The sequence below is a fragment of the Pinus tabuliformis genome, chromosome 6, assembly GCF_031772625.1.
Source record: "Pinus tabuliformis cultivar Carrire ecotype Pingquan chromosome 6, CPIR1, whole genome shotgun sequence".
NCBI classification, from domain to species: Eukaryota; Viridiplantae; Streptophyta; class Pinopsida; order Pinales; family Pinaceae; genus Pinus; species Pinus tabuliformis.
This window is the reverse complement of record NC_142292.1, coordinates 1,328,462,662-1,328,523,609: the sequence shown is the minus strand read 5'-3', so window position 1 is coordinate 1,328,523,609 and position 60,948 is coordinate 1,328,462,662. Positions and strand designations below refer to the sequence as shown.

General features: G+C 38.7%; 1 protein-coding gene across 5 annotated transcripts; it reads right to left on the bottom strand.

Moving 5' to 3' along the window:
- Nucleotides 1-4,651: 4,651 nt before the first annotated feature.
- On the bottom strand, nt 4,652-41,856 carry LOC149263504 (putative FCP1 homology domain-containing protein C1271.03c). Of its 5 annotated transcripts, none has more exons than XM_089426357.1 (8): nt 41,558-41,837; nt 41,197-41,268; nt 39,404-39,969; nt 39,174-39,255; nt 39,014-39,080; nt 5,876-6,061; nt 5,673-5,733; nt 4,652-5,494 (listed from the first exon to the last, which is right to left on the bottom strand). In XM_089426357.1, the coding sequence occupies exons 3-8, from the start codon at nt 39,531-39,533 to the stop codon at nt 4,902-4,904; spliced, it is 1,119 nt and encodes a 372-aa protein (XP_089282483.1). In that variant the 5' UTR covers nt 39,534-39,969; nt 41,197-41,268; nt 41,558-41,837; the 3' UTR covers nt 4,652-4,901. The 5 variants fall into 5 exon arrangements, with proteins under 5 accessions (XP_089282483.1, XP_089282488.1, XP_089282480.1 ...); XM_089426362.1 differs by having other exon boundaries at nt 41,197-41,249; XM_089426354.1 differs by lacking the exon at nt 41,197-41,268.
- Between the last annotated feature and the right edge of the window lie 19,092 nt (nt 41,857-60,948).

The following is a 60,948-nucleotide window of genomic DNA, read 5'->3' as shown; positions in this document are numbered from 1 at the left end:
AAAGTCCTTCGGAAAAATATTGATACAGTCAAGGTCAGTTTTACCTTCACAATTGCTTGTAAGAATGTCTTATTTCATATTCTTGAACTTGGAAATGCACTCCTCAACATTAGAAAAAATCATCATTTTGAGGTTAGAGAGCTCCCTATCAAGTCCATTGATTTAAGTGGTTTTCGTTGTGCCAAAGAGGGTGAGGAAAGCATCCCAAACCTACGTTGCACTTTTGTTTTTTATGTGATGTCTAAGACTGATTTCCACATACAAAGTGATCAATCTAGGAGCTTACTCCTCCTTCAAGCAGATGAAATCACAGTTGTAATTAGTTGCATCTAAAAATGGTTTCTCCAAATACATCCATAAAACTTTATTGCAAAGTAAAGATACCACTTGAACAACCCATGCATGATAGTTATCCCCATTAAGGTGGGGAAATACCATTTCCATCCATAGATGTCATAATACAAATATATATTAGTGAAAACTTATACTTGAATTAAAGGGAAAACAAGTTCATTACCCTTAGAAAGGATGAAAATCACAAGAAACTTCCTTAAAAGTCCATAAAACCCCCAAAAAATTAGCAAATAGAGGTGCATTGGTGAAGATCAAGGTGAAAAACCCTAAAAATTTATTATTATCCATAAATAGGGCATTCAAAAATCATATTTTATACCTGTGACAAACTTGAAACCTTTAATTTTAGATCTAAAAAATTAAGAAGTTCTATATAAAGGAAGAAAATCCACATAAGCTATGGTACCATGTTACAAAACATGCGGTAGAGAATCTATAGTGAATTCTATAACAAAACTTAATCCAATAAACAAGTTGAGAATAACAACACACAAAAAGCTTCAAGAGAGCACAACACGAGTAAAGGTAATAGGAATTTGGTGTAGGTGCCCTTAAGTAAAAGATTAACTAAAACACTTGAATGTGATGACAAGGGAAACAATGTATGTATGCTAGTCCAGTAGGGTTAAGGTGGTACCCTTGAGGAGGAAGTAAGCCAAACTCGCTTTTAATCACATGAGAATATATAAAGTATCACAACGGTGCAACTACTCACAACTCAACACATTCCTAAAAAGTGGGCTGGAACATGGCTAAAATCAGATTAAAAAAAAAAAACAAAAGAAAAAAAAAGGAAAAAATCAGCAAAAATGTCTCCACAACTTGAACCAAAGTCTTCTTTCCCATTCTCCCATAAGTTATTCAACATAACCAAAGTCCTCCTTCCAATTCTCCCATAATTTATTCAACATAACCAAAGTCGTCCTTCCAATTCTCCCATAAGTTATTCAACATAGTACCCAAGAAGAAAATTCCCATCTTCCAACCATGCCTCTAACAAATGAGAATATATATCCTTTGATAACTTTCCTTTCAACCAATTCATCATTTATCTAAAGCCTAGAATATTCCACATCATTAATTGTCATATTTTTGTTATATGATATCCTCTCTCAAAACATGCATTTATTCTTCATTTGAGGGTTAGACCATGTCAACAATGACACATGTCATTATCTCTAATGTAAAGAGCTATTGTAATGCTCCCATTTTATCCTTTAATTAAATTGTAATTAATTATGTTTATTATTGTTTATTCCAGTGCTCCTTTGCCATTGCCATGCTAGGACATACAAAAATATTGTACATATTTTATTTTCAGTTAATGAAAAAGCCAAACAATTGTAAGGCATGAACACCTATAGGGACCTTGATACACAAAGTGGGGCAGTGAGGGGGATGAGAGGTTTCGTCGTATTTATAAAGTCTCAAACCACCTCTACTAAAATAATTTTGGTAATATTTGAATTTCAAGAATTCTACTCATCCTTCCTTATTTATTTGTCCTAACCAATAATTGAATATGGAAACCTAATTGATAGGAGTTGTCGCCTCTCAAATTATAAGAGCATGCATTGATAGTTGAGAGAGTCCTCTCAATAGCAAGTGCCCTTGGTTTCATTGTATTTATTGCGTCTCAAACCAACTTTGCTAAAACCGTTTTAGTAATATTTGAATTTCAATAATTCCACTCATCCTTCCCTATTTATTTGTCTCAGCCAATAATTGAATATGAAAACCTAATTGGTGGCAGTGATCACCTCTCAAATTATAAGAGCATGGGTTGGTAACGTAATTAGTAGGAGTTGTCACATCTTATATTATAAGAGCATGGGTTGGTAACGTAATTGGTAGGAGTTGTCACCTCTCAAATTATAAGAGCATGGGTTGGTAACGTAATTGGTAGGAGTTGTCACCTCTCAAATTATAAGAGCATAGGTTGGTAACATAATTGGTGGGAGTTGTCACCTCTCAAATTATAGAGCATGGGTTGGTAGTTGAGAGAGTCCTCTCAATAGCAAGTGCAAGGTATGATCAAGTATGTTTTTGAAAAAAAGAGAAAATCATGAAAAATGTGGAAGACTTTATTTTAGAAAAGGAGGAAAAATCATGGGAAAAAGGGAGCCTAGCATTTTCATGTAGTTGTAACATAAAAGAGCATTAAGGCAAGGTAGGAAAAGAGGAAAAATCATGTGGGGAAAAAGGGAGGTGATCAGTGGGTGGAGCTTAGTACTTTCATGTAGTTGGAACATAAAAGAGCACTCACGCAAGGTAGAGTGATTAGCAAGGTAGAATGATGGTTAGTGAGATACATGGTCTCAAGCAATGTTTCAAAATAATATTGAGTGCAACAAGAACGAAAATAATATTGAGTGTAACAAGAACGAGAAAATATAAAAATTTAGGTCATAATGAAGTCATATTTTGACCATCATTACTTTTTAAGTGATCAAATATTTAGAGCTTGACCATCATTACTTTTTAAGTGATCAAATATTTAGAGCACTATGTAATGGGCTTTTGATCCGTCAAATGTTTTGGATGGTTACTCCATCCATCATCAGGGACCAAAATACCAAAGTGATGAGACCAAAGAACTTTGTAAGTAAACTAGTATTGAAGAGCCTTTTCATAGCAGAAAGAAAAAAACTAGTATCCATGGGGAGAAAGGTCAAAGTTAAATTTAATTATTTGAAAATAATAATTTTCAAATAATTAAAATTTTGACCAAATCCATTGAGAATTAAATAACTTAATACATAAAATAAGAATTTGATGAAAAATAATGATTAAAATTATTAAATAATTAATTTAAAAATGAAAAATAAGAATTGAAGTATGAATTAATTGAAAAGAATAATTAATAATAATAAAAAGTGTGGTTAGCTGAAAATTAAAAATTAATAATTCAATAATTTAAAATAAGAATTAAAAATAAGATAAAATTTAATCAAATTAAAATCTATTGATAAATTAAATAACTTATTACACGAAATAAGAATTTGATGAAAAATAAAGATTAAAATTATTAAATAATTAATTTAAAAATGAAAAATAAGAATTAAAGTATGAATTAGTTAAAATAAAAATTAATGGAAAAGAATACTTGATAATAGTCAAAAAGTGGAGTTAGCTGATAATTAAAAATTAAAAATTAAATAATTTAAAATAAGAATTAAGAATAAGATAAAATTTAACCAAATTAAAATAAGAACTGATTAAAAATTAAAATTAAAATAAAAATTAACGTTCAGGGTAAAGAGATTATAAATAAGAATTATTAGTAAAATAATGAGAATTAAAAAAATAGTGAGAAAATTAAATTGAGATGAGAATTAAATTAATTAACAAATTAATAATTAAATAATAAAAATAAGAAATTGTTACGTTGATAAATTTCAATGGAAAATACCTTATTGAATATATATATATATATATAGACAATAGGAATCGACGCAACGTTCAACCAGGGCCATTGAAACTAGTGATAATTGAATAAATTAATAGAAAGATGGAGTAAAGTTGAAAATTTCTTGTTACATGCTAAACAAAATCACCGGTAGGTGAAGGACTTGGGAAACAAAATCACCGGTAGTCTAAGGACTTGGGAAACAAAATCATTGATAAGCTAAGAAAACTACTCGACAAATAAATCAGTGATAGTCTAAGAAAATTAGACTACAAATAATCTTAGCGAGAATATCACAAAGAAAATGCATGGGCGTCATAGCTTCGCAGACTTGGCCATGGGCAGTTATAGTAGTGAAACTACACGACATTGGCAGCATTAAAGGCGACCCTACATATGCAGCACAGCTGAATCTTGCTTGATAGAGAGAAAAAGCAAAGGAAAAAATATTGTGTTCTCCACAAAGTGCTCAGCACCTCGGTACATCTTCGTTTAACAGCTTAGCTTACATTAAGTTAGCAACACCTGACGATATCCACAAGATATCCGATAATAATCAGATCTAAGAGATATGGAGGCCTTTACTGTACAATAGGAATTAGTAATTTCTAAATTATTATGAAAACAGTGCATACCAAAAATGACCTTAACATGTGCCGCTGCAGAGAAAAAAATCGTTAGTAAGAAAGGCTTCCCATATCAAATAATATAACAATGGTGGTCCTTTTACAAACATTTCTCCAAAATTCAACGTAGTGCGATCAACCCTTTTTAACTGGTCTGAATTGAGGCTGGCATTAAATGATCAAAAATGGACTGCGCCCAGTACTTTTTATCTTGCATAAGAATGGTCAGTAGAAAGGCTTCCCATATCAAATAATATAACAATGTGGTCCCTTTACAAACATTTCTCCAAAATTCAACCTAGTGCGATCAACCCTTTTAATTGGTCTGAATTGAGGCTCGCATTGAATGATCAAAAATGGACTGCGCCCAGTGCCTTTTATCTTGCATATAGCACCGAGTAATTGTGTCTTCAGGCTGCCTCAAGTTGGGAATATGGAAGCCATAATATACCTTCAGAAAATAAAGTACCTTGACTCTTGAAAGTTTAAAATATCCGACAATATGATGGCTGCTAGGCTTGCTTCTTTTCTCGCCTGCGAAACAATTCACGTAGCATATGTCGATAAAAGCAGGTACCTCGATGGTATTTGAGCTTCTTTTTCCACTTTGAAAACCAGAGACCCTTCTTTAGAACTGATTCTGCACGCCATGCATGATCAGAACATAAACCAGCTTCTTTATCTTCCTTACACAAATTATGAGATTTATGTTTCTCATTCGAGACAGCCTTGTAGATCCTCCTTACTCTCTCCGCTAGACCATTCTCTTCTTTTTCCATACCATGATCAGTCTGCTGCTGAGTGCAGGTACCCGTATGGGATATGCCCTTCTTTTTTTCCTTGGGATCTGCCACACTATTCTTCTCTACTCCCATACCAGGAACAGAATGTTGATCAATGACGGTAACTTGCATGTTATCATGAAGTAGACCATTGTCTTGCAAGTTTTTGCTAGGCATTGTACTCATGGGAAGAACCTGACTGTAGAAATGCCAGTTCTGGCTTTCTCTGGTGATTGCTGGTTGTCCAAACGGGTGATCCTTCACATACTCCTGTACATTTGAAGCAGTCAAAAGTCCTTCCAAATATTTTTGTAAAGGCCCCCCTACATAAAAATGAAATTCGATAAATAAAAAATTCGAAGTGAAATCATAGGAGATCTTTCATATTTAGGTTATTAGATGTATTTGGATTATTAATAATAATAAATTCTACCCCAAAACATGAAACAGATCTTGTCATCAGACATTTCAGTTTAAACCTTCGTCAACACAAATACTAACCTAAAATATCATCCTGCTTATTGACGGCTTTATATGGATCGGGAAACACTGCAGTATGTGGCTGTTAAAAGCATCAAACCAGAAAAATGGAACAATCCCCCTGTTAGGGTATTAACTTTTAAGCAATCACAACAGCAAAAGATTATCACAATGTTAGCAGTGTGCACGTCAATAGCATATTCAAGAGTTTAATTTGAGCTTACAGGATTGCGCAAAGCTTTGTAAGGGCTATCATCAATCAATAAGGTATTAAACGGTCCATACTGTCCTTCTTCCCATGGAAGATCTGGCTTCACTTTATTCCACAATTTGGATAATTCTTTTAGAAAGAAAGGCTTCCTTCTATTTTCTGGAAGCCTCAACCCTGTATTTGTGCAATCAATTTGATACTGCAATAACCAGTGGAGCAAAATCAGCAAATGCGAAAAAATTTCATAGAAAAAAACTCATGTTGACCATTAACAACTAGCATTCACATAATGAATACAAAAATCTGGAGCATGGGCAACTAACATTTACATATCAAATTTAAAATCTGGAGCATTGAACTAGCAAAATTTAATATGAAAAAACAACCAAACAAGAACTTGCCCTGGAACATGAAACATGCAGATTTCAAAGAACAAATTTGATTACAATAACAATGATGCTAAAGGTTTGAATGCAAGTGTAATGTTGAAAGTTCAGGTACAGGTTGAACTTGTGACATTTTTCTAGTAATAGGCTATAATACTTTACTTTTTCTTATGAGGGAAAGGTGGTGTAGTGCTACTAACAATAGCCACCTGTGTAATTGAAGTTTCCTATTCATCCGTAAAGCTTTGGCTAACTGCTTCTTGTGCCAAATCTCTCCAACTTGTAGGGTGTGTATGGAATCTAGCTATCCACAGATATACGTGCATCCCTATTTTGGAAATCTCTGGAACAAACCGTTTCAGGTACCATGCAAACTTAAAAAGTACCATGGCATAACTTCAGAGGGATCAGAAGAACTCCAGAACATTTTGACTTACAAGCTTAAGTCTAGTATAGAGAAGATTGAATCATGGTGGTGTCAGGTGATAATCTAGAGGTTCAGTAACAAGGATGATATTTCAAGTCCAAAAATCTCTTTACAAGGCCATCCTATCAGAGACGGAGAGGCTATTGGTCATGGACGTGCCTTAGACATTTGTCATTGAGACCTCTTAACCTTTCGGGGTTGCGGAGGGAATGCATTAGTGTGTAAATTCACAATTAAGAAGGTTACGGAAAGCATATTTAGTCTCAGTGTTGCGGCACAAATTCAATTATTAAATCTCAAAAAAAAATGCTTGCAGTGAACTAATGAAAGATTTATAAAATGTACTTAAATTCTTAAACATTTGAAACAGTAAAAGACACTTCAGCCCTTAAACTTTATTAAACTCAAAAAATTTTATAGGCTATGCAAATTACAATTAAATTCTTAACCATGTGAAACATTAAAAACGCTTTAGCCCTTGAAATTCATTGCATTCATAAATTTATATAGGCTATATTACAATCTGTGAAGTCAAAAGAAGCTTCAATTCATATATATATATATATATATATATATAGTCTCCTTGGCATTTATATTGTTTGAGCTTGAAAGCAGGGGTTGAAGAAATGAATTATCTAAACTATATCTCATTTTTTAGGTTATATTATGTTGGAGCAAGAATGTTGAAGATGCTGCTTTTAATTTTTCTTGGCATTTCCTTGGATATATGGCAATTTAAAAGCTATTCCTATTTTTTTAGGAGTCCACTAGGGTTAGGACCCACTTAAAATATGAACCATTTTGAAAATGTTGCGAGTAAAGGTCTTTTGGCTTGTGCCTTAGCCAGTGAAGTCTTGGATTTGTCTTTCTCCTTTTAATTTTTCTTGGCATTTCCTTGGATATATGGCAATTTAAAAGCTATTCCTATTTTTTTAGGAGTCCACTAGGGTTAGGACCCACTTAAAATATGAACCATTTTGAAAATGTTGCGAGTAAAGGTCTTTTGGCTTGTGCCTTAGCCAGTGAAGTCTTGGATTTGTCTTTCTCCCAGTATGAGTGCGAGCTCATGAGATAGACTACAGTTAGGATGAGTTTATTTCTAGTTTACTAGAATGATTATCAAGATAGCATGCATAGAGTTGGAGCTTCAGTTAAGTGGAGTCTTCATCAATTTGACTACAGAACGAGGTGGCAATTACAAATTTAGTTAGAATGAGATAGTCTTCACTCTTGATTGAAAGGAAAATGAGTTAACACTCCAAGTGTTGTTTGGATAGAGAAAGGGTATCACTCGCAGTTAACTTGCTTCTCAGAACTTGAGTTTCTAAATTGAACTAGGTCACTGGCATGCTCGAAATGGGTCTATAAAGAGGAGGATAAAGGCACAGGAATTCACAAGTTTGTTCATGAGTTTGTGACATCTTCTTTGATTGTGGAGTTCTAAATTGACCTAGGTCACTGGCATGCTCGAAATGGGTCTATAAAGAGGAGGATAAAGGCACAGGAATTCACAAGTTTGTTCATGAGTTTGTGACATCTTCTTTGATTGTGGAGTGCGTAGAATTGTGAGCTTGTGTTCTACGAAATAGGAGATCACAAGGGTGCAAGGATTTAGGAGATTGTGTGCATGCAGATTTGGGGAAGCTTGTGTCCTAAGAAATAAGAGACCAAAAGTGCACAAGAGAATAGGAGGATGTGCGCTACAAAATAGGAGACAGGCTTGCACTAGGAAATAGGAGGATTTACACAAGGATTTAGGAGGCTTCTAGTGTGTAAAGATCAAGGAGCAAGGATAAGGAATTGAAAGGGAAGTTTAGGGTATTTAGCAAGGAGAAAGTTGCGAGCTAGAGAGCCAAGAGCAAGCAATGATCAAGGTGGGCTGAGATCAAATGTATCAACTGAGATTAGTGAGAAGAAGCAGAATGCTTTCTCAAAGACAGATTGCTTTGTAATAGATCCAATTGCTCGAGAACAGTGAATAAAATACCACAACAAAGAAAACAGGTTTTCCCTTTTGGGTTTCTTAGGTAACAAGGGTGTCAATTTGTGTGATGTGTTTTTATCTCTGGTGTTTTATTTTGCTGCTTATAAATTGTTAAGAAACTTTGTATCTTGGTGAAAGTAAATTTGGTTTCAGTTTCAGTGGCTTAGTTTTCAGTTATTCATCTAAGTAGTTGTAGAGTTTCATGGAAATTTAACATGGTATCAGAGCAGATATCAAAATAAAGCCCAACACCAAATTGATCAGTTAGTGAACAACATAGATCAAGCAAAAAGCTTGTGCTAGAGTTTGAAGAGCAGCGTTTTGGATATCAGTATTGCGTTCCTAGGACTAAGGTCAGATTACAGTTTAGAGGAAGCCTCGAACTTCTGTTCATGGAAGCAGCTGATCTCAATGGTGTTGGAAGATAATGGGGTGCTAGAATTTGCAGCAAATCAAATAAAGCCACCTCAAGATGCCCAACAGTGGATCCAACATAACAAGAATGACACCAAGATGAAGAGGGTCATTCTTGAGGGGGTCAGAGACCATATTATCCCTCATCTCCATGGGAAGAAGTCAACAAATGAGATGTAGAAAGCCATCTTAGATTTGTATCATGGTTCCAATGATGTCAGAAAGCTTGTCTTGAAGGAGAAGCTAAGAAGTATCTAGATGAGCAAAGGAGAGCCCATCATCATGTATCTTTCAGAGTTCACTCAGGTTCGAGATGAGCTATTGAAGTGGGCGTGACTGTAGCAAACAATGACCTTGTGAGTCTTGCACTTCTAGGACTTCACAAGTCTTGGGAGAATTTCCAAGCAGTTAGTGGCAGAGAGAATATTCCTAGCTGGGAAAGGTTATGGAGTGACTGCATCCAAGAAGAGATCCAGAGAGGGATAAGAGCTAGAAGATCAACTCAAACAAAGGACGAGGAGGACTTTGCCCTTGCAGGCGAAGGTAACAAATCCAAGGGTAAGAAGAGCTAAGGAGAAATTGAGTCCAGTTAGAAGAGAAGAAGAAGGATTTGAGCAAGATCAAGTGCTCCCATTGCCATGAGTTTGGGCACTATGCTACTAAGTGTCCTAATTAGAAAAAGGAGTCCAATAAGGATCATGTGGCTACATTAGCTCAGGTAGATGCATTTTCTTCTCACTTCAAGAAAGATTTCTTAGTAATAGCTTGCATGGCAAGTTCACCAAGCAACAGTGTGTGAAAATTCGGAAACCCAAATCCTATTGCAGCAATTGGAAATAATTTTCTTAATTGTTAAATTAATTTTTAACAATTTATTTACTGTTTGCTACGGCAAATACCACTGAATCAATCACACTACAACCTACACAAATAAAACTGCGGAAGAAATACTAACACACACACATAAAAGATAGTTATTTTTGGACCAATGTCGCCAAAAAAACCCAATTTGAGAAAATCGGTGCAGCAGCTAAGGGTTTTATTATTATGTAGCAATGAAATAATATGAGTACAACTGAATGCCCAAACTGGCAATCCTACAAAGAAAAACTAGCAAAAATCTGGAGAGGAATTTTCCTCACCCCACAAGAAATTTCTTGACACCACTTCACTTCATAATTTCGGCCTTCTAAGGCACTGCGTCAGCCTCTGCGCTGCTCTGCATAGTTGGCTGGACAACTTGCCTTCTGCTGGATTCTAATAAATTCGTTCTGCCTTCTGTTGACCAAAAAGATGCTTCTCCGGCACTCTGGCACTCCTTCCCGGCCTCTGGAACTAAAAACATCAATCTTCCTCAACAAATCGAATTTTCATCTAGAGGCTACTACGTAGCTTTGCATTAGCCTCTCTATGGATCACTTGCTTCTTTGCAAATGCACTCAACGGATCTGGAATCCTTTCTCCGGCTTCACTGTCCCTGCCCCTCACTCACTGCTTCAATCTCACTGGCTCTCTCTACGGCAACTATTTGTTGCTACTCAGGAAATCAATCTGCTCAAGTGATTTCTCCAAGCACCATCAACTTCTTCTTATAATCCTCTATTGAGATTCAACGACCAAGATTAGATATTAATCGATGGCGATTAACTTGAAGCCGATCCGTGTGAGTTTGTAGAACATTCATGTTGAAATTTGGTACCGGAGGACAGATGGTTCCCTAAGGCTTTGATCTTTGGCCTAGGGAAAAGTGTCCAAAAGAATTTAATTTTTCTCCTAAAGTGACTTTATAATTTTTATAAAGTCAAATCTAATTTAAAAGTGACTTTAAGTTATAAAGTTACTAAAGTCTAATTTTAAAGTGACTTTAATAAAGTCAATGTAAAATTAGAAATGAAAAGTGACTTTGGAAATAAATGACTAAGTGGGTCTTTATTAAAATGGGGTGAATTAAAAAATAGAGAGTGAGATTTAAATGAGCATTTAATCTCAACCCTAGATCTCAATCTATTTCAGCCATTGGATTTAGGGATCACCCAAAAGTCACTTAGGGTTAGATTAAAGGAGGAAAGGGTCTTTCATTCTTTCATGAACAGATTGGGAGAAGGAGTGAGAGAGCAAGGGAGATTTCTAGACAAGGAGGAGAACGAGACAGCAACTTGGCACACATTCCAAGGCAACATTCCAGCAAGTCCATACAGTTGAATTAGCATACAGTGAAAGGCAAATTTTTGGGCACGATTTTCAAAGAGGTTGTACAACAGTTTGCACAAAAATCGAGGGGCAGAAATCTGAGTTTGCTGGCACGATTTTCAAAGAAGCAGTACAGCAAATTTTCAAGGAGGTCGTACAACAGTTTTCGGCACAAAAATCGAGGAAATCGTACAACAAAATTTATGACAGCTTGCGCGATTTTCTAGGTAGGCCATACAGCAAAATTTAAGGCTGAAAATTGGCACATAAATCGAGGAGGACGTACAACATTTATTGTTGTTCAGATTTTGCTGTTTGCAAGTTTTTCCAGTTGGCTGTGAGGCACAGAAAACGAGATAAGTTGTAAAAGTTTACTTGCTGATTTTCGCTGAATATTTTTCAATGTAAAAAAACATTTTTTAGAAATAAGAAGGAGCTCTCGAACTGGTTTCCCCCAAGAGTTGAAGGGGGTTTTTCCAAGGTCACCTTGACCAAAAATCACCGTGTTTAAATGCGTTAAATGGCTGTTTATATGTGCTAATTTTTTATATTTCTGCATTTTCCAGCATTCTGTAAAATTTCCAGAATTTGTGTTTTCAACAAAATTTATTTTTCAGTTGTTGAATGTATGGCTATGTGAAATGACATTTAACTATTTTGGAGAAATAAGGTGAAACTGAAAACCGGGGTGGGAAATGAAATTTTTTTTACATGGTATCAGAGCTTGAGTGCTGAAGTGCAGTTTGGGACAGCAAGGAGGAAAATTACAGCCTGCTGATTTTTTACTCAGAAAATTCCAGCAAGCTGATTTTTCACAAACAACAGTTTTATCTTTACTACAACAATGCTATTTTTCAGTTTTTAGGACAGCAGGATGTCATTGGGATTGAGGGTGGAGAATAGGTTGGATGGGCATAGCAATTACAACGTTTGGAAGGAAAGAATGCAAAGTATCTTTGAGGAGGCAGAAGTCTGGGACATCATGGTGCATACCACACAGAACCCTGTTGTTGTGCGTACTGATGCTACTCAATTCGCTGAGTATAATAAAAAGAACAACAAGGGTAAGAGACTGATTCTAGACGGAGTCAAAGACTATTGCATTCCTCGTGTGAGAGGAAAGAGAAATGCCCATGAGATGTGGACAACATTGTCCAATCTCTACCAGAGTACCAATGAGAACCGGAAAATGATCCTGAAGGAGAAGCTGAAGACCATTAAGATGGGCAATGATAGTGCAGCTGGATATCTCACAAAGATTACTAATGTGAGAGATGAGTTGGCAGCAGTTGGAGAGGACATTTCACCCACTGAGTTGGTGCAATTTGCAGTGAATGGCCTCCCCCGGATGAACTTTGCTGATGGGGTTTGTGCACGTGAGACCCTTCCCACATGGAGAGGTTTTGGGATGATTGCATTTAGACAAAGATCAGGAAAGGTCAGCTTGGGGCAGCCAAGCCAGTTGAGCAGGATGAGGATGTAGCACTGTCGACAGGAGGCAAGAAAGGCAAAGGGAAGAAGCAGGATTCCACAAGCAATGGTGGGGGCAAAGGCAAAGGTAAAGGTAAACAGGGTAACGCACAGAAGGACTATTTCAAGGTGAAGTGTTGGAATTGTCAAAAGATGGGACACTATGCAGTTGTGAGTCCGGAGAAGAAGAAGAAGAAGGGGAAGAACCAGAGCGTGGCAGCTTCAACAGAGGTTGAGGACTTTGCAGTTCGTTTTGATCGGGAGTTTGGGTTCATTGCGTATGAGTCCTCTAGTGCAGGATCACCTGCCACACAGGTTTAGAGAGAGCATGTTTTTCCCTCGATTAGTGGAGCATCTTCGGGTATCTGGTATGTGGACAGTGGGGCTTCATGTCACATGACAGGAGTCCGTGAGTACTTCTCAGAGCTTTCAGAGAGTGGCACTGATATAGAGGTAGTACTCGGTGATGACAGAGTTGTTAAAGCAGTCGGGGTGGGGACACGGACATTTCAAAAGGAGTCCAAACCTCCCTTGAAGGTGTCAGATGTTCTTTATGTGCCAGGGATGAGGAAGAACCTCATATCCGTCTCAGCTTTGGAGGACAAAGGATATGAGGTACTGTTCAGCGGAGGACAGGTGTTGATGTATCCCAGGGGCACTCCAGTTGATTCAGCTAGAGTGATAGGTGTACACCATGCAAAGGTGTACAAGTTTGCATTCCAGTCCCTTTTGGCATTGAGCAGTAGCACCGACAACAAAGCTAACAGTTCTGAGCTGTCTGAGATTTGGCACCGCAGGATGGGACATATGTATCATGGAGCCTTGAGGACCTTGCGGGAGATCACTACAGGTGTGCCAGATTTCAGTACTGATCACTTTGATACTTGCAGAGGATGTGAGATGGGCAAGTTTGCCAAATCCTCTTTTCCCAGCAGTGACAGCAGAGCGACTGGGATACTTGATTTGATCCATTCCGATGTAAGCGGTCGGATGTCTCATGTTTCCTTGAGTGGATATGAGTACTATGTTTTATTCATTGATGATCACTCCAAGAGGACCTGGATTTATTTCTTGAAGACCAAGAGTGAGGTCTTCAAGCGGTTTCAGGAGTTTAGAGCTCTTGTGGAGACACAGACAGGTCGAAAGATCAAGTCCCTGAGGTCAGACAATGGGGGAGAGTACACCCTTGGAGAGTTTGTTGACTATTGTGCGGAGGCAGGCATTAGGAGGGAGTTCACTGTTCCTTACAACCCCCAGCAGAACGGGGTTGTGGAGAGGAAGAACAGATCCATCGTAGGGGCTGCCAAAGCCATGTTACATGATCAGGGGTTGCCATTGTTCTTGTGGGCAGAGACCTGCAACACAGTTGTTTATTTGCAGAACAGGAGTCCGCATCGTGCCTTGGGGCACATGACTCCGGAGGAGGCTTTTCTGGGAAGAAGCCTGATATTGGTCATCTTCGTATCTTTGGATGCATTACATACTCCTACATACCCAAGGAGAAGAGGACCAAACTAGAGCCCACCGCAGAGAAAGGTATCTTTGTGGGCTACAGTGAGACCTCAAAGACCTTTCGGATTTACATTCCTGCACAGAGGAAAGTTGTTGTCAGGCGGGATGTGAAGTTCGAGGAGGACAGGGCCTTTAGGAGGTCACGGGAGTTAGAGTATCTGGATCATCCAGACCCTCAACAGCAGTTGAGTCAGTCGCAGGGATCCAGTGGGCAGGGATCAGGAGGATCCGGAGGTACATCTATGAGGATGTCAGGTCCGTCAGTGAGCATGGGCTCACCGAGCCAGAGGGGTGGTGCTCCGAGCAGCATGCATAGTAGTTCACTAGGGAGTCCACTGATGGACAGTTCACACGGTACCTCAGCGTCTACAGGTTCAGGTGCAGGCAGGAGGACAGCAGACAGACAGTCAGGAGTTCAGGCTCCTGATGATGATGAAGAGGAGGAGTTTCATTCTCCTATGAGAGAAGTACGCTCAAGGAAGAGGAAGCCCAAGTGGCTTCAGGACACCTTGAGAGATGCCACATCTGTTGCTAAGCCTAAGAGGCCGGTCAGAGAGAGTAGACCACCTGAGAGGTTTTGTAGCTATATGGCAATGGTTACCAGCATCCTTGACTCTGAGCCTTCTAGCTATGAGGAGGCAACTAGCCAGCAGGTCTAGAGAGAGGCCATGCAGGAGGAGTATTCTTCTATCATGAAGAATGATGTTTGGGAGGTGGTGCCGAGGCCTGAGGGCAAATCCGTGGTTACTTCCAGATGGCTTTACAAGGTAAAGCATGCTGCAGATGGCAGCATTGAGAAATTCAAAGCGAGGTTTGTGGCTAGAGGGTTCTCCCAGGTAGAGGGAGTTGATTATGAGGAGACCTTCGCTCCCGTGGCTCGATATACTTCGATCCGCTCCATTATATCGATAGCAGCAGAGATGGGTTGGAAGATCCACCAGATGGATGTGAAGACTACATTTCTCAATGGCTTCATACAGGATGAGGTGTACATTGAGCAGCCACAGGGCTTTGAGGTGCATGGGAAGGAGTCCCATGCGTGCAAACTAAAGAAGGCCCTTTATGGCCTGAAGCAAGCTCCTAAAGCTTGGTACTCCAGGATAGATACATACTTGCAGGGGATGGGTTTCACAAAGAGTGAGGTAAATCCGAACCTTTACTATATTGTGATAGGTGAGGAGCCTCTCATTCTGGTGCTGTATGTAGATGACTTGGTCATTACAAGTGCAGAGAGACTCATAGAGCACTGCAAGAGAGATCTTGCGGCGGAGTTTGCGATGAAGGACAACGGCTTAATGCATTACTTTTTGGGTTTGGAGGTGTGGCAGGAGGAGGGGCATTTCTTCCTGGGGCAGGGGAAGTATATTGTGGACATCCTTGGCAGATTCCACATGGAGGATTGTAAACCCATGTCGACACCGATGATTACTAACTAGAAGAAGCTTCATGCTTCAGATTTCGAGTTGGTGGATCCCATATTGTACAGGCAGTTGATTGGTTCCTTGATGTATTTGGTCAACACTAGACTAGATATTTGTTTTGCAGTCAACACGAGTTAGTTTCTGTGTGAGCCTAGGAAGGTTCACTGGGTGGCTGCAAAACACATTTTGCGGTACTTGCAGGGGACAATGGATTATGGTCTGGACTACAAGGAGGGGGATGGAGTGAGATTGGCAGGTTATGCTGATTCTGATTGGGCAGGTTGTGCTTCTGATAGGAAGAGCACTTCAGGGTGCTGTTTTGGGTTGGGTTCAGCAGTAGTGTCATGGTTCAGCCGGAAGCAACAGTCAGTAGCATTGATTTAAGCGGAAGCAGAGTATATGGCAACCAGTCTAGCTAGTTGTGAGGCCATCTAGCTTCACAAGATGTTGTTTGGCTTATTTGGTCAACCGTTGAGACCTTCAGTGATTTACTGTGATAATCAGAGTTGCATTAAACTCACACAGAATCCAATGTTTCATGACAGGTCAAAGCATATCGGGATCAAATATCATTTCATCAGAGACTGTGTTCAGAAGGGCGCTGTGAAGCTTGAGTATATTCCCACTGATGAGCAGGTTGCAGATATTCTTACCAAAGCCTTACCACGAGGCAAGCATGACTACTTCAGAGACAAGATGGGTGTGGTGAGGAACACCTTCCTCGGTAAGAGGGAGTGTTGAAATTTGGTACCGGAAGACAGGTGGTTCCCTAAGGCTTTAATCTTTGGCCTAGGAAAAAGTGTCCAAAAGAATTTAATTTTTCTCTTAAAGTGACTTTATAATTTTTATAAAGTCAAATCTAATTTAAAAGTGACTTTAAGTGATAAAGTTACTAAAGTCTAATTTTGAAGTGACTTTAATAAAGTCAATGTAAAATTAGAAAGGAAAAGTGACTTTGGAAATAAATGACTAAGTGGGTCTTTATTAAAGTCGGGTGAATTAAAAAATAGAAAGTGAGATTTAAATGAGCATTTAATCTCAGCCCTAGATCTCAATCTATTTCAGCCATTGGATTTAGGGATCACCCAAAAATCACTTAGGGTTAGATTAAAGGAGGAAACGGAGGAAAAGGTCATTCATTCTTTCATGAGCAGATTGAGAGAAGGAGAGCAAGAGAACAAGGGAGATTTCAGGACAGGGAGGAGAAAGAGGCAGCAGCTTGGCACACATTCCAAGGCAGCATTCCAGCAAGTCCGTACAGCTGAGTTAGCATACAATGAAAGGCAGATTTTTGGGCACGATTTTCAAGGAGGTTGTACAGCAGTTTGCACAGAAATCGAGGACCAGAAATCTGAGTTTGCTGGCACGATTTTCAAGGAGGTCGTACAACAGATTTTCAAGGAGGTCGTACATCAATTTTCGGCACAGAAATCGAGGAAATCATACAGCAAAATTTCTGGCAGCTTGCACGATTTTCTAGGCAAGCCGTACAACAGAATTTAAGGCTGAAAATTGGCACATAAATCGAGGAGGACATACAACATTTATGGTTGTTTGCAAGTTTTCCCAGTTAGCTGTGAGGCATGGAAAACGAGATAAGTTGTAAAAGTTTACTTGCTGATTTTTGCTAAATATTTCTCACTGTAAAAAAGCATTTTTCAGAAATAAGGAGAAGCTCTCGAACTAGTTTTCCCCAAGAGTTGTAGGGGGTTTTTCCAGGGTCACCTTGACCAAAAATCACTGTGTTTAAATGTGTTGAATGGTTGTTTATATGTGCTGATTTTTATATTTCTGCATTTTCCAGCATTCTGTAAAATTTCCAGAATTTGTGTTTTCAGCAAAATTTATTTTTCAGTTGTTGAATGTATGGCTATGGGAAAGGGTATTTAACTATTTTGGAGAAATGAGGTGAAACTGAAAACCGGGGTGGGAAATAAGAATTTTTACAATTCACACCTTAATTAATTCTGATTAATTAGTCATATTCCTTAAGTTTAAACTTAGGAAATATTTGAAAACTAATTAATAATCTAATTAAATCATTTCTAGGAGGAATTTCAAGAAACGATTTCTGGGTTTTGGAGATCTCATGCATTCTAGTCTCTCCACAAAATTTCAAGGCTATAAAACATCTGATGCTACAAAAACTAACACAATGTATGGCACATAGATTCAGGAGCATCTTCCATATGACTGGGAACAGGGACAATTTCAGCCAACTGAAGGAGAAGGACATGCAGTTTCACATTGAGCTAGGAGATGATGGCAAGTACACAACTAGGGGAGTTGGTACTGTCAATATTAAAAGGGAGTGAGGTAGCTCTCTCCATCTCATAGATGTCCTCTATGTCCCAGGCCTGAAGAAGAAACTTGTTTCAGTGGCTACCCTAGAGGACAAGGTGTTAATTTTAGTTAACAATGGTATGTTCTATACTTAGCACAATTTAATTCAATGTTCCTTAGTAGCCCAATAACAGTTTCCAATTTCCAATAGCAATCACAATAATCAAATTGAAATTAAAGGAAAATAGAACATGAAACAAAGTGTATAAGATAACCCAAGACAAGAAGACACCAGATTTGGGGGATGCTAGGGAAAAACCCCAATGTGGAGAAAACCCTTTGATCAATTCTTCTTATTATTAAATAAAAAATTCAACAAAGAGAGAGAGTACAAAAGTCAAATTCACTTGCCCAATACAAAGTCAAAACATCCCTGTAAATTTCTGCAGTCAAACTTCAACCCTAACAAGAAAGTCAACAATAGTCAAAACAACGCAATTCTTCCTTGAAGTAGCTCGGTCTTCCTTGGTCAAACTCGGCTTGATCAAGGGGTCACTTTCAACCCAAAACAGCTCGATCAAACTCGTTCAAAGGAGAGAAGACTGATGTAATTTTCTGCAGTCAAACAACAATCAATCAACCCAAAAATCCTCAATTTTTGTGCCCAACAATGTGGCCTGGAAAAATCGAAGTCAAACTCAATCAAAAATGCCTTAGTCAACACTGGTCAAACCTGTCCCTAAAGTCTGAAAATCGGCCTGTAATTTCTGCCCAATAAATACGTCCTCCTAGTCGCACATGTTAGAGAGAGAGGTTGTCCAAGCTATACGAACCAATCTGATGAAGAGAGAGATGAATGTGTGAGTGATGAATGTGCAAAATGAGGTATGAGGTCTCTTGTATTTATACAATTCATTGTGGGTGAAGAGACACATGCATCCATCGATAGTGTTATGTTCCCTATCCACGTTTCCCAACCCATTGGCCAGATGAGAGGTACTTCCCATGAGTCCCGGACTACATGGGTAGGATGTATGCTGGGGCATCAGCAAGAGAAGGTGAACCACTCTTCCTGCTCATATGTCATAGGAGAAGGTGAACCACTCATCCTATGCATATGTCAATCTTAGGGGAAGGTGAACCACTCATCCTACACCCATGTGTCTAGTAGGGGAAGGTGAACCACTCACCTTACACACGTCACCATGGAGTATCATAGGGGAAGGTGAACCACTCCCCCTGTACACAGCACACCACATAAGAGAAGGTGAACCACTCACCCTATGGTCACCCATAGCTCCAAGAAGTACCCCAAGCTCCCAAGAGTCCCAGAGCTTAGTGTCCAACTCAAGCGACACCCTCATGGGGGGGGTCTTTCCACAACTCCAAGTCTCTCCCAAAAGGCTAAGAATTTGACCTTCCCCAAAGGCTTCGCGAGGATATTTGCCACCTGCTCATCAGTCCTAATGTGTTGGAGCCTTATTGCTCCCCGTTGCACCATATCCCAGATAAAATGGTATTTGATATCAACGTGCTTGGAGCGGTCGTGGAACACGACATTCTTTAAAAGGTGAATCCCACTCCACTTGTCACAAAATATCACGGTGGTTACCAACACGTGCTCAAATAGCTCACTAAAGAGCTTCCTCAACCAAACAACTTCACAACAGGCCATACTAGCTGCAATGTATTCGGCCTCGACGGTGCTTAGTGCAACCGATTTTTGCTTCCTGCTCATCCAAGAAATTGAAGCAGACCCCAATGAGAAGCAACATCCAGACGTGCTCTTACGATCCACTACACTGCCAACCCAGTCAGCATCTATATACCCATGCAACCTCAAATTCCCAGTAATGTATGTCAGTCCATAATAGATTGTGCCCCGGAGATATCTCAAGAGATTCTTAGCAGCAATCCAATGTATGTGATGAGGCTTGACCATAAATTGACTCAATGTGTTCACAACGAAGCATATGTCAGGATGGGAGTTTACCAAGAACATCAGGGCCCCCACAAGTTGTCTACATTCGGAAGGGTTTGCCAATTCAGACCCAGCAACACTTCCACATAGCTTCTTGAAGTTAAGTTCCATCGGATTAGACACGGACTTGCAATCCACCATCCCACATCTCTCAAGCAACTTCACAATGTATTTTCCTTAAGATAGGAAAATCTCACCTGGCTTTTGTCAGACCTCCAAGCCTGGGAAGTAATGCATCAATCCTAGGTCCTTCATCTCGAACTCGAAAGCCGACTCCCTCTTGCATTGATAATAGAGAGGGTTTGCACCCGTCAGAAAGAGATCATCCACATAAAAGACTAGAATGAGAGGCCTGTCATTTCAATTTTGAAATATAGGTTAGGGCCAACATCGCTCCTTGTAAATCCCAACTTCATAAGATAGCTATCAATCCTCTCATACCAAGCCCTGGGGGATTGCTTCAACCCATAAAGGGCTTCCTTCAACCTGCATACGTGTGTCCTTCGATCCTGTACTTCAAACCCCTTCGATTGTTCTACGTAGACTTCCTCCTTAAGTGAGCCATGCAAGGAAGCAACCTTAACATCCATTTGGTGTAGGCTTGTTAAATTTGGACAACTAGGTCCAAACTCCATGTTCTGATGCTCAGATTAAGAGGCTAATATTTTTGTTGGATTCCTCTTTCTGAGAGGTGTAAAATCCATATAAAAATAGTCTTAATCCGATGAGCAGAACTTATATTTTGAATTTATTATTCTTAATAAATTATATGTGCAAGGTCAGCCAGTTTTGTAATGTAGGCTCACATGCCCAACAGATGTGTCACACACCCTCATTGATGGATATATATACAGGAAAAGTTGGAGAGAATTTGAGAACCACACAATTCACATCTTCCTCTCTCATCCTAAAAAGTACAAGCTACTTGGAGGGTTGTTGTGACACATGCTGGGCTGGCTGACCAAAGGAGACTTTGCTGGTTGAAGCATCCTGTTGACCGCCGAAACGAACACATACATTTTTCTTGTTTCTGATTTGTCTTCTGTAAGATCTGCTTATATGTTCTATCTGCATTTTGCTTATCTACTTGAATGATTGCTGTGAGAAAAGTGAAATTGCTCTTAGCATAGAACATCTACAAAACTTTACATGGTATCAGAGCTGAGGTGAAGACAAACTCTATCTATAGCAATCATCGGGTCTTTAGATCTCAAAGGAGAAATGGCACAGTTCTAATGTGCCTAATCTATGCGGTGGTCGCATAGAGTTCCTGTTCGAGATTCGGTGGGACAGTGAGAGATGATTTTATGGTTGCGCAGGTCGGACGAGTGCTCAGGTTCATTCGGAGGGCAGCGCAGAAGAAAATACCTTACAGGTTGTCTCTATTAATAAACAGAATTCGGCAGTGGCTATGGGTGTGTGGCCGCGTGGATTAAATGGATAATTAACGCAGGGGTTTTGCGCATACTATAAGATTGCTGACTTCTGGAAAACAACGGAGTAAGAATCTTACGCGGTTGGGTCGAGAATCTGTCACGTGGATAGTACAGAACCACGCAGGAATCCACATATGCAGTAGATTGTCAGGCTTCTGACTAAGGGCTGTGGTAATGCACCGGGCGTTAATAATCTGACGCGTGGGCAGTGGAAGAAATATACGCGGGACTGTAATATATATGCCAGTTTATATGTTACGTCGGGACGGTTGAAGTAGACGGTGAAGGAGAAGCGGGTCTGCTGAGACGACGCGTAAGATATACACAGGTTTATATATATAAGCAAAGACGCGGTTGGATCAAATAGGAAGGTTGCGCAAGACTGTTAAGCTGTACACGCTGGTTTATATGCGGGCACACTGGTGTGAACAGCGAAGGAGTTGCGCCAACAACACGTGGACACGTGGGTAAATGTCAGCAACGACCGTGGGCTTGTTGATAAACGGACGCGTGGACCTGTATTTGACATATGCACAGGTTTATATACGCTGATACGTCTGGAGTAACAGTGGAGAAACCTGTGCGGAGCTGCTGAGACAAACAAGCCAGCTGTCGGGTTTTGGTCGAAGTATTTATGCAATTGGCTATACAACTGAGATATAAAAGGCTTACGTGGTTGGTGGGACTATCTCTCAGGTGTACAATTGTGTATGCGGACAGAATATGAAGAAGGGCCGAGACGAGTCTATTCAAACTTTCTTTATGAAGTTGACCGAAACCAGGAATAATCTGCTAGCTATTGGGGAGACGCAGTAAGAGGGAGCCATGGAAGCTGCAGTGATACATTGCCCTAATCTGCTCCTGAAGAGCCGCACGTAATGTTGTTCATGATTCACGGTGGATACGTTGGGCACTCATAGATATAAATATATACGCTAACGCTGAATACGCTAGACCATTTGGAACAGCTGACGGTTAGGATTATGTTGAACGCAATATAAATATCTACTTCACGCTAGACCGTCACATATATATGAAACCGCAGCACATACTTGAAGCCACAGTCAATGCACGTAAACACAGTCTATATATGAAACCGCAGCACATATCTGAAGCCGCAGTCAATGCACGTAAACACAGGTTATATATATACACGCAGAGGTCCTGTACACATCGCAGAGGCTATATATATATACACGTAGAGGATGCCAAAGACTCCAATATATACTCAAATGTCTCTTATGTATATTCGCTGAAGCCGCAGAGGTTTTTCGCTTTGGTATATGGTCTCGCATTCGTCTCTATAATGTGGTATGGCATTCGCATGATATCCATGGTTATAATGGCATATGATCACAATACTGTGATGGTATATGATATTGCTCTGGTGTGAAAACTGATACAAAGATGTATGGCATCAACGTTATATGACAGGGTCTCAATATGTATGATCTTGCTTAATATGTATGTGGTCTTGATATGTATGGTCTTTATATATACGCTGGACTGTACATACAATGGGCAGTAATCGCTGGACAACAGACGCTACAGTACATAAGTTATATATATATGCTGGACACATATATATAACGCAGTCTTGGGCAGTAACATAATATATTGTGGATGGGTTGTGCAACGAATACATGGAGCATGGGTAACAGCATGATGGTCAGCATTATGAGATCATGTGCATGGGTAGCACACTGATACATTAGCAGGGGCAGTAGCGTGATGATAATGCACCTTAGTTTGAACAGCATTATGATGGATAAGATCATGGACATGGGTAGCATGATAATCATGAAGTGCAACATGATGCAGTATGCAGTGGTGTAGCTTGAGAACCTGATGTAGGATGATTATAGGTGAAGGAGTCACCTTGGAGGATCAGTTGAAGCAGAATGTCTTCAACTGATCTCATCATTATACAAAATGATCTATGTTAGATCTAGACAAGTTAAAGTGTTGACTTCTGTTGTAAATGTACTCTCCCTCTCTTTCTCTGCTGAACTTTGAAGATAAAGGAAGATTTGATCATTCAAAACCGATGCCCTCATTCCGCTTTGGACTCCAGAACTCCCGAAGAAGTTTTCTCTGGTAAGAAACCTGATGTCTCACATTTTAGAATTTTTGGATGTCCTGTCTATTTTCATGTGCCGAAAGAAAAGAGAAGTAAGCTGGATGCTACTGGGAAGAAAGGAATGTTTGAGGGCTACAGTGAGACTTCTAAGGCATATAGAGTCTATGTACCTGGTCAAAGGGAAATAGAGATAAGCCATGATGTCACTTTTGACGAAGATGCTTCCCTGAAGAAAGTAGTAGATCTTCCTAGATCTGAAGAAAACCTTGAAGAAAGACCTGGAAATCTGGAAGAACCCCAGGATGAGACTATGCCTGATGTTGAAGGGCCAATGGACCTTATTGATCCTTCCCCTTCTCTAGGAAAGAGGCCATCATGGCTCAGGGACACCCTCGAAGATGCTGAGGGTCATGCTGCCCCAAGGGGAACATTCCGAGAAAGCAAGAAGCCGTGTAGATACCAAGAGTATCTTGCTGCCATGAGTACTATTATACAATCTGAACCTGGATCTTTTGAGGAAGCCATCAAGCATCAAGTCTGGAAGGATGCTATGCATGAAGAATATGAGGCTATTATGAAGAATGATGTCTGGGATGTGGTCCCGAGACCGAAGGACAAATCTGTTGTCACCGCTAAATGGCTCTACAAGATTAAACATGGATCTGATGGGAGTGCTGAAAAGTTTAAGGCAAGATTTGTTGCCCGTGGCTTCTCTCAAAAGGAAGGAATTGACTATGACGATATATTTGCACCTGTGGCTCGATATACCACCATCCGATCCATCATAGCCCTTGCTGCTACACAAGGATGGAGTCTTCATCAGATGGATGTCAAGACCGCTTTTCTGCATGGTGCAATAAAGGAAGAGGTGTATGTAGAACAACCTCTGGGATTTGAAGCTCAAGATCGAGACACTTATGTCTGTAGGTTGAAGAAAGCTCTCTATGGGTTAAAGCAAGCACCCAGAGCTTGGTATGAGAGGATGCATAGTTACTTGATGAAGTTGGGCTTCACTCGAAGCAATGCTGATCCAAACCTTTACTTTAAGGTTGTGGAAGGAAAGCCTCTCATTCTAGTGCTGTATGTGGACAACCTCTTCCTGACAGGTAATGACCCTCTCATTCATCAATGTAAGAGGGAGCTTGCTGCTGAGTTCGAGATGAAAGACCTAGGACTGATGCACTATTTCCTAGGCCTGGAGGTCTGGCAGAGACCTGGAGAGATTTTCCTTTCTCAAGGAAAGTATATTGTGAAGCTTCTGGAAAGATTTGGGATGGTGGACTGTAAGTCCGTGTCGACACCAATGGAACTCAACTTTAAGAAGTTGAGTGGCAGCGCTGCAGAGCCTATCTTGGCCAATCCTACTGAGTATCGTCAACTCATAGGAGCTTTGATGTTCTTAGTGAACACCCGTCCGGACATATGTTTTGCAGTGAATACTTTGAGTCAACAGATGGTTGAGCCTCATCATTTTCACTGGGTTGGTACCAAGAATCTTTTGAGATATCTTGGGGGCACGATAAACCATGGGCTGAGATACACTGCCGGGAGTGTGATACTCCGGGGATATTCTGATGCCGATTGGGCTGGCAGTGTGGTGGATCGTAAGAGCACATCTGGATGCTGTTTCAATCTTGGTTCTGCTTCGATCTCATGGATGAGCAGGAAGCAGAAGTCGGTGGCTTTGAGCACCGCGGAGGCCGAATACATTGCTGCTAGTATGGCCTGTTGTGAAGCAGTTTGGTTGAGGAAGCTCTTTAGTGAGCTGTTCCAACATGTGCTAGATACCACTGTAATACTCTGTGATAATCAGAGTGGGATTCGTATGACTGAGAATCCTGTGTTCCACGACCGATCCAAGCATATTGATATTAGGTACCACTTTATCCGGGATATGGTACAGCGAGGCGCCGTAAGGCTCGATCATATAGGAACTGATGAGCAGGTCGCGGATACTCTCACTAAGCCCCTGGGGAAGGTCAAGTTCCTAACCTTCCGTGAGAGTCTTGATGTCGTGGAAAGACCCTATGATGTGGGTCCTGTTGGACGATGAGCTCTGGGAGCTCTGGGGGGCTTTGGGGATAGCTTCTCGGAGCTATAAGCACTCATAATGCTTCTGCCCCACCCTTGTGATTATTGAGTTGGTTCACCACTCATTTAATCTGTGCCCCGTATGCATCCTACCCATTGAGTTCAGGCTCATGGGAAGTACCTCTCATTTGGCCAATGAGGTGTGGAAAAGCTAGAGACTATTAGCAAAGACTGATGGACGCATCAGAGATTGCCGTACTCTCTATCTAGGATGGCATGGTCCAACCACTTGATCTGGGATCAAGATTTGTGAGGTCTGGGACCTTTGGACTGATTATGTCAGTCGGGGAATGATGTCTTTGTGACTGACCCACTTCTGTTCTGAAATAAAGAAGCCAGCAAAGCAAGTTTCGGCGGGATGACTCACGATGTTAATTGCACTAATAGATGGAGTTCTCCCTAGTTGAGAGGGAGTGTTAAATTTGGACAACTAGGTCCAAACTCCATGTTCTGATGCTCAGATTAAGAGGCTAATATTTTTGTTGGATTCCTCTTTCTGAGAGGTGTAAAATCCATATAAAAATAGTCTTAATCCGATGAGCAGAACTTATATTTTGAATTTATTATTCTTAATAAATTATATGTGCAAGGTCAGCCAGTTTTGTAATGTAGGCTCACATGCCCAACAGATGTGTCACACACCCTCATTGATGGATATATATACAGGAAAAGTTGGAGAGAATTTGAGAACCACACAATTCAATCTTCCTCTCTCATCCTAAAAAGTACAAGCTACTTGGAGGGTTGTTGTGACACATGCTGGGCTGGCTGACCAAAGGAGACTTTGCTGGTTGAAGCATCCTGTTAACCGCCGAAACGAACACATACATTTTTCTTGTTTCTGATTTGTCTTCTGTAAGATCTGCTTATATGTTCTATCTGCATTTTGCTTATCTACGTGAATGATTGCTGTGAGAAAAGTGAAATTGCTCTTAGCATAGAACATCTACAAAACTTTACAAGGCTCCATCCTTGAGAGGCAGTAAGAGCTATAATCGAATGGATAGTGGTATATCGAACAATTGGTGCAAATATCTCATCATAGTCCAACCCTTCCTTTTGAGAGAAGCCTCGAGCAACGAACCTGGCCTTGTATTTTTCAACACTCCATCAGCTCCATGTTTGATTTTGTAAAGCCAATTAGATGTGACCACATAATTGTCCTTGGGTCTAGGAACCACATCCCAAACATCATTCTTCATGATGGATTCGTACTCCTCATTCATCGCATCGTTACATACTTGGTGTTTCATGGCTTCTTCAAACGTACAAGGCTCAGATTGAACAATAGTACTCATAGCAACAAGGTACCCTTGATGCCTGATGGGCTTCTTACTTTCACAAAATGTCCCTCTTGGAACAATATGCTTTTCAACATCTTCAAGAGTGTCTGAGCCACAATGATCTTTTCCTTGAGGTAGAGGGATCACTAGGAGGTGGATCAATGGTATCCATCGAACCTTCAACATCGAGCATAGGGTCATCGGATGGAGGTTCTTCCTGCTTTCCTGTAGCATCATCATTTTCTTTTCCTGGAATGGGGAGATCTCTGGCTTTCCCAAGAGCAGTGTCTTCATTGAATGTGACATCATGGCTTACTTCCACATCTCGTTGACCAAGCACATAGATTCTATATGCCTTTGAGTTTTCATTGTAGCCCACAAAAGTTCCTTTCTTCTCCATTCTCCCAACTTGTTTCTCTTCTCTTTAGGCACATGAAAATACATGGGACAACCACATATTCTAAAATTAGAAACATCAGGTTTCTTACCAGTGAAAACTTCTTCTAGTGTCTTGAAATTCAATGCTTGATGTGAACACCTATTTTGAACATATGCGACAGTATTTTCAGCTTCTCCCTATAAGAATTTCGGTAGAGCTAGATCATGAAGCATGGCACGGGTGGCTTCCATGATCGTTCGATTCTTTCTTTCAGCAACTCCATTTTGCTCAAGAGTGTATGCAATGGTTGTCTCCCTCTTAATGCCAGCTTCTCTACATTAGTCATTGAATTCATTTGATTTATATTTGGTCCCATTGTCAGTCCTCAAAATTTTGATCTTCTTCCCTATTTGATTTTCCACCAAGGCAAATAGGTCGGAATGGACCAGTTGAAGAATATCAAAAGTTTTACTTTCGCTTGAGGGGAATGGTCCCCTTGTAAGTTTCCTAGTTGCACAACCCTGACAAACACCTTCATGATTCATGCTAAAATCGGGCATACGTGTGACCATCTTCCTTACCTTTGTAATGAAGGTGGGCAAATCTTTAGTACACAATTCGGATAAGAGAAGTGTTGTAAGACATAGCTCCCAAAGGACTTCCTCCAACTTGATATAAACCATCAACCCTAAATCCAAGAGTAAATGCATCTTTAGGGTTTCTTTGCCAAAGGTGTACCTTGCCATCAACGAATGCTACCTTGAAGCCTTTATCTTCCATCGTAGAAATAGATACCAAGTTCTTCTTCAAATCGAGCACATACAATACTTCTTGTAGATGGATGGTTTGACCTTAATTCAAGTGAAGGGTGACGCTACCTATTCCTTTCACGGGATGGGTGGCATTATCTCCAAATATGATTTGCAAGTTAGTCTTCTTTTCAACCAAATTTGAGAGAGCCTCTTTGTACCCAGTGAAGTGCCTTGAGGCTCCACTATTAATCAACCAATGATCCAATGTATCCAGAGGAGAGGCAGTAGATAAAGCAGAAATTAGAGAAAATTCATTTTGTTTTTCTGCAACATTACTTTCCTCATATCTGGAATTTCTTGATCTTTTGGGAGGACGACCATTTCCATATCGAGCAGCGGGAGTATTCCTCTTTCCTTTGTTGTTGAACTTGTTGTTCTTTTGATTGCCATTTCCTTTGTAGTTGTTGTGGTTGTTGTTGTTATCATCCCTTAGACTATCCTTCTTATGAGGACACTCTATAGCATAGTGGCCAAACCTATTACAATTGAAGCATCTTCCTTTTCTTCCTTCATTGAATCTCGGCTTAGATCCTTGGACCAACATTGTTCTTCCTTTTAGCATGAGCAGAGAAAGCAGTAGGATAATTTCCATTTGATGGCTCATCTCTCTCCATCATCCTTATTTCTTCTTGAGTGCATCTAGCCAATAATTCATCAAAACCCGGAATCCTGTCATTGTTGAGAATGGTGGTGTTAAGCACATCTCGTGCTCTTGTAAGACATCCAAATGCCTTAAAATTGAGCTCCCTGTCACCAACAACTTCTCCAATAGATAGAAGATCATTCTTGATTTCGGTAATCCTCATGAAGTAGGATTGAATAGACTCGCCACTATCCATCTTGATGTCTTTCAACTTGTTCTTGAGAAATAGGACTTGATTTGCATTGTTTACTTTGAACATCCCAACCAGCTTATCATACATCTCCTTAGATGTTTCCAAATCATAAATATAGGCAACCAAATGCTTTTGAATAGAGTTTACAATAATTTTCCTAGCTTTGACCTCACCTTTCTTAGTCTTTGTTTTTGCAGCAGCGGGTGCATTTGAAGGATGCTCCACCACTCTTCCTTTTACATAGTCCATAGCATCATTCTCTTCCAAAGTCATCTTCCATGCATGATAGTCAGATTTGTCCTTGAATTTGAAGTATGATGTAGTCGTCATTGAAGCTAGACCAATACTCTTGTCCAATAGCTTTCCTTAGTGATTGCTTTCCTCACTCTTGTTTGGGCTTTGTCTTCACCTAGACTCTGATACCATGTTAATTTTAGTTAACAATGGTATGTTCTATGTTTAGCACAATTTACTTCAATGCTTCTTAGTAGCCCAATAGCAATTTCCAAATTCCAATAGCAATCACAATAATCACATTGAAAGTAAAAGCAGATAGAACATGAAACAAAGCGTAGAAGACAAGCCAAGACAAGAGGACACCAGATTTGGCATATGCCAGGGAAAAACCCCGATGTGGGGAAAACCCTTTAATCAATTCTTCTTATTATTAAATCAAAAGCTCAACAACGAGAGTACAAAAGTCAAATTGGCTTGCCCAATACAAAGTCAAAACATCCGGTAAATTTCTACAGTCCACTGAAGTCAAACTTCAACCCTAACCAGAAGTCAACACTGGTCAAAACAACAACAATTCTTCTTTGAAGCAACTCAATCTTCCTTGGTCAAACTCGGCTTTGATCGGGAGGCCAGTTTCAGCGCAAGATGACTCAGTCAAACTCAGTCAAAAGAGAGAGAAGATTGTTGTAATTTTCTGTGGTCAAACAACAATCAACCCTGAAGTCAATGCAGGTCAACCAGCCTAGAAATCCTCGATTTTTGTGCCCAGCAATGCAAACTGGAAAAATCGATCTTTGACCCAAAAATCGAAGTCAAACTCAGTCAAAAATGCCTTGGTCAACGCTGGTCAAACCTGCCCTTGAAGTCTGAAATTCGGCCTATAATTTCTGCCCAGGAAATTTTTCCTCCTAGCCACATGTGTGTGAGAGAGAGAGAGAGGCTGCCCAAGTTGTACGAACCAATTTGATGAAGAGAGAGAAGAATGTGTGTGTGACAAATGTGCCAAGTGAGGTGTGAAGTCTCTTGTATTTATACAATTCATTGTGGGTGAAGAGACACATCCATTGAGCTTCTTGAGCCTATATAATGATGAAGGTGACCTAAACAATTTGCACATGTGTGGGCATAAATTCAAAATCACACTTCCACTTGTTCGAATGCGATGATCTTTATATCAATCTTGGACCTCTTGAAAAAGGAATCCTATGCAATCATCATCTCCATCAAATGAGTTGTCCCAAGGTGGAATTTGGCCTTAGTTTCCAATTTTAACATCCAGAGACGGACGAGAGCTAGGAGATCAGCTCAGACAGAGGACAAGGGGAACTTTTCCCTGGCAGGCAAAGGTAACAAATCCAAGGGAAAGAAGGGCTAAGGAGAGATTGAGACCAGTCATAAGGGCAAGAAGAAGAAGGATTTGAGCAAGATCAAATGCTTCCATTGCCATGAGTTTGGGCACTACACTACTAAGTGTCCTAATCAGAAGAAGGAATCCAATAAGGATCATGTGTTTGCATCAACCGAGGTAGATGCGTTTTCTTTCAGTTCAAGAAATATTTCTCATTAATAGCTTGCATGGCAGGTTTAGCAAGCAGCATTGTATGGTATATAGATTCAAGAGCATCCTTCCATATGACCGGGAACAAGGAAAATTTCAGCGAGTTGAAGGAGAAGGACATGCAATTTCACATTGAGCTAGGAGATGATGGCAAGTACGCAACTAGGGGAGTTGGTATCGTCAGTTTTGAAAGGGAGTCAGGTAGCTCTCTCCATCTCATAGATGTTCTCTATGTTCCAGGCCTGAAGAATAGTGGCTACCCTAGAGGACAAGGGTTATGATGTCATCTTCAATAGAGATAAGGCTTACGTCAAGCACTTAACTTTTAGATGTGTGAAGCAAATAGGTGTGAGGATGAAGAATTTGTACCTGCTGCAAGGTCGAGACAAGCGCATCCTTGAGTAGAAAAGCATGAATTGTGCAAAGTAGAGACGTGAGGTTTGAGGAGAAAAGAGCTCTAAGGGAGTCCTTAGAGCAAGAGCAGGTTAGAGTACCAGAGATGGAGCTACTCGTTCCTAAGAAGGAGCCTCAGCCAATATCACAGATTATGTCTCGGCCAGGTGGCGAGTAGGCTTACTAGTAGGATGATGAGGAGGAGACCAGGATGAGTGGTGGAGTCAACCACTCAATCAGTGACTCCCAGTACAAGGAGAGTTCAAGCTAGGTGGAAAGGAGAGTTGTTTAGGGAGGATCAGGAGAGAGTTGGATCTCCCTGTACCACATTCAGACAGAGTAAACAACCACAGAGATATACAGGGTACATGGCACCTATGACTGAGGTGATAGACTCGAAGCCTAGGAAGATGCTTGGAAGGAACACGTCTTCAGATCAAATTCCACAGCAGGAAGCAAGGAAGTCTTCTAGTTCAAAGGGAGCAGCTGCAACAACAGATAATGTAGTAGTGGAGACAAATCCAGGTGGAGGAGATTCTTCCAAAAGTACCTTCCTTGCTAAGAGAGAGTGTTGAAAATGTAGTGAGTAAAGGTATTCTACCTTATGCCTTAGCCAATGAAGACCTAAATTTGTCTTCCTCTCAGTATGAGTGCGAGCTCATGAGATAGCTTGTAGTTAAGATGAGTTTATTTCCAATTTACTAGAATGATCACCAAGATAGCATGCATAGAGTTGGAGCTTTAGTTAAGTGGAGTCTTCATTAGTTTGACTACAGAAAGAGGTGGCAATTACAATTTTAGTTAGAACGATTTAGTCAGATAATGTAGTAGTGGAGACAAATCCAGGTGGAGGAGATTCTTCCAAAAGTACCTTCCTTGCTAAGAGAGAGTGTTGAAAATGTAGTGAGTAAAGGTATTCTACCTTGTGCCTTAGCCAATGAAGACCTAAATTTGTCTTCCTCTCAGTATGAGTGCGAGCTCATGAGATAGCCTGTAGTTAAGATGAGTTTATTTCCAATTTACTAGAATGATCACCAAGATAGCATGCATAAAGTTGGAGCTTCAGTTAATTGGAGTCTTCATTAGTTTGACTACAGAACGAGGTGGCAATTACAATTTTAGTTAGAACGATTTAGTCTTCAATCTTAATTGAAGGGAGAACGAGTGAAGACTTCAAGTGTTGATTGGAGAGAGAAAGACTATCACTCTCAGTTAACTCGCTAATCAAAACTCAAGTTTCTAAATTGAGCTAGGCCACTTGCATACTCGAATTGGGTCTATATAGAGGAGGACGAAGGCACAAGAATTCACAAGTTTGTTCACGAGTTTGTGAGATCTTCTTTGATAGTGGAAAGTGCAGAATTGAGAGCTTGTGTCCTAAGAAATAGGAGATCACAAGTGCATAAGGATTTAGGAGATTGTGTGTGCAGATTTGAGGAAGCTTGTGTCCTAAGAAATAGGAGACCACAAGTGCACAAGAGAATAGGAAGATTTGCACTACAAAATAGGAGCCAAGCTTGTGCTAGGAAATAGGAGGATTTGTGTAAGGATTTAGGAGGCTTCTAGTGTGAAAAGATCAAGGAGCAAGGATAAGGAATTGCAGAGGCAAGTCAAGGTACTCAACAGGGAAACAATTGTGAGCTAGAGGGCCAAGATCGAGCAATGATCAAGGCAGGCCGAGATCAATTGTATCAGTTGAGATTAGTGAGAAGAAGCAAAACGCTTTCTCAGAGACAAATTGCTTTGTAATAGATCCAATTTCTCAAGAACAATCAATAAAATACCACAACAAAGAACACGGGTTTTCCCTTTTGGGTTTCTTGGGTAGCAAGCATGTCAATTTGTGTGATGTGTTTTTATCTCTGGTGTTTTATTTTGTTGCTTATAAATTGTTAAGAAACTCTGTATCTTGGTGAAAGTAAATTTGGTTTCAGTTTCAGTTGCCTAGTTTTCAGTTATTCATCTAAGTAGTTGCAGATTTTCATGGAAATTTAACAAACCATCCAATGACCTATCATGATGGTATAATCATTTCTTGATCTAGTGGAGCCCATGGAGAAATTTTCATATACCATGATGTTTTAAAGTCATGGCAGAAGCCTTGACCCTGTTCCTAGGAAAATTTCAATGGGGACAGGTTTTGTCTTTGGCCACATGCAGAGAGAAATTGGAATGGGTCGTGAGCAGAGTTTATAGAATGCTTCACACCTAGGCATCTTACATATCTTTGAGGAGTTATGCTTCACTTTGTGACGTTAGGTCAATGTTTTACACTTAAAATGCATTGTAATGTGTTATGGTCACTTAAGTATAAAGCATGATAAGTCTTTGTGCATCCCTATGACTAGTATTCATTTCAAGTGTTGGAAGAGGGTTTAAACACATAAGTGCTCACCCACTTATATTTTCCCTCAAATTTAAGTGATTATATCTCAAACATAAGGATGGCACAATGGTTGGGTGTTGAGAGATCCATTGAATGAAAAGGGTGTGGCAGTGGAAGAGGGGATCATTATATACTACATGCAATTTGAAAACAGGGTTTGAGCAACTAGAGTTGGCAATTGGATTTACTTGCAGGGTTTGGATGAAAAAATAGATTCTTGGTGAGTTTTAGGGAAAACATCTACAAGCCATAGTGGGTGTTTTCAGAGCAAGAAACAACATTCACATTTATATCTTAGACATATTCTAGAGGTTCTTAAGGCAGTTTCAGTTCCTCTTTCAAGAGTAAATATCCCTTCTAAATTTTTGAGCAGTCATTCATTCATTTCCAGCGATTTGGAAGTTTCCTTCCATTGGGTTTAGAGCAGCTTTTCTGGTCCATTGTTCACGTTACCGCTCAAACTAGCAAGGGCCCTAAGGGAGATCCCTAAAGGGCAAATGTCAAGCCAAGGGCAACAAATGGAGACTTAGCCCACTGTGACCTCAATTAAGGCTCCCTTATATTTATGGACTTTCACCGATGGGAGGAGGCCCGATATGTATGGAGTCACTAATGAATGATAAATCAATGGGGATATGAGTGACCCAAACAACCCCTTTCCTAGAAAATTTTGAAGGATGGAGCTTGCTTGCTTTCTAAGCAAGGTATTATGTATTCTAGGGAAAGGAAGAGAGGATTTTGAGGGTTAGGTTTATGGGATAAGACTTGTGAAGGAGTTCCCCAATCCCTAAAATCCTTGTTAGAATTGGTATCCCGAATGGTTCTTGAAGAATGATCTTTTAAAGGAGCGTGGCCACTCGGGGGAAAGTAGATCGGGTCTAGGGTATGAGGAAAGTATGTAGCAACCAATGATATTCTTACCCTAGACAAGGTGGGGAAAGGATCAAAGAAAGTATTTTCACTCAAAGATGTTGTTTTGACCCTATGAGGTACTAGCCTTGGGGATGGCAGGGCAAGTTTTGATCCCAGAGCTAGGGCTTGACTTTTCTCCCAACTCCATCATCGGAATGTCTTCAAAATTGGAGGAGAGCTAAAAGAAAGGCTAGTGCAAGAGACCCTAGGAGATTGAATTCTTTTGATGGCTAGATGCCCTAGGTACCCTAATGTGGCTAGTCCTAAAAGGATGTGAGACAATATGAGTTTTAGTGACCAGCCTTGGTAGATCAGTGCCTTAATCTTTGGGAGAATGAAGTCTATGTTGAGTATGAGTAGGATTTCTTGGCTCCCAGTCACGAAGGCCTCAATATCACTTTGTTTGCCTTCTAGGTCAAGAAGAAGCAACCTTGCAACTTTTATACTTCGATGTGCAAGAGGAATGGCTTGTCAAGGTCGAATTCATTGATAGAATTACCCCTAAGAGATTTTGCCTCTATTACATGGCCCATACATTGAGAGATGCTATAATAGAGACAAATTCCACAATTTTAAGCAATAAATGCATGCAATTAGCCCTAAAACATTGAAAATCTCAATCCAACATATATGACAAAAGTAAACAAAAATAACATCAAAAAGCACGTACTTACATGTAATAGAGTATATCCAACCATTCACAATTGACAATAAAGACGCTCCAAGAGAAGATAGACCATTATCCACACATCAAAACTCATCCATAAAGCTCCAATTCATCCTCTAGAAAAAGTGTGAAAATCTCAAAAGAGATAAGAGATCCAAGCCAAAGCGATGATGAGAAATGAACTCATCTCACCTGTATTTATACACAATTTAGGAGTTCGAATTAGCCTCCTTGGCCTACATAAGCCCCAAAAATGAAATAATGTTTTAATAATACAACTTTTGGTGACAAGCCCACCAAACTAGCTCATAAATGAAAAAGCCTCTCAAGAGGTCAAATAATAATCTATGCATGTTGTAGGGCCCTCTCAGAGGCCTAATGAGGACCATGGCTGCCACAATGAAGAATAGGACCCTCAAAAGCAGTGGAGAAGGGGTTGGCCCTTTGTAATAACCTGTGGTGCTCAAAATGACATGTGGGGGCACACAAGTGTCCTCATGGGTCTCTAAGCAAATCAGAGATGTCTGTAGATCGCATGCAAGGGCTAGGATGATGGTGTAGGTGATGCCACATCATCGTGCAAGTCCTAGATCATTTGTCAAGTGTAAGGTGTGGATCTGGGGTCGGCTGGGCATGATAGATCAAGTGCATTTTCCTCGTCCAATAAGTGAACCATGAGCAATCTATGAATGGTTGTGGGGATCCATAGAGTGCAATTTGTTGTTGTAGTCGCCCATGGCTCTCAATGCTCACCCTACATGTGTCAATGTATCCCTCTAGAGGATTTTGACCCTCTATAGGGAGACCAAACCCCAAACAGAAACCATTTGCAATCTTGCATAAGATCTAATGTGTCCCCTAGACTTCCTGTACAACAAGTCATTAGAGAAATAGAATAAATAAGCTTACCTAATCATGGACCACAAGTGTGGACTTCATAATGGCCTGCCCTTCCATAATGGGCTTTGGGATGTGCCAATGTCTCCTAAACTCCAAATGGGGTTAACCAAGTACCCTATTAGGTGGTTTCTACTTCTAAAGGGGATAATATTCAAGGTACATCCTTCAAAAGGTGGTGGCATGTGACAAATATGGTGAATGAGGTAGGGGATGAGAAGCGGCAGCCCTAGGTCACATGCTAGAGTTTAAGGGTAGCTAATAAGAGGGAAGCCCACACTTGGGTTTATAATATTTAGGAGGGAGCAAAAGTGGTACATGAGATGCCCCGGCATTGATTTTCCACCATTCTTTTATGCCTTTTGCCTTTTTTTGATTTTCTTTGATTGACTACTCAGGGCTCAAGGGTTTAGAGCATGATGTATAAAATATAGTAGTGAAATCCCTCCTTTGAGGTGGGGCGGTTCATTGCCCACCAGGGGGGGACAATCATGGGTTCCTATATGATGGAGGCTCATAGAACCTGTAGGAACCAGGGTGATGGCCATGATGATGGGGTAGAGCTCATGTATTGGCTTTTGCCCACGTGCTAAATGTGTTTATCCCAACCATCTTTTGCATTTTGTGGTACATTTTCCTGTTGAATGTGACCATATATGCTTTTATCTTTTTTTAGTTGCATCATCCTTTGGGCTTCATTCCAGACCATGACCCAAGGTGTGGGCAAGGGGAAGGGGCATGCTAACCCTATGTGGACCCAGTGGAAGAATGTGGACCCACGTGGGAGAAATGATGAATGGAGTAATAATGAATGGAAAAAGGGTAATATGAGCGGATAAGGGTGCAAGGCCATGCATCCAAAATTGAGATTTCCCATGAAATACCATCCCTAGAGCCAAATGGTCAATAAAAGAGATCCCACAAGACTAGAATCCAAGGTTAATACCTAAAAGGGGTCTTGGGGGCAAGAGAACATGCCTAGCCCATTCTTTCCGTCGAATGCCCCCATTAATCCATGCCCAGAAGTGTCCATGATAAGCAAACTACAATACTCAATTTCCAAATGATCAATACTCAATTTCCAAATGATAAGGCATACCTTTAGGTTCGGGATGCCCACCTTCAAACATACAATCATAGCAGATAGGCGAGAGACCACATGATTGGCTCAAGCGGTGGAGAAATGACACAATGAGCTAGCAGGTGGCTGCAAGGGGCTGCTAGCTACTCGCTGAGGACCATCTTGGAGAAAAAAAATTCTCCTAGGGATATTACCCGCAAAATGGTGGGAAACAATTCACACGGAGGTTGGAAACATTGTTACAGTGGTTCTTGGGATATAATACCACAAGATTTGAAAGATATCAGCTCTTGCTTCTCTATTTTATCATTCCATCATTGATAACATTATTTCCAGTGCCATCTATCCAATTTTCAAGTGCAAATATCTAGACATTCAGCAAATGATATTGGGTATATATCAGAGCAAACATATAGGCTTTTTGACAAGTATGTTGGCCATTTATTGAGGTTACCATGGACCTTAGTCCTGCATCTCTATTTTGTGTCCCGTTGGCTGTGCTGAGTAATGTTAACACGTTGATACTTGAAGATAATGCACATTCTATCTGACACAGCAGATAAGAGGCATTTATACCCAACATGTCACTATATACCAGTGTGTTATTTCTACATTATTGAAGGGGAAGTTATCTAACTTCCTAGTTAGCGCTTGGTTGTTGTTTTACATTTCTGTTATTTCTTTTCCAAACAAAGAGACAAAAGATCAGATCGAATCTTTACAGTTTGAGGTAATATTGTGCACAACTTAGAACCAGCTAGCACATATCTTCACGAGGGCATTAAGCAAGGACAAACTTCAGAAATGCAGCAGAGAAATGCTTGGCGAAAAGAAAGATAAAATGGTCATTTGAAGGGTTTAGGATATATGTATTGCCTATTTAAGATGGACACCCTATTTTGTAAAACAAAATATTGCAAAATAGATACGATACAATAGACAATTTCATGACAAGAGAACATAAACAATATAAAATCCAAGGGTTTAGCTCAGCTAATTAGCCCAGTTTGAATCCCTTGGGTTCGGCACATGAGTCTATACCTGACAGATTTACTAAGAGATGTCATTCACAAATGTGGAGAAGCATCCCTTACATTTCCCCATGAGATTTCTTGCTGAGACAAAATCTATACTATAAATCGGTGTTCCTGCGTGATACAAAATCAAGCATTGGTGCAAGTTTCTTCAAATATGTTTTGCCTCATGCATGTGTGCCCTAAAATCTGATAGGGTTTACCCATATAAACACAATTCATACAAAGATTTCTAAACATTAATGTTATTATAATATGTAATGAGTGTTTTCTTAATTAACTCGCTCTAGACTTGGAATACTGTTTAATGAATTTCCTTTAATCCAGTACTGGCATTCTTCATTCAATCTATATATTTTTTTCATCTGTAGTCATTGTGGTCTATTGGGTATCAGTTATCACTCCTGCTTATTCAACGTTCTGTCAATCGTCTTACAGCTGTACACTTCCGGATTTGCTAATTAACAATTGCCTATTTCAAGAATCACATGCTAAGCTGGGTCACTAAGACATCAATAGTCCTTCTCCCAACACAAAGTAGCATTGTGGTGAAGCACACCAACCGTTCCAGAGGGATAACTACCCTTTTAAAGTTTGTGTTTCCCGAATTGTTTTATTTATGCCACGAGGCCCACGCTTATCGGAGTTAGAGATTTTACCATTTTTCCATTATATATAGGCCCGTTGCCTTCTGGCAAAGCTAAAACATGGCCACGGGCTCTGGTAAAAACTCAACATTTCTTTCGGTTCATATATATAGCTACTTCGCATGCTGTGATGTGCCATTGGCTTGAAACTTTTCATAGGTGTTGCTGTTGCTAGTAATTCCTTTCAATGGATAATTAGAACGTCACCACCCAAACACCATAAAATGAGTCCAGTATTTTCAGTAAAATGAAATGCATGTCAATCTAACATCTAACAAGCAAGACTTTGCATCCTAAAAGCTCACAGAGAGAGAAAACCTTCCCCGTATTTTCAGGGAAAGCTTCAAGGCTTACCCAACAAAATATCAGTTTTTCTTTTAAATCTCCAAATACGAAATCTACCAGCTTGTCAACGTTCTGCCTGGGTAGGAAAAAAGAAACTAAACAAAATCAATCAACATCCATTTACCAGTTTTACGGACACTAAAGACAAGATCAGGCAAGAGAAACCTACTTTTGAGCAGATGACCATACTCCTACAACAAAATTCTGAAAGCAGAACTCAATGAACTGGTGGCAAAAAGGCCTTTTGTAAACTGAAATCAAGGATAGAAAACCATCTTCAGCATTTCAAGTAAGAAGACAAACATGAACCAGAAATACTCCAGACATATTGCACGGCCTTAAGTTCAAAATACTAAATAGCTTTTGTGCATTTAACAATTTTATACTCGTATAACTTACCAAATTGATTCTTGCCAGCTTTTCCATCAGGAGGCGGCTCTTTGGGACGTTTTTCAGCCCGATGAAATGTTTCCACGAGCAAGCCATTCATATCAAGGACAAGCAGCTTCTTTTCTGCAGGCACAGTCATTGCTGCATCTGCACCCAGAACAATTAAGAAGTACTAAACTTCCTTGTAGGCTTGTACTCACAGCACCAAGCCAGCGGCCAGCTTCCCACTTTCAACTCTTAAAATGATGCCCACGACTGCAACCTCTATACCTCAAGTAGTAGGAAGAAGAATAAATTGTAGAGGCTCTGCGTGATCGATTAGCACTGCAGAATGACCCCACAGCCTAAGCTGTGGACTGAACTCGTGAAAATCACTTCAAAAAAGCCAACGACCGATGCTGTGAACTGAGCTCATGAAAAGCGTTATCAAAGATGTTCCCACATTCTCCAAATGAAATATCATTCCCAATTGCAATTATCAAGGTATTCTTTATCTTCCTTGACTACAACTTACTTTGCCAAGCTCCAAATCGGTCCCAAAAAAGGAGGCGCTTTGATAAATCAGTGACATTTTACTGCATTAAAAAACATTTATGAGGAAAAAAATATCAATCCCCAACAAAAGTTAATCCGTTTCATCTAACAATACATCCCTAAGTACACACTCACAAACATCACATCTGAAATAATCAAAACAATTGACTTTTCCAGGCTTCTAAACTGAAGAACTTAACTTTATTGCATCAAATTCCTGCCCTGCTTTGTTTTATCACTAAACTAGTATAACGCAAAACAGATATTTCTAAAATGACGCAAGGCAGAAATTTGTAAATCAACAGAGATCATTACATGTCCAACTAATGGATTTATAGAAAGCCACATCAACTAGTTTATATTAGTAAATACAGTAATAGAGAGTTTTTCTTTTTAATTGAGAATCAGAAAGAATCATTTAAGTTCCAATTTCTAAGAGTCTGTTTTAAAAGAGAAAAAAATAGACTGCACAAATCACCTATATCGGAAGAAGGAAATCTGTAAAGATAATACAGAAGAGGATTTTCCGTATTTTGCCTGAGGAGGCAGTGGCCGTGTTCAATTTTCTTGCTGAAGCTTCTTGATGAGTAGAGTATTTGAGTCACAGTTGCCCGATCCATCTTAATTCAATTCCTGATTCTGATTAATCAGGAATCCTAAATTTTGGGTTCAAATCAAATCTTATGTTATGTTATCCCGGGGTGGGGATTTTGGGTTCAAATCTTGTGTTATCGCGGGGTGGGGTGTGCTGCGGTGAGGAATCCTAAATTTTGGGATTTTGGTGGAGGTGGGGTGAGAGGTGAGAAATTAAACATCTTAAAAAAAATTGAAGATAATGAAGATGTAGGCTTACTAAATTTAGTAAAAATAAAATTCCTACGGAAAAAAAGAAAAGAATTTACAAAAAAATTCTTCGGAATAAAAGAAATGAATGAGCACACTTCTAAACAATGAAAACAACGAAAAGTTTCAGGTGAAAATAGAATGAACATTCAAGGAAGCCACTTCTAAACAACGAGAACTTTCCGGTGAAAAAAATCTACATTGAGAGAAAATTCTACGTTCGTGAACTTAAAATAAATACTATTGGTATTTCTCAAGTTTGCACTCAAATCTCCAAAAATACCCTACTGTACTCCAAATTTATCTTTAACATGATTTCTATGAGTTTCCTAAAGAATTCTTGAAATTTTTGCAATCACTGAAGCTATAACCGGCAACTTTGAAGGCCTATAAAACAAAAAATTCAAAAGCTCTGGAGTCCTTACGATTTTGAGATCAGATGTACTGACGTGATGACGAATCTTACAGGCCAAAATTTCTGTAAAATAAAGCCACTTCTAAACAACGAAAACTTTCAGGTGAAAATAGAATGAGCATTAAGGGAAGCCACTTCTAAACAACGAGAACTTTCCGGTGAAAAATATCTACATTGAGAGAAAATTCTACGTTCGCGAAATTAGAATAAATAAATCTCCAAAAATACCCTACTGTACTCCAAAATTTATCTTTAACGTGATTTCTATGAGTTTCCCAAAGAATTCTTGAAATTTCTGCAATCACTGAAGCTAAAACCGGCAACTTTGAAGGCCTATAAAACAAAAAATTCGAAAGCTCTGGAGTACTTACGATTTTGACATCAGATGTACTGACGTGATGACGAATCTTACAGGCCAAAATTTCTTAAAATAGAGGTCCAAATGTAATCTGTTTCTGACATTTCAAACCTCCAACTGGGATCTCGGTCGAGTCCAAGATGGCCTCAGAAAGACGCTAGATCTTCATTATTCACATCCGGGAATATAGCGAGAGATTTCGTTCGAGCTGCGTACAGATTCTCAAAGCGATTAGGGAAGTCTTTGCATACGGATCCACGTTTTGTAATTATTAAATTTTAATGTTCCACATGGACGAGATTATGGAATTTCTTTTATAAAAATGACACGTTTCACTTTCATAAATGAAATTGCTTTAAAATATATTAAGCCACTCCAAAAACACCATAAACACTTTCCTAAATGAGACCACTTCAAAATTGAGTTATGTTATTCACCTTAAAGATCACTTTTAAAACATTTAAAGTATTCTCCCAAGAACACTTCCAATCCATAAATGACACGTCACGTTTTCATGATGGGACCACTAAAAGTAAAGAATACGACTTTTTTCATTTATATCAGTAATTATTAGAAATACTCGTGTAGGGTTTCTATATTGTTAGTGTGAAAGAAATTAATTATTTTAATTGTGTTGGGTAAATGTTAATTTAATCTTTTAACTAAAAGAAGGGTTGTTTTTTGGTTAATTTTATTTTAAATAAATTTATTTTATTTTTAAAAGTGGATTTTAAATAATAAGAAATAATTATTTTGTTATAAATTATATTACTGGATTATTATCAAAATTATTTCATCTATTAATTAAAGTATGTAAATATTAATTATTATTAATAATTATTTTTAAATAATAAAAAATATTAACTCACATCCACTCTTCACAATATCTATAATCTATTTATAAATAAATAAAATATTTAAAAAAAAAATTATTTAATATAATAAAAATTATTTTCAATGTTTTTCTTTTTTTGTAAGTTGGGGTGGGACTCTCCGATTTACATGTCCATTATGTACCCCTCTACGGGGGAGGGTAGCCCAAGATTTGAACCCAAGACTTCCAGTTCGGTGAGACTTCATTTCCACGGCCCTTGCCACTTGAGCTACCCCATGTGGACAATTATTTTCAATGTTTTTCTATTTAATTATTATAATTTTATTTTTATTAATAAAAATTATATTATGTGAATATATGTTATTATGTTGATTTAAATAATGCACTTTGGTTTTCTTATTGTAATTATGTTAGTTAAGAATAATATGCATATTTTAATATTTTGAAATTTATATAAGGGTATTTATTCTCATCTTGATATATGCAAACAATGCTCAAAGAAAATCTTTGGATTTCTTAGTTTTTTCATCTCATTCTAAGAGTGACGAATGTGAAGCCAAGAACTTCACGAGGGAGAGGTGATTTTTCACACATTCAACATAAAGTTATCACTTTCATTGCTAGTTTTAAAGCCCTTCTATGAATATTCCCAATGGAGGAAATTGCATGGAGGTAATCAAGCAACAAGATCATGAAGGATTCCAGTAATATGATTTGCATAAAGTAGTTGTAGATTGGACATTGTTACCCCTAGAAGACTACACATTGATATGTGCTAGAGTGAACATTATCATTTAAGGAGGAGATATCGCTGACATATACATGGATGTGTTGTCTATGGGAAAAATCAAGAAAGATAATCTTGTTGCCTTGGAATTTAATGCAATGAGGTGGGAAGAATATCTTAAGGATGTTATTGAGGTGATCTAGGAAGCTAGAAGAGCCCAAAATTTGGGACCATCAACACCATCTTGGTCATTGATCGCGATAAGCATGTCATAGAACTAGGAATATTTCAAGACTCTATTTGTTGTAGGTAATGAAGCTTGGGTTTGAATGTGGAATTTTTGTTGAAATTTCACTTACCCCCTAGGTCTGGCCTATGGCTATACTTAGAACACAAACACACTAGCAGTGTTCAACCAAAACAATTTTGCACAATGAATATATAACAACAATGAAACAATAAAGTACACAAGATATAGATGGCCCAAAACTTGTTTTATTAGTCCTTCAATAAACAATCATAGGGCTCTCGTACCAGGGATCATGGCCCTTTATGAAACCTGATACAAGACTAGTATATAACAATATACAACTAGGACTTGAGGTCAACTCCTTTAGACCTTCACTATGCCTAACAAAATAAAAGACAAATCACTCAACTTACTTGTTGGTTGAGTTCCTTTTCTTCCAACCCTATTAGTCCTGTTGTCCACAGAAGTTGCTCCATTAGTCCTCTGTCCTAGCAGTCTATTTCCACCTTCTCTCGCAAGGAAATAATTCCTTTTATGCCTTGTATGTACAATTGTTCAGTTTACTCTTTAGTCATTGTACTTTACCAACTTCAAAACTTTGTTGTTTGGTCCTCCTTTATCAAACAAACTCCAATAATATGTTCACAACCCTTCCAACACAGAACAATAACCTTCTATACACTCTTCCACAGAGTTTTTCTTCTTCTACTCATAGTTCTAAGCCTTCTCGAGGGTTTCAACCTTCCCACAGTGTGATGTACACCAACCTGAGGCCTTTTAGCCTTACTGTACTTACTTGGAGGCCCTCTCAACCTTCTTGTACTTGGCTTGAGGCCCTCTCAGCATCTTCCTTAGGGCTTCATCCCTCCTTCCTAGACAGAACATACTTAGAAAACTCCTGCTATAACTCGACTTGCTCAGAAAACACACAAAATTGCTCACTCAACCTTCTTGTAGAGATCTCAACGTCCTTAGATTTACTCTAGCTTGGCTCCTTTTAAAGTTTTACAACTCACTCTTGGCTTACTATTCACACAAGGATGAAATGTTATGATGGTGATTGATCTCTCATGGTCTCTCAAATGTATAGGCTCTCTAACGTTTCCTTAAGAGCCCCTTTTGTCCATCAAAGATGTCCTCCACAACAATTATAATAAACAAATGATATCTTTGAGTTTTGTTGTAGCTGCTACAACCACCCCAAATTTTCGACGCTTTCAAAATTTGAAGTCCCCCCCTTCTTAGCACCTTTTGAGACCTTTCCTATGAATCCTTAAAACTTCACCTCTCCTTTGACTTGACTCTAATTGTATTGCATACTTGCAGGATTAGTTATAAGGCTTAAAAGACTTGTGTCTCTTGTCCTAGTCACAATCACAACTTACAGTGATACCCTACCTATCTTCTAGAGTTGTGATTTGTGACTAAGACTATAGAGTTAATCTCCCCAAGTCACAGATCAAAAATATAATGCCTGATGACCTATACACTGGCTTCTAGAACTCTAACTTGTGACCAAGACTATAGGAATACCTCCCAAGTCACAAATCACAACTTCAAAGCCTAGTGTCTCATTGACTACCTTTCAGAAATGTGATTTGTGACTAATCATTCCCCTCATTGCAATCTAAAAACATGACCTAGACTTGTCACATGCGACTTAATCTAGTCACAATTTTCCATTGCGACTTCCTCACACGTGCGCCTTAGTTATATAATGAGAACACCCCTTTCTCACTTCATTGTGCATACCAACCTTGGACGATCGATCCATCTCTCCAACTAGAGATTGTGATTGTTATTTAGCCTGGTAAGTAATACATCTTTTAGTATCATTATGTTTTGTCTCACTCTTAAGGCACCCAATCAATTCAACTACCCTGTGCCCTAGAATACTTATACCCTCTTATGATCTTTCTCCTATTCCTATCTATGCTCAGTTGTGATACGAATACTTTCGCTCTCTCCCTTAATCTTTCTACTCGATTATCAGATCTTGCATCCATTTTCTCAAACCATCACATGTTTCCCTTTTGTGATGTATTTTCAACAAAATCTCAAGTGTTTATGTCTTGATTCGACCCTCATCTCATTGACCAAGTCTTTTGGCTCTTCAATTTTTAAAATATGCCTTCTAAGAGCATATACATAAGTTGAAATCATGCTAGCCTTTTAGATTCTTGTCACCAAATCACATAGCTTGTTCTTAATCTTCATGCCATTCTTTCCCATCCATGAATATGTTATTCGACCTTGGCTTAAGTTGCAAATCACGATTTCAGTGGGTACTGAAAAACGTTTGCAATCTAGGAACACAATCTACAACTTGTATGAGTGTCATCACTTATGAAGTCGCAAGTCGCATTTGCAAGCCTCATTGAGACTAAAATATTGATCTGCGACTAGGATAGTATTTCAATGTGTGACTAGACTAGAATCCTAATTTGTGATTGAACTAGAATTTGGATCTACAACTAAGCCATCCTTAACCTCTACTCATGCAGTGTGTGACTAACCCTGCCCTCTCAAATTGCAGCTTAAACCATTGATTTTTTGCTTTGTGGATTTGCAATAAGTAATTAGCTTTGGGAAAATCTAACATTTTATTTCACTAATGAATATTTTTGAGATGTTAGGCACTATCAATTTGGATTGTCTCGTCATATCCTCCTCTTTCGATGAAATGGCTCTACCCATTATAATAGGGTCTGACAAAAGTTTTGGGAGAATAGAAAGCAACATAGAATGAGTTGTGGACAGTCCTCCTAAACTGCCCATATACACAGATACCTCATGCTACATTGAGAAGACAACAGAGCTGACTTAGGGTGATATATACTTGAAGTTCTCCAAGAAGGACATCCCACATGATGAAGAATATTTTTAGGTCTACATTAATGTGAAGGAAGTCTTGACTACATAAAGTTGTCACACACCCTCCAATCTTCCCCTATGCAAAGGCTATATAATTGATTCTTCAGTATAATGATGAGGAACAATTTATAATCAAAAGTGACCAGGGAGAGCTGTTGGCATCATTAACAACAACTGACTCAGCTATTATTACAAGATGCCCAGACATCAAGAGACTTTTCAATACCAGGGTGTTGGCTAACTTTGTTGGATCAACTAAAGACATTTTGAAGTCTCGGTGGCAGGAACCAAGTAAGTTTAGGCAAAGAGTAGATGGGATTTATAAGAGTAGATAAGACTTATAAAGGTTTATCAAATGCTCGCAGTTATGTTATGCAGGTTGTATGGCAAATCAAATATAGGGACCTTTCAAGAAAGATGGGTTCCCTTGATTCATACATGTGCGACTTAAGGAACCATTTTCAATTGGGTAAACATGTTGGCATCCCCCATCAAATCTAATGTCCAAGTAACAAAGAATCCACCAGAGAGGGAACAATCAAAATTCTATATGTCGTCTTACCTATTGGATGTTGTGTGTGCAAAATGTGATTTTGAAGGACTAGGTTTGAAATGGAGTTCTAGTCAAGAACTATACGTGCACATCTATTTTAAGAGTTTGTGGAATATAGGATATAGAGGAATGTATGATAAGATTGTTAAATACTTCATCTCTCCCTTATATAATATGCTTTTCGGCACAAAGCCTCCATGCATGTCTGATAGAGCTAGAGCTTCTCTTCATGATATTGTAGATTGGTTTCCCCTTGGTGATTCTACTTACATCAGAGTGTATGATGTGTACAAACCTTCACATGCTTTGCCCACATTCATCATGGAAAAAGTAGTGTTATAAGAGGCAGCTTACCAACTCACTATATGATTGTCCAAGACCTTATTCAAAACCAAGCAAGCCCATTGCATGTCTTCCCACTAGATATTGAGACCTACTCTATTAAGAGTTTCAAAGAGGAAGAAATAGAGGCTAAAGAATTGCAACATTTCATATTTTTTGAGTTGAGTTTCCATAGATATGATCTGATAGGTATCGCCATGGGACATTATAAAGCAATAAGATGCAATTGGATATATACTTCAACCACTGATGAAGAGGAGGAAAAGGTGAAAAACTTTTACAACACTTCCAAGGCACTGGAATCATCTCTTCAAGTTGATAAAGGAGAACATTCAAAGCATGACACTCACGAGAGCATGAGTTTAGAAGAAATAAAAGTTATTCTTAAAATAAAACAAGGACAAGAAGCCAGCAAAGAGAAGCAAAAGAAACAAAAGGTTGAAAAGGAGACTAAACGGAAATAACAAGAGGAAGAGGAACAAAATAAACAAGAAGAAAAAGAAAAAAAAGGAAAGAAGAGGAAGAAAGGAAAGGAAAGGAAGTTGAAGAAGCCGAAATACGGGAAGAAGCATTAGCCAAGTAGCTTGAACAAGAATTGGTTGGCAAGGAGCATGAAGACAAGATAGCAGAAGATAACACGTTGAAAATTCCATAAACACGGGTAGAGTTGCCTACCTCAAATGTCCCACCGCCCACTCCTATCACTGACAGACATTTTCCATCTCAAGAATTAGCGTTATAGTGGAAGAAGAAGTAGTAGTGTTGGACCTCTCTAGACTCACTTTTGATCAAGTTAAGTGCAATATCATACAAGAAAGGTGCAGATGTTGGGCCAAGAATCCAAGGACGCCCTTATTGGTCACCACAAAGAGATAAATAGTGATGGACACTACAATGAATATCAAAGTGATATCTTCTCTCGAAACTGCTTTCACAACTGCCAACAAGAAGAACATAGAACGTCTATCTAAAGAAGTAAATATTATTTGAAAGTAAAGTTGGCCATTTCATAACAGAGGAATCTCCAACTACAAACAAAGAACCAAACTTTGTTGATCACATACTCTCGGGGTGAAGATTTGCAAGCATCAATTCTTGAAGAAGTTAAAGTATTGGAAGAATTTATAGGTCGAGTCTATGATGAAATTATGACCCTGCATCACGTAATAGTTCCATTCCCTCACATGTTTAGTGAATTAAAGGGAAGTTGATTGCTAATTAAACTAACATCATCAACAATAGATATCATATATAAGTGGAGCTTGAAATACCCTAATGTGCTAGAAGAATTTCCACAGGAAATATTGGATAACGACGGAAAAGGATAAAGTAGATGTCAGGATCAAAATGAAATCCCATGAGAAGTTGAGTAGGGACATGGACAAGACAATGGCCCCTTATCAAAGTTTACACAATGGGCTTGAATCTCTTACAAAGTTCATAGAATACCATCAGTGCACCAGGAGAAACAAGATCACAAGAAGAGGTCAAGCAAGAGATTCAAGGAATTTTGGATCTTATAAAGCAAGTTGTTGTAAGAGGTTATCTAAAGCCTACAAAGGAGGTGATCTCATGATATTATGTGAAGCCCATGAAGTTGCATATGAAGCTCACAATGATATTGAATTGACTACAAGTTGAAAAGTGAACATTGCTACCCAATGCATTAGAATGTTTCAAAAGGAGTGAAGATGAGCTACAACATAAGATCCTAGTAATAGCTTCCGAATACAAAGCATGGCAAGTGTATTTGGTAAGAGATCTACATGCAGAGGCTCCCGATCTTTCTAGCACCAATTTGGCCAATTGATAATGTTTTGTTTCTTTAATTTCATTGTAATTTGTATTTTATTCAAAGAAAATATAATTTAGATTAGAGAGTCATGAGGAAGTTGAAGAGTCACGAGGGTGGGTGAAAGGTCACATTATTTTGAATGAATATACCTTCATGGCTAGATTAAAGAAGACTCTCAGTTTTGGAGCATATTGTTTTGAGAGCTTATAGATATTTTTTAGAATTCAAGTGGTAGCATTGCATCTCCACTAATGGATTTCATGGGTACTTCATGTGATGGTGTTACATGTGTTGTTGAGCATTGTGATACTCTTCTCTTTGTGATTCAATAGTATATTTTTAGTCTTCCATGTGTTCGGTTAATGAACTTCCTTGTTGATTTAAGCACATATTATACTTGGGATTGTATGTTTTTTCACGCTTTCATGTTTGATTTCGATTAGGAACTAATTCATGATCGATAAATGAATCTTTCTCTGTATAAATGTGTTTTAATTAAAGTTTGCTAACATGCTTCTTTAAGATTCACGTCACATTATTTGATTGTTTTTTATGTTTATAGCATTTCATGTGTAAAGTTTCCATAAAGCTGCTTCAACTAGTATTTATTAGAAGTTTTATTTGTTTTCTAACACTTATTGTTCATTCCGTCCAAAACGTAGAAATTTTGAATAATATAACACTTATTCACAGAGATTATCCCGATTATACACTATTTGCGGAATGCATGCATAATACATAACCTCCTTTACGTTGATCATCAATTTTGCGGAATTAAAAACAATGAAACATCAATCGCATGCGCACATTAACACAGTATGTACTGGGGAAATCATACAGCCGAAAACCCCCAACTATCTGTATATTATAATGATAGAGAACATGTAACAATATATAGTGCAATACTCCTCACAAGTACTCAGTACTATCTCCACCTGCTACACACAAACTAGCTCGAATCTGAATCAAGTCACAGGTTCAAATCTCCTCCACTGTCTGCCTACCTCTACTGCGCAATCCAATGTGAGAATAGATCTATCCAAGCTCGTTTTCCCTTAGCTTATACCACGCAATCCTCATTGACTGTTAGGCCCCTATACTACTAGTGTAACCCCTTGTTGTTATTAGTATAACCCACTTATTATATTGATGTACCCATGTAGTGCCCATATTTTTACTATTGTGCCCCATAGAAGCCCATTATTGTTATTATTGTGCCCTTACATTATTATTGTTATGTCGACTCTGATTATGTTATGACCCCTTAGACTCCTATATATAGAAAGAAGGTCTTTTCATTTGTATCATCCAAGAATTGTTCATTTATGTAATGTAAAGGAGGTTGCTCCCTTGAAGAGGCTGAATTCTAAGGCGTTGATCTATCTTTTCTATCTTTTCTTGAGCTGGTTTCATAACATTTGGTATCAGAGCTTTGGATTCTAGGGTTTCTCTGCTCCAAACAGGTCATCGTGGCATTTTCACTATAACTTTTTTTTGCGATATTTCAGAAGTTGCAAAAAAAACCCATTTGAGAAGAAGTCACGTTGAACCTTGGGTCCGAATTTCAGAGCTTTTAGCGCTATATTTGCGAAGATATGATCTGAGGAAGTTGGTCTTTTTGCAGACTCCTGAATTACATTCCAAACAGGTGACCTGGGGAAAATCGTCATAACTTTCTCTCTGGGAATCGGATTGAAATTTCATAAGAAGGTACAAAAAGAGGACGGACTGTAGTTTTTTGTATATCTCTTTCAGATCCAAAGGTCAAAATGGTGACACGTGGCACTTCATACAAGTTCGCTCTTCTGGAAAGGTCTATAATCAGGTCATCTTGGGAGATTGTGCATAACTCTTTCTTAGAGAATCCAATTTGGATCAGACTGGTGGCATTGGAAAGAGGACACAGAGGGCTACTACAGGTCGCAATTTTAGAACTTAAAGATATGAAAGTACAGAGTTACAGTCATTTCAAGGTCGAGCTCCTAAAATCAAGAAAAAGTAAGATGAGGAAGTTTGATGGCAAGGATCCAGTAAATTGGATACTTCAGATGGAGTAATATTTTGATCTACATGGTGTACAACTGTTACAAAAGGTATGTATTGCATCTTCATATTTAGAACCAGATCAATTTTTATGGTACGAAGGGCTTTGTTCTAGTAAACAACTTGTTACGTGGTCAATTTTCACGAAGGAAATGATAGCACATTACGAGGATACAAAGAGTAACACCTTCTTTAGAGCAACACCACAACAATTGGAAAGAGTAAAAGGGCTTTGTGACATAGTGGAAAGAAAAATTATGGAAACCAGGAAGCATACCCATCACAACTATAAAGATGGAAGTGTTGTTTCTCCTAGCCTTCCACAACCTACAAGGGTTACACCACAACAATTGGAAGAAAAAAGAGAAAAAGGGCTTTGTTACAATTGTGATAGCAAATGCACTAAAGGTCATAAGTGTGTTGAGAAGAAATTATTTTACATAGAATATGAAGAGGAGGAAGAAAAGGATCAAGAAACATCAAAAGAAGAAGATATACACCAGGACCCCACCCCAGAGAAAGAAGAAATGAATCAGACCATATCTTATAAAGCATTGGCAAGAATTATCACTCCTCAAACTCTCAAGATAGAAGGACATATCAGGAAGAAAAATGTGCAAGAAGTGAAAGATCACATCGAGAAAGAAGAAATGAATCCAAGCATATCTTGTAATTCATTGTTCGAAATTACCACTCCTCAAACTATCAAGATAGAAGGACATATCAAGAAGAAAAATGTTCAAGAAGTGAAAGATCACATCGACCATCAAGAAATGAATCCGACCATATCTTGTAAAGGATTGGAAGAAATTACCACTCCTCAAACTCTAGAGATAGAAGGACATATCAAGAAGAAAAAGGTTCAAGCAGTGAAAGATCACATCGAGCATCAACAACAAGTTCTCCAACTTTTAAAGGATAACGCCACTTCGGTGCAAAATCAAACGAAACAACAGGTAGATAAACATCGTAGTGAACAATGTTTTGATGTAGGTGATTGGGTATTTTTACTGCTACATCTCAAGCAAGCTATTTATGAGAATGCAATGTTGGCAATACTACATGCACTTAAAAAATGGCAACCTTACCGAATGGGAAGACTCTTCAAGGATGAGGATGTGGAAGCATTGTTTTGTGCTATTTATGTTATCCAACCAGATTGGATAAACGAAGCAAGGGATGAACGGAAGAAGGACGAAGAAGTATGGCCACTTATTCAAAAGTTGCAAAAGATCCCAATTCAAACAATATTGCCAGAAATTGAAGAGGAAGGAAAAATCATATTGGAACCTGGAGCAGTCACAGAAACAAGAACCCGACAGCTACGAAATCGATCAATTTCAGAGTATCTCATCAAGTGGAAGAACTTACCCACTGAAGATTCCACATGGGAGGACAAGAATTTTATACAGAAGCATCAAGTACTACTCAAGCGTTGAGGACAATGCTTTTTGAAGGAGAGGGGCATGTTAGGCCCCTATACTACTAGTGTAACCCCTTGTTGTTATTAGTATAACGCACTTATTATATTGATGTACCCATGTAGTGCCCATATTGTTACTATTGTGCCCCATATACGCCCATTATTGTTATTATTGTGCCCTTACATTATTATTGTTATGACGGCTCTAATTATGTTATGACCCCTTAGACTCCTATATATAGAAAGGAGGTCTTTTCATTTGTATCATCCAAGAATTGTTCGTTTATGTAATGTAAAGGAGGTTGCCCCCTCGAAGAGGCTGAATTCTAAGTCGTTGATCTATATTTTCTATCTTTTCTTGAGCTGGTTTCATAAGATTGAAAATCTCCATCAATGATTGTGCAAATCTCATGCACAGCTATAGTCACAACTGATAGTGATCTCCACCTCTAACACCTGTCTCCACTGAACTGTCCATGCACTGAGTTAACTGATGTATTCTTTAGTTGATTTATGAGTTAATAATTAGTGAATTAATTAATAATTAATTCACATCACTCATCACTAGTGTAATTGGCAGTTAGACTAACCAAGTCAAACTGAATACAACTCCATCAACTCCTCAATCAACTCCACCAAACTCAATCACTTGAGTTCTAACTGAAGTCCATCATGCAATAGCTCAACTAACCCATAAGAAAAACCTATTTCCTTCTGGCAGTTGCATGTGCCACATCCGTAGCTCGAACTAAAGTGCTCCAAGAGGATAAGATAATGTTTATAGTCCAAATATTATTAAGAGCTAATAATATTCGACTGTTCTATTTTTAGACTGGTAGTCTAAAAATAGACTCCGCCCATATGTCTAAAAATAGAAGTCCATCTATTTTTACCAACATGACCAATCATCCACAAATAGCATCCTGCAACTCATAGACCATGATCCATATGTCTAAAAATAGACTTTGCGCCAAAAATAGCCTGCGGGCCCACTTAGTGAAGGCGACTTCTTTTCACTAAGCTCCATCATCTTGTTGCATTTTCAACACAAAATGAATCATAAAGCAATATGGTGGCTGTCAGGCCCACATATCAGATGAGAATCCTATTCCAAATGGTGTAGATTCTCGTTGGGATTTTTAACTGGAGAGATCCCCTAACTGTTGGCAGGAAAATTTTGGCTTGTCAATAGGTTCTAAGCCTGTGAATTTGGGTCCAAAACCCATAGGCTTGGGTACTTTGCCCACAAATGTCCATTTTTTTGGGTTTTCTCCACATAAACATAGTACCCAAGGCTTATGGGAGTACCTCCCAAGCTACATTATTTTCAACACTTCCTCGTAGCGATGGAGGTACTTCCACTCCTTAGAAGTAATTCATTAGGAGCACAATCTCCATCGATGACATCCATCACTGCAGCATACCCTACAGTATGAGCAACACTATCCTCATAAGTGTCCCTGGCACCATAAGCCTCTCGCTTATTCTAATCTTAATATACATTTAATCCATTTCAATGTTCCTTCTTGCCAACTGTAGAAGTATCCTTACTTCCCACTGACCATGCACTCTTCTTGGGTTGCAGAATCTCCCTTTAACTCTGCAAACTCTCACTCGAACTTGAAACCCACTGAGTCTCAGGAACCTTCTTCTTCCCTTGATATATAGGCTTTCCCTTCAGCTTATATGTACCATTCTCCCTAACTCAAATGACTTCTCTTGTGGAGTTAAAGCCTCTAGGCTTAAGCATCACCTTTCCATCCTAGAATAATACGTCAAACCCCTTAGCCTCAATCGATAAGATAGAAAACATGTTGCAATTAAGCTCTAGTTCCCACAGTATATCCTGGACTCATAACAACCCTCCTAACTCCATCCTGAATGGGACCATACTTAACCCTTTGATAGTCTTATAAATCTTATTACTAAATTCCACATGCAATTTAGAATCCCATTTAGTTAGAGTCTCAAATACTTCTTATGATCCAGTAATATGCTTTGATGCTCTACTATTAATGAACCATGCACCCTCATAAATGGCGCCCTCAAAGAAATTAGATACTAGAGAAAATTCTTTCTTCTACCTTCTTGCGAAGTCATCCTTCTCAACTGTAGATGTAGCAACCATTACAATCTCTTTCTTCTTCTCATTATCTCCTTTCTTTCGATGCAGACACTTACTCACATAATGACCATTCTCGCCACATGTGAAACACTTCACCTTGCTCAAGTCCTTCTTAGCTTTTCCCTTCATCTTACTTGTGAGAGCCACATTCTCTCCACAAAAATTCTTCTTATGAAAATCCTCATCCCACAATTCCTCATGGATGAAGCCATCCCATAACCTGTTCCAATTTGGAAACTTGTCTCGAGCAACTATTCCTTTGATAAATGGCTTCCATTCCTTAGAGAAGCCCTTCAAAGAAGTCCTCACTAATTCAGATTTTGGAAGGTTATCACTAATGGCAATAAGCTCATCACGAACTTGAGAAACCCTTGTGAGATACAAAGGCACATTCTTGCCATCCATCATCTTGGTGTTCTTGAGATTCTCTCTTAATAGCATCAACATGTTCTCGTTCTTATTATGGAACAAATCCTAAAGAGCCTTCCACATATCATGGGCAGTGTTATTCCCATTAAGATGATATTTCAAGTGATCCTTTACTCCATCTAGGATGATTATCTTGGCCTTCACATCTAACTCCCTTGGATATGTTGGCTTATCAATCTCCTAGTTAGAAAACTCCCGTATCTTATTCACCAACAAGACTAGCTTGATTATTTCTTTCCATGGATTGTAGTTTAGAGGTTGTTCTGTCCTTATAGAGTTGGACGACAAAAGGTTAGTCGACAAGGAGGTAGGGACAACTAAGACAAACTATATGATTGGACTAAGAGAGGGACTAGACTAACTAGTCTGGTATACTTATAACCAGTGATCGTACTAAGAAAGCTACTGGGATAGATATCGACCTAACTAGAGAGGGTAATAAATACTAAGAGTATGGAAATAAAGTCTAGTATACTTCTATCCAAGTTCTAGAGGTAGGAAAGAAAGACTAGTAGACTGACTAAGAAAGACAGACATATAGGTACTTATACCCAACTGAAGGGAGGCACAAAAAGGAAGGTTGTGGCACTTGGCATCACCTCCTCTATAGTAATATTTTTTGGAAATATTCTTTTATAGGTGATGTTGACTCAACTTCATGGGCCATTTTCACTTTAGGAGTGCCTAATATTGTAGTTGAGTTGTCACTTTGTATATCTTATGGAAGCTTCATTGTAAAGTTTTTAGCGTTAGTGTGTTTTCAACCATCAACATTCTCCCATGGATAATATAAGCTCCTATATTGGTCCGTTTATAGTGGTGGATAATCACACAATAAGTCCCTCTAGACAACCCATCCAACTTGTCCTCATACCTCAAGCCAACAATAAGCTTTGACATGTTGTTAGTCCTTCAACAAATCATCAACCAACTCCCTCTTAGGACGCTTGTTGTGCACACTTTGATTCAATTGTCCTTTCGAAGTAGCTCTAATATCATGGTGAAATTCACTCACACCCTAGATTTGGTCTATGGCTAGACCTCGCACACAAACACACTAGTAGTGTTCAACCAAAACAACTTTGCATAGCAGAAATATAACAATAGTGAAACAATCAAGTACAAAAGATATAGATGGCCCACAACTTGTTTTATTAGTCCTTAATAAACAATCATAGGGATCTCGTACTAGGGATCATGACCCTTTATGAACCTGATACAAGAATAGTATACACAAGTAGACAACTAGGGCTCGAGGTCAACTCCTTTAGACCTTTAACTGCCTAAAAAAATAAAAGATAAATCACTTAATTTACTTGTTGGTTGAGTTCCTTTTCTTTCATCCCTTCCAGTCCCATTGTCCACAAAGAAGTTTCTCCATTAGTCCTCTATCCTTGCAGTCCATTATCACCTTGTCTCATATGGAAATAATTCCTTTTATGCGATGTATGTGCAACTGCTTAGTGTACTATTCAATCATTGTACTTTACCACCTTCAAAACTTTGTTGTTTGGTACTCCTTTATCAAACAGACTTCAACAATATGCTCAAAACGCTTCCAACACAGAACAACAACCTTATATACACTCTTCCACGGACTTCATTTTTTTCTCCTCATTGCTTGAAGCCTTCTCAGAGGTTTTGACTTTCCCACAATGTGATCTACACCAACGTGAGGCCTTTTGGCCTTACTATACTAAGCTTGAGTCCCTCTTGGCCTTCATGTACTTGGCATGAGGCCTTCTTGGCCTACTCTGAGATAGATTGAGGTCTTAACATCTTCCTCATGGTTTATACCCTCCTTCCTAGACAAAACAGACTCGGCCAACTCCTACTATAACTTGGCTTGCTTAGAAAACATAGAATTGCTCACTTGACCTTCTTCTAGAGATCTCCATGTCCTTAGATTTACTCCAGCTTGGATCCTTTTGAAGTTTTGTGACTCGCTCTTGGCTTACTATTCACACAAGAATGAAACATTAGGATGATGATTGACCTCTCATGGTCTCTCAAATATAAAATATCTCTAATGTTGCCTTAGCACCCCCTTTTGTCCATAAAAGGTGTCCTCCACAACAATTAGAATAAACAAATGATATATTTGGGTTCTACGCCCACGAATTTGGGTCCAAAACCCACAATATTGGGTAATTTCCCCACAAATGTCCATTTTTGTGGGTTTTCTCCACACAAACCTAGTACCCAAGGCTTGTGGGAGTTCCTCCCAAGCTACACTATTTTCAACACTTTCCTTAGCGTTGTAGGTTATGAGTATCATCTACAAAACTATTTACTTTATAGGTGCATGGTTTATGTACCTTAATGGATGTGGAAGAAGGAGCTTTACACTAGGTCAAGAAAAAAAAAGATGTGGAAGAGAGTTCAAGCTAAATGCAATCATCAATAGATACAAATTACTTATGTCATATTAGACTTGGCTCCAACATTAACAACTTTCTTATGAAATCTTGGGGGTCATGGAACAATGAAAGTTGTTATCACCTATCTTGAAACACTTCATGAACTAGTCAAGGATCTATACTATTCATTGGGTGGAGAGCGTAGAAGTTGATCTGGATGGAGAAAAACTAAATTTGAATTTTGAAGTCATTAAGATAGTGGATGATAAGGATCCCCACCCATGTAGATGGGTATAGCTTAAGGTTTTGATAACAACACAGTGCTAAACTTGAAGTAGCGCCATATGTCCAATGAATTTGAAGGTAGATGCATCGTCTAACTTTTGGACTAGACACAAAGAAAAATATTTGTGAACCTTGTAGAGGAAGATTTGGCTAGTAGTGTGATCAATCATTTATTGATCCAAAAATGAACTTGAATATATTTCATTATTTTAAATATGTAATAACAAGTTTGAAAAAATAAATTATCTAAAAAAACCCAAAGCAAGGGAAGGCAAAATAATCATTTTGATAGTTGACCTTTTAAGGCATATTTGTTAAAAATATTGTCATTAGAGACAAAGGGCAAAGGATGATATATGGAAAAAAAATTGTGGCTTTGGAAGAAGATGCTTGGTGGTAGAAAATGATGACTTTGAAAGAAGAAACATACTTGCAGATCAGTACAAAGACGAATTGAGCATGTCCATGCATAAGAAAAAGGTTGTCCCTAAGCCATAGTAATTTGCAAGAAACTGTTTGTGATTAAGAATGCATCAAATATTTGTTGAGAGTTCATAACTCACCCTTTGTAGCAATTTCCTAAGCACAATAAAATCCCTATTGAACACTGGTTTTCCCATTTGAGTTTCCAAGGCAGATTTTGTGTATTGGTGTGTGATTGAATAATCAACCCTTTGGGTGTTCTAGTTGTTGCTATGGTTAGATTAAGGAAACAATGGAATCATTACTTGAATATCTATAATTTGTTTCCCTTGCCACTACTCTATTCAATCCTCTTTTGAATGAATACTATGTCAGTTAAGTGTTGCAACCACATAAGAATGCTACTTTGAGGCTCAACATTTGCATTCACCAACAAGAATGACATTGTTCTCTATATGCTAGTTAATGAATTGACACATTAATTGTTTAATTATTTTGTCATTGTTATGCCTTAGGGGTTTAAAGGTTGAGAAGAAGTGTGGTACACAAATACCCACATTTTATAAGCATTGTGCAAGCCTTGAGCATTCACTTATTATTTGTACACCCCATGCCTATGAAAATTGGTAAACTACCCACAACGTATTTCCCTCAAACCATTGGTATGTTGGAATGAGCCTTTGTGGGTTTTTAAATTTACAGCTGCATCCCTCTCTTATTAGTTGCTATGCATCCTCTGTCCAAATCGTAAGTCATTTCCCTTCATTTTGTGCAAGATAACAACACCACGCTACATTTCATGCATTTGATGGTAACAATGGATGCTTATACATTGCTTGACAAAGATAATTGAATGGATAAAGGGACGATTGCATGAGAATTGTAAAGGCACATTTAACTTCTAGAGTAAACTTCTACATTTGAAATTGATTACATTGATAATTAGCTTGGAATGTTGGGTTAATTTAATTACTTATGCATTGTAGCAATCATATGTAATGACTCATCCTACTATGATTATGAATGGGAAAATGTGTGATGTTGAATTCAAATCTATAGAAACAAAGCATATTATCTTGTTGGTGAATTAGAGTTTTAACATCTTTAGTTTCTGCTCAATAAACATATAAAAGACATGACATACCCTTTTATCCAAAATCTACATAGAAATTTTGGTTTACAACCATTTGAAATGTAAACTCATGTGTACACATTCTCAAGAAGTAATATACACAGAAAAAGGTTTTATGTTTTGGTGTTGGTTGTACTATGCATGCATAGATGGACCAAGCCCTAGAACCATATTGACACAAAGGTCGTATGCTTCTTGGTGATTAATAACATATATGTTTAAACTCATATTCATAATCGTTACTATTACCAAGTGATTTTTTTGTCATGGACTATAGAGAAGCAAAATTTAATTTCTACAAAAGATTTGTGTTGATCAAACATGTGGGCTATAGGTCCCTTATTCATTGATTATTATACAATCCAAAATTATTATTTCAAGATAACCACATTAATCCCATAACAGATGGGGAGTTTAGTTTGCACAATGATTGCTTCTTCAACACAATTTGAGAAGAAGGAATGAACCATTGATAGTGTAGGGACTTTGAAAAATTGTCTCACCACTGTGTAATTGTAAGATCGATAAGATGAATAGATGTCAATTGAAGGAACCTTTAAATTTTTATGGTAAAGGAGATGCCACGGAGGTTGTTGAGATCATTATTGTGTGGACCTAGAGAAATATGTTTAAACATTATATGTGACATTAAATATCCTTCTATGAAGTGGAAAAAATGCAGAGATTCTCTAGACACTTAATCACATAAATTTTGCAATTGTGGTTCATGTTATTGAAGAGCAGGTGTTACAAGAATAGTTAATTGGTTGAAAAAATATAACAAAGAAGCACATTGTGGAGATGATGCCCTTGTTTGGAAAGATTGATCAATGTAGTGTATTGATACCTACAATGCAATGTGTTGGTAGGTTGGCTAAACAATGGGTTTGCTATGCTTGTGCATGCACTAGAACCTCTCTGAACAACTTGTTTTTTTTCATAAAGAAAGATGACATTAGACTAAGGACTGGGGAAGTTTGTGGTATCAATTTTGTGTAACCTTTGATTTTTAAAAGGCTACCACATAAATCACTAAGGTGATGTATAAGATGAAGCATTTCCTTTTCAAATATGGTTAATATTTTGAAAGCATTGATCCATGTGAGGAGCATCAACATCGACGCATGGGGTAGAAGGAAAAATCAAGTTTGTAGGTTAAAAATGATGAAGCGGAATTCAATGATGAGTTACCTCATCTATGGTTCAATAAGATGGAACAAGACTACATATTCTAGGATACATGAGATCCAAGCACATCCAAGTATTAGTGTCATTCATTAATGACTCAACGTTTTAATATCAACCCAAAGGATGTGCCAAAGATGGCTATTATTATAAACTATTGGAATAAAGCTTCCATCACAAAAGTTGCAACTCTGTTTAAATAATAACAACACTTGTTTTCGCATAATTTCATCGAGATGAAGGTGTAGTTGTGGAGCTTGAGAAATGAAAATTGCATTGAAGCAAAGGAGAGGCCTTTGTGGAAATTGGGTCATAGTGCTCCAATTTTCCATTGATCCACATATGAACTTACTACAAAAGAGGAGTGATGCACAATGACCACAAGTGTGCCAAGCGACGATAAGCCAAAATGGCATTGATGCTTCAATTTGGTCCAAGCATACTAGTGCTACAAATTAGTCTAGGTTCATGGCTACTCTTAGAACTGTACACCAAAGGGTCAATAACTCAAAAAATCTCTAATGCTCCTTTTTGGTTGAATCACATTATCATTCCCAACTTGTCTAGGCACATTGATGTTGCGAAAATCACATGCATCAATGGGACAACAATTAAAAAAAAAC

Coding starts and splice junctions, on each gene's coding strand:
- LOC149263504 (XM_089426357.1), bottom strand. CDS start 39,533: ATGACTGTGCCTGCAGAAAAGAAGCTGCTTGTCCTTGATATGAATGGC. Junction 5,734..5,875: donor ACAAAGCTTTGCGCAATCCT/GTAAGCTCAAAT, acceptor TGCTTTTAACAG/CCACATACTGCAGTGTTTCC. Junction 5,495..5,672: donor TAAGCAGGATGATATTTTAG/GTTAGTATTTGT, acceptor ATTTTTATGTAG/GGGGGCCTTTACAAAAATAT.